General features: G+C 34.2%; 7 protein-coding genes and 4 pseudogenes across 7 annotated transcripts; 3 read left to right on the plus strand and 8 right to left on the minus strand.

Moving 5' to 3' along the window:
• Positions 1 to 5,160: 5,160 nt before the first annotated feature.
• Positions 5,161 to 8,547, minus strand: LOC120126978 (protein LIGHT-DEPENDENT SHORT HYPOCOTYLS 3-like). Its single transcript, XM_039145001.1, has 2 exons — positions 8,542 to 8,547; positions 5,161 to 5,758 (listed from the first exon to the last, which is right to left on the minus strand). The coding sequence occupies exon 2, from the start codon at positions 5,736 to 5,738 to the stop codon at positions 5,163 to 5,165; it is 576 nt and encodes a 191-aa protein (XP_039000932.1). The 5' UTR covers positions 5,739 to 5,758; positions 8,542 to 8,547; the 3' UTR covers positions 5,161 to 5,162.
• Positions 8,548 to 18,177: 9,630 nt separating this feature from the next.
• LOC120126758 lies at positions 18,178 to 23,699 on the minus strand (annotated as a pseudogene).
• Positions 23,700 to 25,539: 1,840 nt separating this feature from the next.
• On the minus strand, positions 25,540 to 28,010 carry LOC120126939. The gene is made up of 5 exons (XM_039144976.1): positions 27,851 to 28,010; positions 26,937 to 27,109; positions 26,291 to 26,474; positions 25,956 to 26,062; positions 25,540 to 25,861 (listed from the first exon to the last, which is right to left on the minus strand). The coding sequence occupies exons 1-5, from the start codon at positions 27,920 to 27,922 to the stop codon at positions 25,780 to 25,782; spliced, it is 618 nt and encodes a 205-aa protein (XP_039000907.1). The 5' UTR covers positions 27,923 to 28,010; the 3' UTR covers positions 25,540 to 25,779.
• Positions 28,011 to 28,567: 557 nt separating this feature from the next.
• LOC120126945 lies at positions 28,568 to 30,166 on the plus strand (annotated as a pseudogene).
• A 913-nt stretch (positions 30,167 to 31,079) lies between these two features.
• On the plus strand, positions 31,080 to 33,227 carry LOC120126757 (protein LTV1 homolog). Its single transcript, XM_039144854.1, is given in 5 exon segments — positions 31,080 to 31,562; positions 31,654 to 32,052; positions 32,313 to 32,804; positions 32,806 to 32,865; positions 33,006 to 33,227. Coding segments are annotated over 5 exon segments (1,545 nt in total). The 5' UTR covers positions 31,080 to 31,100; the 3' UTR covers positions 33,138 to 33,227.
• Positions 33,228 to 34,652: 1,425 nt separating this feature from the next.
• LOC120126880 (protein root UVB sensitive 2, chloroplastic-like) lies at positions 34,653 to 38,422 on the minus strand. Its single transcript, XM_039144933.1, has 11 exons — positions 38,346 to 38,422; positions 37,855 to 38,110; positions 36,779 to 36,916; positions 36,540 to 36,628; positions 36,353 to 36,437; positions 36,088 to 36,147; positions 35,899 to 35,992; positions 35,698 to 35,795; positions 35,401 to 35,580; positions 35,169 to 35,291; positions 34,653 to 35,097 (listed from the first exon to the last, which is right to left on the minus strand). Exons 1-11 carry the CDS (start codon positions 38,420 to 38,422, stop codon positions 34,672 to 34,674), a joined length of 1,626 nt encoding a protein of 541 aa, XP_039000864.1. The 3' UTR covers positions 34,653 to 34,671.
• Positions 38,423 to 47,281: 8,859 nt separating this feature from the next.
• Positions 47,282 to 49,522, minus strand: LOC120126907 (chromatin modification-related protein MEAF6-like). Its single transcript, XM_039144947.1, has 6 exons — positions 49,394 to 49,522; positions 49,208 to 49,302; positions 49,011 to 49,113; positions 48,653 to 48,719; positions 47,647 to 47,693; positions 47,282 to 47,476 (listed from the first exon to the last, which is right to left on the minus strand). The coding sequence occupies exons 1-5, from the start codon at positions 49,404 to 49,406 to the stop codon at positions 47,654 to 47,656; spliced, it is 318 nt and encodes a 105-aa protein (XP_039000878.1). The 5' UTR covers positions 49,407 to 49,522; the 3' UTR covers positions 47,282 to 47,476; positions 47,647 to 47,653.
• A 2,215-nt stretch (positions 49,523 to 51,737) lies between these two features.
• On the minus strand, positions 51,738 to 53,391 carry LOC120127121 (annotated as a pseudogene).
• A 3,989-nt stretch (positions 53,392 to 57,380) lies between these two features.
• On the minus strand, positions 57,381 to 59,057 carry LOC120127120 (annotated as a pseudogene).
• A 5,180-nt stretch (positions 59,058 to 64,237) lies between these two features.
• Positions 64,238 to 65,717, minus strand: LOC120126881 (ethylene-response factor C3-like). Its single transcript, XM_039144934.1, has 2 exons — positions 65,695 to 65,717; positions 64,238 to 64,904 (listed from the first exon to the last, which is right to left on the minus strand). Exons 1-2 carry the CDS (start codon positions 65,715 to 65,717, stop codon positions 64,238 to 64,240), a joined length of 690 nt encoding a protein of 229 aa, XP_039000865.1.
• Positions 65,718 to 70,527: 4,810 nt separating this feature from the next.
• Positions 70,528 to 70,899, plus strand: LOC120126982 (ethylene-responsive transcription factor ERF098-like). Its single transcript, XM_039145004.1, has one exon. The coding sequence runs from the start codon at positions 70,528 to 70,530 to the stop codon at positions 70,897 to 70,899; it is 372 nt and encodes a 123-aa protein (XP_039000935.1).
• Positions 70,900 to 72,089: the final 1,190 nt, after the last annotated feature.

Consider the following 72,089-nt stretch of genomic DNA (forward strand, 5'->3'; position numbering starts at 1 on the left):
AAAAAAAAGTGAATATAAAGGCAGGTTAGGGTTCCACAGCTTGAATGAATGATAGTTATATAGGGCAGTAGATGTAATATATATATATAGGAACGAGTCATCCTTTCTAAATAAATGATACTTAGTTCCTATCCTCCTATCAGAGAACTGGCAACAGAAACAGTTAAACTTGTCTGCCATGGTTATCTTTTGGAGAGGTACAGATGCAGAGAAAATATGATGGCTTTAAAAAAGAAGTATTCATCAATGAAAATGACCAGGTGAAAGCTGCATGGACCCCTACTTACTGATATTTCTCACAACTCCCATGGAATTTTCCTTGTTCTAATAAACCTATAAAGTTTCCATCCAGTGGGAAACTCTTCTAACTGCGCTGGAATCCTTTACCGTTTCTATATCAATTTCCAGACGTACACTGCCCACTGATTACCGTTTCTAAACTCTTTTAAGGGAGGCCCCCATGCAATGCAATATACATACACCTTGAATAACTGCCTCGAATTCTATCTTCATCCCATTTAGTTGTTAATAATTTTATATAATTAAATTAGATCAAATTTTATTGAACTAGAATAATTTGATCCTCTCCCGTCCAGATTAATAAGTATTGTATTTGTATTGATTTTTCTATACTTATCAAATAAGGAAAACTTAACCTTGGAAGGGTAGAGGAAAGAGGGGCCCATGCATGGAATAACTATCGCCTTCAACTCAACTGGGTGGGCCCTCTAATTTATTTATCTTCGTTAAAAAGTAATCTATCCAACATCACAAATTAAAAAGAATGGAGCGTCATGACGGGGACTCGACAACTTTCCCGTACGGATCACACCCACCGAGGCATGTGGAAGCATTCTCTGATCAAGACACATACTCATATGCATCATGCATGTGATTTGTGATGCTGGCCGTGTTAGAATATCATGTCTTTATCTTTAACATTCTGTTTTTTTTAGAAAAATATTAATAATGGTCACCTAACTTTTAAAACATTAGACGATTAGTTATAATTAACGTGATATATTCATATGCCAATTGTAACTAAATTAATATATCAAACTCAGGACTCTGGAGAAGGTATGTAGTGCCTAACCCGTTAATGTCTTAAGTTTGATTTGCAATGAAGTCACAATTTTTCCTTCACAATTTAATATAAATATAATATTTTCTCAAAATATAATAAGTTTTTCTATTTAGTTCAATGACGGGTGTTGTACATCATATTTAAGATCCAAGTTCGATTTATTATAATCTCATGCATGCATTTCTTTTCCTTTAATTTTCAAACCGCTAATAAAAATATGACACCTAATTTTATTAACACTATTATTTCACTAAAAAAACAATTTAAAATGAAAATACTTTAACATTTAGTAACCACTAATGTAATTCACTATACAAAAGTATAGAGAAAACAAAACAAAATACTTAAAAGCTTGTATATTTTAAAATAAGGGTAGAATATATTAATGGCCCTCTAACTAAAGGACGTTATTTTGTTGAATCCTTCAAAAGTTACAACACGGTCATTCTACTATTTAGATGTTTCAAACTCATAATTTTTTATTAAAAAATTGACGATCATATGAATTGGATAATAACTTGTTGATTGAGATAGATAAAATCATATTTTAACGGTGTCTATTGGCACTGCTATTGCTTTTATGTATTGGTTCAACGATATAATATTTCAAGCGTTGACTCGTGATATAATATAAAATGAGAGTCGTTCCACTAAATGCATCTCAAACTGTTCTAAGATTAGATTTTATCTTATTTGGCCAATAGGTTAACGTCCAGCTAATGTGGGCATCAATTTTTTAACCAAAAAGGAGTTTGAAATATATGAATATTTTGGTGATCACTTTGTAACTTTTCATAGTTTGGAAACTCAATAAAGTAATTCCTTATATTTGGGGGGCCATTTGTGTAGTTTACTCTTAAAATAAATAAAATGAAAATGCTTGTTGACTGTAGAGGCGCGGACATGGGTGACTGGTGTGCACGTGGATGGTGGGTCCAATGTCGTGTGTTGTTATTATTCGTCAAATCCGGATGGCCCACCTCATTGACCGTTTGATGTGGGATTCTGGTACTTCTCCATCTATGTATTTTACGTATAGTATTAAAAGTATGCTTGGAAAATCCTAATATAATTGGATTATAGTTTAATTAAATGTAAATACATAATTATAATATATTTTAAACTTTATTATATTAAAAAAAATAAAATTATAATTTATGGATTATGTTAAATTGAATGTAATTTTGTATTCATGTTTCAAGTTTTGTAGGTATTCTCCTCTATTATGAAAGATGTGAAAATTTACCTTATACAACTATATTTCTTATTTTCACAAGTAGTTGTGTTTTTGTACGTTTTTTTAATAAGAGATTTGGGGTCATACTCTTTAAATAGATGTTCGATTCTCATTGATCTAGATTCATCGTTTTGGATACAATGGATTACTTCTCCCTGCGTTATATGTGCTTAGAGTTATCTTAGAATTATTGGTGTTATATGTGCTTTGGGACACCCTAATTTTATCATATTAGAGTTGTAACAAAATTAATTATCAATATGTTATAATGTTATTTTTATACTGCGTATGAAACTTTTATTCGTGTTAGTTATATCTCACTTTCCTCTAAGTTTATCATATTCATTCATATTCTAATCATATGTGTTGAGAAGAATTTGGGGACATTTGGAACAGGAGGAACGTGAAGCGATCTGAGAAATGGCAATGGAGGGGTGGACAGTGGACCAATTGCAGAGAAATAGCATGCACAAGTATAAATCACATATAGGCTTATGGGGAAGGTAAATTTTGGGCTTACTATCATCAACCTTTGGCATCTATTGCCTCATTTTTGTACTGTTTCAACGTATGCAACATCCCTCAAATGCCTCTCCATTAATTTTACATCCACTTTGAAACAGGTGGGGAAAAAAACCAAAATCCCACTAATTACAGCACTATTAAATTTAAAAAGACCCATAAATTCAATAGCTTGGTGGGAATGAGTAAGCATTTCATCAGACAAGTAGTAATAAGAAATGCAGATAATGGCATCCAAGTTTTACAGAAACGAGGAGTTGTAGTATATTTTATGTATATGCAGCCAACTATATGATATAAAATTTAGTTAAAAAGCTTATTATTTATGTGTATTTGGTCAAATTCTGTCATCTCATTCTTATCAAGCAACACATGCATAAATCAAACTTCCTTTTATTTTTTTTCTTTTGAAACGTTTTTCTGTCTATTATACCGTACGCAGCAGCTGAATTTGACTTTGATTAGGCAATAAAAGCTCTCCTTTCCTCCTCCTGTTGCTGCTTTAGGTTTCCTTTTTCCTTTTATATTGTATAAAATAAATGTTAAAATATCATATAACATATTGGAGTTTCAACATCACGAACATATATGTATGTATGTATGCATGCATATATGCATACATGCAAGTGGTTCCAACGTCAAGAAGATGCATGTATGTATGTGTGATCAAACTTTCTTCATTAAATAACTAATATTCTTTCCAACACAATCTTTAGATATTTATATATAGTGACATCAAAAAGGTTAATGCTTTGTATATAACCCTTTTTTCTATCACAAAAAGGGCACCTGTTTGTATAATTTAAAAAATACTGGGACCAAATGCATAATATAGTTAACCTAAACCACAATTAGTAATATCCATGAATAGATCACCTCGGCTCTCCCCTTAAAAGGAAAGGAAGGTTCTCAAGCATCTACCACACTAGTTTTAGTTTATTTATACCTTTATTTTCATTTTATAAAACACACATCGGGTACTTAAAACATTAAGAGGGGATGTCTCAATTATTATTTAAAGCCAAATGCTAATCACAAAATCCAAAAGGGATGACCCAACCCCTTTGGCAATCATGTAGGTTCTGTCGGCCACATTAATCAAGAAAATTCCATCCCATTATATCAAAAGGGATAAGTTCTGAGGATAGTGACTAAAGTGTAAGCAATCTAAAAGTTCAATGATCATTAAGATAATTTATTCTAAAATAAAAGTAATTAATTTCAACTATTCAATTGGGGTACAACAATTAAACATTTAACTTTTCTTACATTATCTCTAGTCAAAAAAAAAAGTTTATTTCAATTTTTATTACCAATAAAATAATTGACATCATAAAAATTCGATCATAAATTAATCTAGATATATTACTTGTGTTAATTATGTAACAGCTATCCAATTGGATGTAATGATTAAATATTAGACAGTTTTATCATTCGAGTTAAAGATCCCTATAAAGAAATGTAATTTAAAATAAAAAATTTATAATAAAAAATATAATGATCGAAATAAAAATATATTTTAAAGTTAATGGCTCTAATAATAAAATTTCGATTTCGATCATCAAAATACAAATATCTTAAATTGAGTGATAGTTTAGCCTAATAATATTAATCTATTTATAAATCATAAACATTGTCTGCCATATTTTCCTACATTGAAATGACAACACCAAGGACTAGAGCCTGACGAATCAGCACATCCATACGTATTGCACTCGTTTAATCCACCATTTCAGTGAACAAAATAATGCTAAGATCAATCTTTCAATGGTTTGATGATTTATACTATTATTAATCAGTTGCAGGCAGTGAAATTAAAGCGACAAGACAAATTAATAAAAGGAAGAAAAACAGGAGGGAAGTCAGAGGTGAAAAACACTACCATCTGCAACAAAAACAACCATAGTGGTAGACAAATCTGAACAGGCAAACGAAGGGATGTGCAAAATCCCCAAAGAGATGAAGTGCAAATATATATGGTTTTTTGGCAAAGTACAAGAGAAAAAAGCCATGGTCGAGCAGATTAGGTTCCGCTTAAGCAACCAACTGCCACTAGGAATGACCTTTTTTAGTACTACTAGTAGTCATAACCGAGGAATAATAGCAGTGTTTGCATCAAAAGTAGATTTAAAGGAATTCTACAGAAATCTGTAGAAAAAGCTAGTGATATTACCAGTTTTCACCACCGTAACTGAGAGCATGGGGAAGTAGAAAGAACTACCCTAGAAATGTACTTATATGGCAAAATTAAAGATAAATAAACCACCTTACACGGATCAAGCAAGGAGAGATGGGGTTTTTGGGGATTTTTTTTCCCTTTTAACTTGCACCTGGTGGCGGTGGTGGGAGTTGCAGTGGGAGTGGGAGAGATGGGATTTGTTGAGGTTGTGGTGGTCGTTTACGCTTCTTCTTCTCGTAGCTAATCCCTCTTGCTTTCGACTGCAAATCACGAACTTCACGAAGATAAAGCCTCACGGCTCGTGCCCCGAATGGGTTAGCTTCGGTTTTTCCTCCGTTTTCTTCGAAGGCGGCACGGAGGCGGCCGATGAGAGCGTCGAGGCTACCCCAGGCTTGACGCAGCGGGCAGGGGCAAGGAGCTGGCGGGTTCGGGTGGCCATAGAAAGGGCAGATTGGGGTGTGGACTTTAGTCTTGCCGAATTGGTCAAGGTAGCGAAGGAATTCTAGGACGTGAGCTCCACTGCAGCGGGACAAACAAAGAGGAGGCCTATGATTCTTCAGGTACTGCCCGAAAGTGTTCCAGTCACGGCGCTTTTGGTTCTCGTAGCGGCTTGAGGTCGGAGAAGACGAAGTGGCACTGTTATGGCTAACGTTTACAAGGCTGGTGGCGCCATTTTCACAGTCGCCTGTGCTATCCATTACTCGAATCGAATCCATGGAAAAACAACCACAGTAGACTGGAAAGAAAGAAGATTTCGTGACGGATTAGTGGCGGAGATGATGGGATGTTCCTTTTGCTTTGGATCTTGAACTAGGGTTTTGATGATAAAAAGAGCATCTCAGTTGCCATAACACAGGCTATTATAGAGCTCATGAAAGAAAATGAAACTGTTGTTGCAAGACAATTGAAGGAACTGAAAACTTTGCTATAAGCTACCAGATAACTCCACTTTTTGCTCGGCAGATTTCTACTGTTTATACGAAAACAACACAAGCAAGATGAAGGGAAATTTAAAACTGGGGAATTAATGAACGACCTACTAATTATTGATTGATATTTTATTAAATTAAGCTGTTTTATTGTATATTTTATCATTTGAAGGTTATTTTTTAATAATATTATATTTAAAATTTTATTCCTTACGCCCTTTAAATTTTACTGTAAAATTAATAATACGAATTTAAATCAAGTCAAATTCTTAGTGAAATAGTTAATAGAGTGAAATCTGGTTAGGACAATGGAAATAGAATAAATAATGAAATAAATAAAAGGGTTCTGAAATATGTTAAATTTAAGGCATTTTTCTCGAAAAATTATCAGTGATCAGTATATTTATCGATCTAACATCGGTATATTATATTTCCCGATCTAACACCCGTAGCACTAAAGCGCGCTCCCTGTCCCGCGTTATTTTGGTGCCACGTGGGGTATAGCGCGCCCCCTGTACCGCGCTATATGCTGACATGGCTTACACCAGGGTCCGCGCTATACCTTTTATCTGAATAATTACGTATATCGCGGTGTAGATACCGCACCTTATATGGTTATAAATACCCTTTACTCCCGGTTAAGTTTCTCACATCTCCTCACATCTCTCCTCTTAACTTATAAATTAATACAACAATTCCGTCAACGAGTAATAATTCTTGTAATTTTCTCATATTTGATTTAGAAGTTCGTGCGATTTTTCGTTATAAATTTTGTTATAAATTTTTTTATTATACTTACTGTTTATTATGATTATTTGAAAAAATATCATACTAATTATTTTCAATTAATTTTTGTGTTTGTAAAATTGAAAAGCAGGATTATACGTCAAAATAGTTTTGCGGTACAAGTAATAATATAAAATTATATTATTTAAATTATTTACATTGATGTGTAAAAAAATTATTGTGTTATATTTTCGTTCATATATAATTTATTTAATCAGGTTTGTTTAAGTTATATTTTTTGCATATATAATATTGCCGCACTTTTAAACTCAAAGAATGACGCGACTTTCAGCTATTGTTTATTATGATGGTGAAATTCGAGAATATGAAACTGGCGTTGTTTTCATATCAAATGAGCGTGTTAAAATATCATTCAAGATAAACATAACTCTTGAGGAGCTGATAACAAAGATTTCGAGGAAGATTCATGTTGGAAGTAATAGAAGAATGTCGTCGTTGCAGTACAGATTTCCAACATCATTGTTGACATTAACTTATACAGCGTTTGAACTTTCGAATAATGATGATGTTCAAATGATGGTTGAAGCTCAAAGTAATTATTCAGATGCCGCTATTGAGATGTATGCACATTTTGTTCAAGTGTGTGTTGTTCGGGGTCATTCATTAAGCTCCCACTATGGGCTGGCTGAACAAGTTGATCAAGTTGACAGTCCGACTACAGTAATGTGTGATGATTTTAATACCATAATGGGGAGACATTCATCCGCAACTCCTTACGATATATACCGAGGTGGGTCCACGAACAATCCGTATGGCAACACCGCGTCCAGTTCAAGGGGAAGGCATTCATCTGCAAATTTCTTTGACCATATAGAGATGCCATCGACGCAACCATCTGTGCAGTTTCCATTTTACACGATGGCTTCAAGCTCCAGGGGTAGGCATTCGATTGCGAGCTTTTTCGATCTCAATGTCGATATGCCTTCCAGTTCAAGGGGATGGCGTGCAAGTAGTAGGTTCTTCGACCTAAATGTGGAGAGCATGGAGGAACCATCATCTCCACCAGAAGAACCGCTTCGTGAGCCTGGTGCGGATGGTGCTGAGACTGGACTATTCATTCACCCAGAATCAGCGCAATTCAACTCCGATGATGATGAAGTTCCAGGAAATGTGGCACAAATTGACCCTCCTGCACACATGTATGAAGCTGATTATGGTGCAATGTACGGGTCAGAATTTGCGGATATGCCTCATCTCGGTGACTATGAATATTACTCATCAATAAATAATGGTGAGTTATATTTAGGCATGGAGTTTTCAAGAAAAAAAAAGAAGCGGTGATGGCTATAAAAAATTACAATATCCATAATTCTGTTCAGTCCAGAGTCAATCGATCGACGACCGAAAAATATGTATGTATTGACGGATGCAATTGGATGGTTCGCGTATCAAAAATGAAAAGGAAAAATAACATATGGGAACTAACAGTATACAATGGTCCTTACACATGTTGTGCTAGAGGGGTCAACCAAGATTATCCCAACTTGGACTCTGAAATGATATGCCAAGCCATCATACCCATGTAAAAACAAGCTTTCATATAACTGTTGCAGTATGATTTCAGCTATACAATCGCAGTATGGATACACTGTCTCCTATAAAAAAGCTTGGTTGGCAAAACAAAATGCCATTGTCAAACTTCATAGCGAATGAGATGCATATTACAACGAACCTTAGGTTAGTTTAGGCTAGTACGACGTTGAATCCTAGGACAATTGTGGACTTCGAAACCTCCTATGCATACCATAATGATCAAGTTTTTCGCGATCGAAGCCAATTCTACCGGGTTTTTTAGAGTTACCCACAGTGCGTTAATGCTGCCAAATACTGTAAGCATGTGGTCCAGATCGATGAGACTTTCTTGTATGGAAAATACAAGCAAGTTTTATTATTGGCAATTGTCCAATATGGAAATCGCAACATTCTTCCAGTTGCTTTTGCTCTTATCGAAGGAGAAGATACAAATTCTTGGGCTTTTTTCCTCCAAAATTTACGTGCACATGTTATCACGAGGGAAAACATCTGTGTCATTTCAGATCGCGGAGCTGGGATCAAAGCACCAATTGAGTCTTTGGGTCCAATGTGGCAACCACCCTTTGTCCAACATAGGTATTATCTCTGACACATTGCTACGAACTATCATGGAAGGTACAAGAAGAATGATGAGCGTCAATTAATTGTGCGCATGGGTAAGTGAAACTGATGTAGTTTGTTTTCTTTCAATCATTTTAATTTTGCAAAGAAATCAAGTTAGTAAGTTATACATTTTTTGATCAGGTTATGAACTACTTCCTCGAACATTTGAATCAATGCTTCAAGATTTGAGGGCGAAGAACGAGGAATGATACGATTACATCAGCCTCATTGATAAAGAAATATGGACGAACGCATATGATGGTGGATATCGATATGGACACATGACGACCAACTTGGCTGAGGCAATCAATTCAACCTTAAAGGGTGCACGTCACTTACCTGTAGCGGCTTTGGTAAAAACTAAATATTTTTCATTTTGGGGCGTTTTTTGCGAAGCTCGAGAGACAAGCTCAAATCTGAATGCAAGGCAGTCATGTCTATCACCCTAGATTAGTTGCAGATCTACAGAAAAAAATTGATGCATCAAATGGAATGTCTGTAACAAGCTTCTATAGAAGGCATGAAATGTTTCGTGTCACAGAGTTGCCGCGACCTCTTCAAGAGATTGAAGCTGTGTCGTTAAGAGTAAATCTAAGAAACAGAATGTGCGACTGCGGGTTTTTTCAAGCTCTGAAGTATCCATGCTCTCATGTGATAGCAGCTTGCTCGCATACACGTAATACTATAATCATATATGGTTACGACATCATAAATGGCTGCGGAGACTGCTGTGAAGGTCCTGCTGGTGTAGCTGAGGATGAACCGGAAGAATCTATTCTCCGTCCACGGGTTGGGGAACGATGGTGCTGTGTCGGTGAACGTCTCTGTCGACGTCGCGGAAATGTCTGCCCTCGTGCATCCTCAGGAAGCAGAAACAGTTTCCCGTTACTGTTGAACCACTCATAATAACCTTCAGCAACCATCAAGAGGTCATCAAAAATGGGCTCTCTACGGGGAAGACGCCGATGTCGATCCTCCCACAACACGACCCACTCATGATGCCTCACCAGTCAATCTGTATCTGTCTTGCCACGTCTATCTAAGCTATGCAACTCGTCCATATTGCGAGGTACTTCCGGAATTGGTTGAAAACAACCAAGCTGCCGGAGCACTCGATTAGTAGAGTGCCACTCGACGGTCGCATAACAGATCAGAGGGATCATCGCCATCCAAACATCTGATGGGCCCCTCAACTCAGGTGGGATCACCGCCCTCACATCATCAGTACAATATGACACTCATTCAAACTAAACAAATATTATGTAATTTTTTATCAAAATAATAATCTAATTATATAACTATAATCTAAAATCGATTTTTAAACATTAAAATTCATACATGTGTGCCAGCCTTCTGATCGATTAGCACCCTAATTTTTTCTAAATCATCAGGTAGCTCCTTATGATTTTTCCTATCAGTAGACCACCTATTGAAGGAAAAAAATTATTATACGCTGTATAAAATTGCTAATATACAAAATCAGTTTTATAATTACCTCAGAAGTAGTGGAAATACGAATGAGTTCTTCACAACGGGACATAAAAAGGGCAATCGATACCATGCCCAAGACTGCAGCAGCAGGAGACATCCGCCGATAGCATTACGCCTGTAGTCAGTGGCTCCACACATCTCCTTGTACAGCAAAGCCAAAACTGCCGAGCCCCAATTGAATGATCCGACCAGATGAAAGTCACTAAGATGTCGCAACCACATGCAGTGAACTAAGTTGCGTGATTTGTTTGGCATCAGCAACCCTCCTATCAACTACAGTATGCATGCCCGTGCATACATCTTAACTTCATCCTCAGAGGCGTCCGCGCTCAACTCCCGAAAATTGGCATCTAACCAATTTAACGGTATCCTACATCCGATAAAACTTTCCGGGACACGTCCTAGATTATCCCGACACAAAGTAGTCCAGGAACCCTGCGAGATCCCTGATATCACATCTCCATCCACCAGAAGCCCTAGGTGCATAGCAACATCCTCAAGTGTCATCGTGCACTCTCCACACGGAAGATGGAATGTGTGGGTCTTCGGCCTCCACCGCTCTACTAAGATAGAAATAAGGTTTGGTTCTATCTTACAGTGACCCTGATATCTACCTATGTAACCAAATCCAACCTCTACTAAATACGACAAGACACGACTAGGTATCACTAACTTAAGATTCCTAATAAAAGGATCTAATACACGGTCTTTCTCCTAAAATTAAATAATTACACAAATTAATTCTTAATCTAATAATCATTCATTAAATAAATCAACAAATTATTACAAATAATTTAAATTAAATTAAAACGTTAAAATGTTACCGTATCAACAAAGTATCGAGATATATGATTTCATCCAAGCGAAGTAGATCGCCTTCCATTATATATCTGTAAAAAATTATATTAGTAAAATATTAAATAAAGTAAAATGCTTAAATAAATTAAATATATAATATTAAAAATATTATAAAATATACCTTAAATAGAGAGAGTATTTGAGAGAATTTGAGAGAATATGGTGTGATGAAAGTAATAGAGGATGGGGGTATTTATAGGGAGGATTGGGGGTAATTAAAGGTATAGCGCCCCCTGTACCGTACTATATCCCACGTGTCAGATAAATACTATAGTGTGGATAAGGGGTCGCTATACCACGTGTAAGTCATGTCAGCGTATAGCGTGGTACAGGGGTGCGTTATACCCCACGTGGCGCCAAATCAACATATAGCGCAGGGTAGGGAGCACGCTTTATTGCTACGGGTGTTAGATCGAGAAATATATCTGACCGGTGTTAGATCAATAAATATACCGGTCACCAGTGATTTTTCGAGAAAAACGCCTAAATTTAAGGCTATCACATAATTTTGTTTCTTCAGCTGTGGTTTCAACATGACAAACCCATTCTATTGACAATAATATCCTTTAGCCATTTTTTTCTACCATATTTTTCATTTTAGGTTTAACTATGTTAAAAAGGTTGATGTATGGTTCTAAAATTCAAATTTGTATAAATGGATGAGATACTAGATTTTTTAAGTCAGGTAAGGGTGTAAACTCTCACGTTTTAGAATGGAGTAAACTGAGTTGGGAAGATCGTCATTGTCTCTATAGCATTCGATTTATATTAATCGATTAAAAGATTTTAAAAAAAATTAAATTTGTTTCTTTTTTGACTTTTATATTAATTTTTCTAATATTGTGAGATGATTAAATGATATTATATATTTATAATATTTTCAACCATTGTTGATGTACATAAATTCTGCATATATAAATATTTGAATCAATTATCTCTAAAAAACAACAATCTCTTTTACTATTAATATCATTTAATTAAGTATAAACTTGAATAAGAGTAAAAAAGAAGAAGGGATTAGAAATTTTCAAATAAAAAATAATATAAAATTGTCACTTAGAATCAATGGCACCATCTTCTTTTAAAATGTTGAGAAAAATTGGATTTTTTTTTTAAATGATAACATCCTTTTGTTTTTCTCTATTAAAAATAAAAAATTAGACGTGTGTGGTTTTGTTTTCCACAAATTATTTTTTTATTATTTTAGGATAAATACAAAGTAATATCTATTTAAAGATAACTCTCAACTATTTAATATTAAATACCCAAACGCTGACATTTATGGTGCTCGAATCCGGACCTCAAAGAATAACAACAATACTTTACCACTGAGATCACCTGATTTCTATTTAATTTTATATTTGATGGTAAACTTGTTTGGTATCTATTTATTTTTTGCATTTTTGTTTTTACCATTTAATTATATTTTGAAAAATTATATTTAATGTTACGTTTTGTTTGTATTTTGGTATCCGTCGGTAAATTTAACTATTAACTTAGTGGAAATGATGATAGCACAATGTTATAACAATTTAAATCCTACAACTTACACATTATATCATATTAGCTGTAACTCAAAATAATTCAATAAATTCTTAATATTTAAAGTTATTATTTTAATTAATAATACATTATTATTAAATTATTTCAAATTAAAACGATGAGCAAATTAATAAGATTTTTAAATAATGAAGATTTATTGAAATATTTTAAACTAAGACTAATTTAATAAATGTATAAGTTTATTAAGGTTAAATATGTTATATATCATGTCACATCACTATTTTTATTTAGTTAATGGTCAAAATTAACGATAGGTACAAAAATAGAAACAAACGCAATTATGTGTGATCTAAAAAATATAATTAGGTGACCAAAACAAAGAAACTATAATATGTGAAGTACCAAATAAGTAGTTTTCCCATAATTTTTGAGAACTTGTTTGTTTGTTTTAATGAGAATTTGTATTAAAATTCATAAATTATACATCAACTATTGGTATATATTTATACTTCGTGTATTATTGAATTATAATAAGTTTAAACAATATAAACTGTGAGCATAAGCTTAATATATTAGGACTTTGATTATTATTATTATTATTTTACAATATAAACTTAGTACAACCTACCGAACAAAATTCATAGAACATGTCATGTGACGATTTAATTTTGTGATGCATATATGATGTGGTGGCAAATGGACCAAACACATTTCAAATGTCACAATGTACAATACCTTTATGATGTTTTAATGTCAAACATAGACGTATAAAATCTTATGTTAGGAGTTGAACTTCTAAAATTTTAAGTTAAAGAACAAAAATAAATTATTAATAAAAAATATTTAAAATATATATCAATTTAAAATTTTCAATAAAACAATTGTCTTATCCACTTTTTCGATGCACATATGATGTCAAATAAAGAGTAGGAAAATATGAATTCAATATACAATATACTTTTGTGAACTACTTCAATTAATTTTTCTTATGATCCAAACCCTTGTTAGCCAGCTGATATTTCCATTGCCCCCTTTCTTTTCCATATTGTTTTTAATATGAAATTTGTATTCTGATTTTGTAAAATTTAATTATTTTTTTAATTTTAATTTTAATTTGAATGATATAAGGATAGTATGATTGAATTTTTAAATATAACAATAACCAAATTAGAAGAATAAAAACTAAATCTACAATTTACACGTACTTTATGAGGTTTGATTTTTTGTTAGTTTAGGATGTTTATAAATTAGTATTTATTCGTAATCTTTCTTAGTCATTGACAATGCACATACATCCTTTGCAGATGCAACTGATTAAACCCGATTCCTATAAAGATAACATCATTCTTTATTACCACTAGGGGTGTAAATGAACAAAGCGTTCGGTGAACTGTTTATCAACCGTTCGTATAACGTTAATTTGTGTTCGTTTGTTAAGTTAAATAAACGAGTATGAAAAAAATATTTATGTTCATTTAATAAATGAACAAACATGAACATAGAAGTATTCGTTTCATTTACGTTCACGAACAAGCTTGTTTGTCGACTCATTTGTTTATGCTCATGAACACACTTGTTTACATGTTATTTTTTTACATTTAAAATATTGGTGAATCTAGGAACTAAATGGAATATATGGTGAACTTTGGAGTTCAATCTATGAAGTTTAAGGAGTTTAAGCAGTAGTGATGTAATTTTATCATTTTTAGCTTACAAACGCATGTTTGTGATCGTAAACAAACGAACGAACACGATACTTTAAAAAATAAATAAACAAACAGTAACACAATATTAAAAATTTAAATGAACACGAACGAAACATGAACACTTTTAAAAATAAATAAATAAACACGAACACAATCTTTTTTATTTGAACTCGATCCATTTACATCCTTAATTACCACTAAAATCACTCAATTGATTTCCCTTAACTTATCTTTCCTTGAAGAAGAATATTATTTTATTTTATTATGGTTGGTACAAGCTTTAATCAAATTGTTAGAAATTAATCAAATCTTAGCTAAATATTTATTTAATCATTAAATAATTACTAATAATATTCTTTCCTGATTTGTGGAATCCAAATCTCTACTTGTAATGCTTTTGGAAACATATGGTACAGTAAGATAAGGAATTGCTCTATACTCGCATTGGTTCGGTTTTATTTATTAGAATAAATATATATTTTGAATTTTAATTAATTATAAAACATAAAATAATGTTCTTTAAAAATATTCAAATTTAATAACATCCAAGTGTTTAATTATAGAGGAAAAATATCATTTTTTAATTTATGTAATTTTATAATTATAAGTTAACTTGGAGTCAAACTCCGGTTTTAATTAAAGTCAGTTTTTAATTAATACCAAAGTAATAAGAGTTGATAATATATGATCAAGTTCAAGTAATCTACTGTAGTTTAGTTGACTTAAAATGCAATTGAAAATACTAGGCAAGCTGCCACTTAAATGTTGGCCATGCCCAATTAGCCCTTCTTCCATCAATTTCATTTTCATGAATAAATTAATGAAAACCAATATTTTTTTCATCAAACAGGGCCTTCCGGTAGGACCGACTCCATCTCCAGTAATATCTCATGATATTCTATTTATCTTAAATTTTAGGTAATAACTTGTTTCTAACTCAACATGGATCGTTTTTGTTTTGTTTTTATTCGACGAGATAGAAGAGAGTTGAAATATATATAAAGATATCATAATAATTGTTCCTAAATATACATAAAGATATCATAATAATTATTCTATTCAGGTTACAGATTTTTAACCCGCACCGACTCTAACTCTCTTTTACAATGAATTTATCCAATTCGACCAAATTTGATTTTCCCCTTAAAAGTAACTCTATAAAATCAAAATCCATCAAATTTGGATATTTTGGTTATCCCTATTCTCAACGCATATATATTTTTTTAATAAAAGAAGGATAAATTATCTCGGATCCAATTCAAAGCCTAATATTAATCGAGATTAAACTAAGAGAAAATAACTTCAATAACCGAAAATGCTTTATAATATATGATTTAATCACTTTTTTTGTATTTGTAAAAATAACCAACAAATTCGCAACTCGAACTCCTATTCCGTAACACAGTTTCCAAATTCGCAACGCAAACATGGAATTTTCGAAAAACGAATTTCGTAACGCTAATTACCGATATAGGTAAACACAACTATCGCGCGAAATCGCAACTTAATTACTGATATAGGTAAACACAGTAAAAAAATCCGGTTAAAAATTTAAATTCGCCAATTTGAAAACTGAATTACGAATTTGGCAAATTCGTGTTGCGAAATGTAAAATCTTGCCTCTGAAAGAAAAAATCATTTCGGCAGTTCGTTTGTTTGGTTAAAGTTAAACGAACGAACGAACATGAACATACCCTCGTTCGTGTTTGTTCAATTCATTTACAGGCGTAGGTTTAGCTGAGTGATTCATACGTAGACTTAGCAAATGGGATGTCCCAGGTTGAAAACCACTCCAGTGCATTTTATGTCTTTTAATTTTTTCTTTAAGAGACGAGATTACATTTCACAACACGAATTTGCCAAATTCGCAACTCAGTTTTTAAATTGTCGAATTAAGATTTTTTATCGGTTTTTTTCTACCGTGTTTACCAATATCGGTAATTAAGTTACGAATTCGCGTTGCAATAGTTGTGTTTACCTATATCGTAATTAAAGTGCGAATTCGCGTTGCGAAACCGAAATTGCGCTTTGCGATAGTTGTGTTTACCTATATTGGTAATTAGCGGCAAATTTGGAAACTGTGTTGCGAAATAGGAGTTCGCGTGCGAATTTGAAATCGAGTTACGAATTTGTTGGTTATTTTTGCAAATCAAAAAATTTGATTAAAATCGTATATTATAAGATATTTTGGTCACTGAAGTTATTTTCTCTTAAAGTAATATTTACACCACAAACTTGGTCGACATGCACTTCTTAAGTAGACAAAAGTGTATCCGAGAAGTTAATATTCATATATCCATCCATATAAGTACGAAGATATGAATTTCATGAACCATCAAATGATGTAAAAATAGAATATTATTCTCCCTAAAAGTTATAAGTTAGAATAGTTATGTCTATATGGTGTATATATGTTATCAATAGGTTAACAAAATTCTGAGCAAATACTATCTTATATAATCATCCGAGACTATTCAATATATATATATATATCTGAGTTTCACCATACATCTCATTTGGATGGTTCTGTAAATATCACTTTCAGTCTTCTATGAGACCTGTCCGTCTCCCTTCAGCTAAACAACTCCCAATCCTAGCCATATTCCCCAATAGTTAACATTTTAGTCATTTCACAGGAAAACCGTGACAAAATGTAGTATCAGCTACTTGAGGTGGCCAATGCTCCCTCCTTTATTATTTATTTTTGGGACAGATTCAATGAAACATAATCTTCTATTCTTCCCCGTACTAGAAAACCATTTTACATCAACCCCACATGATAAAAGTATGCTCTCCATTTGATTCTTTAGACCCAGAATGTATGAACTTACTTCGTTACTCAACGCGGATATGCTCAATGAGTTTGAATCTCGGACTTACTATATGCATGAACCAATTGAAATAAAACTCCAGATATATATATAAACATGTAGGGTTTGAATCTCGGATTTTCACCGTTTGACATGATTGTTGAAAGGTCGTGGAGGATCAAGATTCAGAGTGAAAAAGAGGGTGAAAGGTTAATGCAGGGAACAGTAACAATAAGGACTTGCAAGTTGTATATAGTATGGGTCCATGCATAAGACGAGTGAACCAGGACAATTCATACCAGTAGTAGGACCAAACAGCAAGCATTCATTCATAACGAGCGTGGAAATTCACATGTATCATTTAGTTTGTCTACTATATCACCTTGAACCATTGGACATGTCGGCTTGCTCGAGTTTTTAACTTGCTACGAAAATCACCCGGAGAGTGTAAAAGAGAGGAAGATATGGTTTGGCTGCTGGTTTTAGGGATAGCCTTAGGCCCTTAGCTATAGATGCTAACTAGCTCTATCTGGTTTGTGTTTTTCCTTCAAAATTCAAGTGGAATTTAGGGTCAGCAATTAGATTTCGTTCGTCGGGAAAGTGTACAACAGGGCAGAAAACCTTGAAATATTTCGAAAAACTAGTGCCTGTGATGGGTCCAAGATTAAGAACAAACAATTGACGCCTTAGGCCCTTAGGGATCCCTTAGGCCCTTAGCTATAGATGCTAACTAGCTCTATCTGGTTTGTGTTTTCCTTCAAAATTCAAGTGGAATTTAGGGTCAGCAATTAGATTTCGTTCGTCGGGAAAGTGTACAACAGGGCAGAAAACCTTGAAATATTTCGAAAAACTAGTGCCTGTGATGGGTACAAGATTAAGAACAAACAATTGACAACAAATATAAAAAATAATATCTGCTAACGAGGTCCTACATCAGATTACAAGAGTCTACATAGCATATGTACAAATATATCTACAAATCTAAGGCCAAATCCGTCGCTAGAAAAACTAAAACTAAATCGAAGCCTACACTCGATGCTATGGCAAGCCAAGTTTTCCAAGGAAAATATTGCAGCAAATTATAGACGACCCTCCCCTTCATGGGAACGGCAATACTCTATTTCCCCACCCTCTAGGCTCTAACCACCTTTAAAAAGGGTATTACAGAACAAAAAACAAAGAATAGAGTGCATAACACTAATGCATATAGCTGGAGGACTAAATAATGTATGAAACAAGAGCTCCAGAAGGACCGATTGAGGGAGAACAACTTGCGTGGAGTAGGTTATCCAAAAATCAGAAAAGAAAAATATAACAAAAATCAGAACACCTTCTCTCTGATTCCGGAAGTGACTGAGAAGCTGTTGTGCCTGCAACAACAGGAGAAAAGAACATATCATGTATTTTCGCATGCGCAAGCAGAATTATTTTTCTCGGATTAAAATGTAATCAAACAAGTAACTAATAAGCAATCATCAATTCTAATTCTTAAGACTTAATGAGCTTTACAAGAAATCTTATGCCTTTATGCTGTGAAGTCACTCACTACTTTCCGCAATGGGTTTTGGAAAAATAACACATTGTTTCTACCCTTCTAATATGTCAAAATTAGAACCACAAATGCTAGGTCCATTTCTAATAAATAAATGGAAAAGTGGTAGAACCCCTGAATAGAGTTCATCACACAAGTAATATAATCACAACTCGACTTATGGGGAAAGGCAACTGAAGGAATATAATCACAATTTTCTTATTAAGAGCTGATACAGGAGCAGATAATGCAAGGACTGCATCACTGTGACAGAAGAGGGGAAAAACTAAGATGTATACCTTTTCCTTTGCTCTCGGTGTGCCAGACTGGGACAATGCGACAAGGGGTGGCACAGCCCTTCTTGCAAAACCAGGGCACAGAACTTGGGGCTATTAAGGCATAGTTGCACCAATACAGAGGCAGCGTTTTCCTTACCCCTCTGTGATCCTGATTCAACAACTTCAACTAGTAATTGGGATACTACCATCTCGGACAATAGCTACACGCCCTTCCCCGATTGTTGACAGGTTCGAGAGAAGAGCAACTGCCTTGTCAACCATCCCACTACCAGGCTCCATTAACCGGACAAGGTATTTTACTGCGCCTGCTTGAACCATACGAGCCTTATTTTCGTGAAAGATCGATAAGTTAAACAAAGCAGTAGCAGCATCTTTTTTTCCTCTCAATGTTCCTGAAACCAGAAGATTCACCAAGACTTTGATAGCGCCAGAGCGTCCAATCCTTGCCTTGTAGTCTTCCAAGACAGAAAGACTGAACAAAGCTGCTGCAGAATTTTCTTTGGCTCCATCATTTCCAGATTTTAGAACATGAACTAGTGGCTCTATTGCTCCTGATTTTGCAATCATAGACTTATTATCTTCATTAATGGAGAGGTTTAAAAGGGCTGTAACAGCATGCTCTTGGGTTACCTTCATTTCCGAGTATAATAGAGATAGTAATGGTGCAATAGCAGCACAACGACCAATAATTATACGGTTGTCCATGTTTTTCTTTGCAAGAAAGCGCAATTCTGCAGCAGCTATAGTTTGGACTTCATTTGAGGGGCTTTTAAGGTTGTCCACTAATTCCATCACATGTGAGCTTGTGGTCAAATCATCACATCCAGACCTAGAAAATGCAATGGAGTATGCTTTGTTATAATCACAGTTTCCATTAACTGCCTTTTCTGCTTTTGTTCCAGAGACCTCCAATTGCTTTCCCGTCGGCCAGGAAGAGATTCCAGATTCTTTTTCTGAAGGCAAAGTGCCAAGGCACTCAGATGAAATTTCAGCTACCTCATTCGTTTCATGCTTCTTCGACCTTCTTGACAAGTCATTCGAAGCAGGGGGTGCATAATCAGTACTGGAAACTTCACTCACTGCTGATTCAATTCTGCTGTGAATATAAGAATGGTTAGAGGACTGGTCATACTTGTCAATCTCCCTGCTTTGGCATCTATTGCAGTCTCCACTAAATCTAGATGAAATCTCAATCTTCAGCTTCTCTAAACCATTCCCGACCTCGAGAGATGATCTTGAAGTGGAACAAATACTGTTTGCAAAGAAATGGAAACTATCATTATGGGTTAAATCTTGTGAGGATATATGATTTGAAGGAGAAGAGATCGAGACAAGTTTAGCAGTGTTATTAGAAAGTTGCAAGTTGTTTTTGTCACACCAATTTGCTACCATAGCTTTGACAGTGTGATTCGGAATGAGATTTGTATGTTCAAGTGTTTGACGGGTCATTGGACAAATGCTCAGTCCATTATTAAGCCACTTTTGGATTGAGGTCCTATCATAAGTTTGCCCTGAAGCCACAATAACCGGATCCGTCATCAGCTCCAATGAAAGGGGACAAAGGAATAGTGGAGGTATCAAAATGCCACTTGTGGGTTCAAAGCGCTCAATTTTAAGCATATAATCACGTATATGAGAGATGAGGTTCACAATCAGATAGATTTGATCTAATTTCCCTTTCACATCGCTGGCTTGCGCATTCATTCTCTCTTTTTCCACAGCCACAGTTTCTTTTAAGAGTTCATGGTTTGACGTCAGGTTCAGCGACTTGATAACTTTCACCAGATGATCAGCGCAAGGAATAGCACCATCTTTTTGACTGCTCAAAGCATCTCCTATATATTCCGATAGTCTGTCCTGCTTCAGACATTTAATATCCCGGATACAGTGCTGAAACAGTTGAACATCAATTAGTCTCTCTAGTCACTCTACTCAAAGCCAACTCAGCCCTGAGAAAGTGATAGCGGTTCACATCAAGCTGCCTTATCAATTTCTAAAAGGGCAAAAGATTTGTAAAACGAAAACAAATAGCACTTTTGTCATCTAAATATACTATTTAAGCAACAATGTTTGATTTTTCCTTACCTCAACACTGGTTATACTTGAAGTCAATGGTGATGACTGCAATGATTTATATAATATGTAACATATCTTTAGCGAAGAGCTTTGCATTTTTATCAGAAAAGACTCGCTTTGGATAACCTGTAAATGTTTCAAAACAAAACAAAAAAAAGGTGGTTGAAATAGAATAGTTGTAGAAGCCTGAAAATCATGTTTCTTTTATTCAAGAGGGAAAGGCATACATAATATGTATCAACATCAAACATTAAAACTTCTTTTCTTTCGGACGAACTAGGACACTACCCCCTCCCAGGATGAAGGCACTGTTTTGAGTTCTCGGTATACCGTCAAATAACTTTAACAATTAAGATAGTTGGCACCTTCTTTTTTTCATTTTTCATTTTACTACACACTACATTTTATTGCAGGAAAAAAAAAAACATGACGAAAGATATGAACTTTATAGTAATCTATAATGAACTGGATTGCCTTACCTTTGCCATTTTATAACTTGAGTGTTCTTCTAAAAAGTATGGCATTTTAATACCTAATTAGCACCTGTCCTTATTACCATTAAATTTGACAAATGTTACATTTGTAAGAAATATATTTTCTTGCAATCTATAATAGAGTGGGTTATACTTGCGGTCAATCATTCCAGTTTTCCTCTACAAACTTTAATAACCTACCAATTAACCGAAACTTCACAGAACCTTACAGAAGGCGAAGTTTAGATCCTCATATTTCCCATCATTAATGCATCTGGACATTCTTCCTATTAATGGTTTCGTACTATCTCAAGCTGATGGTGTGTACTATTTAGCAACACTGTCCATACAAACAACGCCTAAATTGGACTGAATTAATGGAAACTGGTTTTCCAACATGAATAATAAAAAACAAATAAATAACAGAACCAAGAAACACAAATCCTTGTTTCCAGCACTACTGCTTTTTTTTCTTTTAGGCATGATCCCCCAACAGTAAAGATTAAGATTAAACATACCATGTGGATTTTGCTCATCTTAGGAGACCAGTTCTCCATGAATTCTCGAGCCTCATTAACAAGCCTGTCTAGCTCTTCACACTCTTTACACAGATCTTCATCCGAAGGTATCTCACAATCAACAACATCATCAAGCAGTGGTTCTAGAAGTTTTAACACCACAACCATATTCCTGTATTCCTTTTCGATAGGAACAACTTTTATTGCCTGGCATGATATAAGATGAATGAATCGAGCAATACTGTTGATAAGATATTTCACCAAGGTTGTGTCCATTGACCTGTATTTTAATGGAACATACAGAATTTAATACATATACATATACATCTAATTCAAAGTAGTATAAAAACTGCTCAGGCATGATCTGTTCATAAGTACAGGAGTCATTTTGAAAAATCTTAAGCTTGCATCATTATCTGTGTTGACTTTGTCTCATAATCTAAGGAAGTCCTCTTGACTAAATTTCCAATTAAAAAATCAAACAAAATATCAAATTTATAAGATTCGGTGTAAACAAAAAAAGGCTTTTGACTGACCAAAAATAGTGTGTTTTATTTGTAGACTGTTGGACTCTTAGTTCCAATAGTCAAGGTTAAATTTTCAATCCCCATGGCTTCAAGACTTCAAGTATTAAAAAAAGGAAGGTTTTTGACTAATGCCTGCGGTAGAACACAAATCCATTGTTGCAGAAAATATATTATTCACACATTCATGGCAGCCTCCATGTTGACATTTTTCCCATATAGGAAAGCTAGCTTTTCAACAGAATATAATACCATGAAATAAAATAAATGATAAGGTCTCCACTAATTGATATTGATTTGGCATGTTAAAGAAGATTTTGAGTAATAACCTCATGAGAAACATACACAGATAGAAATTGTGATCTCGAAGATCAAAAAAGGAAGAAAAAACTATTGCTTATGTTATGGGAGTGAAAGAGACATAGATAGAGAACTTTTAAACTCCAATGATGAAAGAATCTCGTTACCCTTCATTTAGAAACTGGAGAAAGCTTGATAAGTGTTTGAAGTTCAACACCATAAAAAATTATGTATTAAGATCCAAAATTTCAAGCTTGTGAGCATGAAGTAAAAGGGTATTATGCAAATTCACAAAACAAATTATAAAGGTTTATATATATATATATATATCTTCAATTATATACATAATTGAATGCTACCCCAAAATCCACACTTTAAAAGGAGGAGAATTTCCCAATTTCTCTTAAAATCCAATTCCAAGACAATAGCCACCAGTTTATGTAATAAAAACCAGCAAAGCATTTAAAACACACAGCAAAAATGTTGTTCCTATCACTGAAACCATACCTCTTTTGTTGAAATGGATTTAAGCTGGCGAAACAAAAGAAGCACAGATCTTGATAGGCATTCGAATGATTAAAAATCTTCAAGATAACCAAATATTAAACCTTTACGCATCAAACATAATAGTTTCAAGTTCAGCTCTTTCACTTCCTTTTTTGATCCCCTTTCTCAGCAAAGCTGCATGACAGAGAGAGAAAGAGCTGCATGAAGAAAATAAAGAAACAAAACTGGAAAAACAAATAGGGAAGGTATAGGGGGAAAAGAAGCAAAGGAGTAAACCAGATGGGGCCTATGTGGTGGAAGATTTGTTGGGTGTTGAGAAAATAATTAATTAGAGGGGGAGAGTTGGAATTAATTAAGATTAATCATGACAAAATAAAGTTAAGGCCTTGTCTTTTATTTCCATTTTCCCCTAAAGATCTCAACTTTTATTTGATTGCAACGTTTGCCATCAGATTGATATATCACTTATGTTATGGTTAGGTGAGTAAGAATGAATGAAATATATAAAGAATAAAAATTCCAGCTTTGGGTTGATGATAGCCATTTTTGTTTATATCCTCGAATAATTATTCTATAATATTTAATAAAGTAAAACAAAAATAATGAAAATTTAGGGCAAGAGATGCGTGGTAGATGTTGAAACTCTAGCTTTTTCATGATTCCATCAGGATGGAAGAAGAATCCCTCTTCTGTCATTTTCGTTTGAGATTTTTAATGGAGAAGATAGATGGCAGATATAGGCTCTGTTTGTCATATTCAAACCAACAAAATGTAATTCACATCTTTTTCTCCTCAGAAATTCCATTCCATTCTTTTAATCTATGTTGACCATGGCCACCAAGTGAAACAGCCTGTTCTAGACATACCATCAAATCATTCATCTCTACTAAAAGTTGTTTCAATGGTTTTAGCCTAATGAAACTATAATAAAGTTGTACTATATAGTTGTTTGTGAGCAGAAATAGACCGAATGAGACAGGTAGAAATATTCTTTTAAAGTTTCAAATTCTTATATATTTTAAATATTTTTATATTCAAAAATTGTTTTTATTTTTAAAATTTAATAAATTCACCCAAAAACAAAAAATCATGCGTCTCTAACTGATAGGGGGTTTCAAAATTCGGTTTTAAATTAATTAACCGACTAACTAAAATAATTCGGTTAATTCGGTCGGCCACCGAATTAGTTCGGTCGGGAAACAGTTAAGGATTTTTTGGATATTCGATTAACGGTTAATTAATCGAAATAAAATTTTAAATATATTATATATAACATATAAGCTCAGCCCAAACAATTTAAAACCCAATTAATAATTTAAGATCCAATAACTTTTAAACCTAAATCAATATTAATTAATTAAAATTTTATATAAATTTTTATTTTATAATTATATATTATTTAAATTAATTGTAAAATGTTTTTTTTAATTAAAAATATTAAAAATATTATATATAACATATGGGCTCAACCTAAAATATTTAAAACCCAATTAATAATTTAAGATCTAACAACTTTTAAACCTAAATCAATATTAATTAATTAAAAAATTTATATAAAATTTTTATTTTATAATTATATATTATTTAAATTAATTATAAACTGTTTTTTTAATTATAAAATATTTAATTTTTATATAAATTAGAAAATTTTAAAAATTTTCGGTTAATTCGAAAATTAACCGAATTAACCAAAATTTATTCGGTTTGATTAATATTTTCGAAAAAAAATTTGGTTCAATTAACGGTTAAAGAAAAAAAAATTTGATTAATTCGGTTAATACTAATTCGGTCGGTTCGACACCAATTAACCGAATGAACACCCTACTAACTGATGGTGGGACTCCTTTTTTTTTTTGGGACATCATTTAAGGCTTCTGAACTCCATTTTTGCCAGCTCTCTCTCTCTCTTTTCAGGGGTTAAAAGTGCCGCTACGAACAAGGCAATTAGTATCCCTGATGTATACATTTTCAGACCATATATTATCATCAACCGGACCCATTCATTCAAAAGAAAAGCCCGAGCACAAAACATTGCAAGACTCTTTAGGGAAACAATAACAGAGTTTAAGGGAAGATTTTTTACCCAATTGCTCATTATAATAGAAGCTCAAAATTCAACACAGGCTGCCTATTTGAGTTCATCAGCTGCAAATAATGAAGAAATTATCCAATATCATTTCTGTTTATTTCCCTTCCCTTTCACTTCCATGTTAAACTAAAACGATACCCATTGAGGAATATGGGCGATAAAGATGGCACTAAAGGAGTCGGGATCAAGTGATGGGCAGTTTAAGCTTTGTGATTCTTCATCATATCATCAACGTCCAGCTCTACCTCCAGCACCGGAGAATCCTTTTGCATGCTGTACTGACTGTTCGAGGAATACGAAAGTTTCAGCAATCGGAAAAGTTTGCCTGATACAAAATCAAATCGTTTGAGACAAATAATCACTAAAATGGAGCTACCTGTTCTGCACAGGACCGTGATCAACAGCAGTTTGCAGACAATATATAACTCGGCCAACTATGTCGGTCATAGAAACTGGACCAAATAACCGACTGTCCTTGGCTTCCTATCATCTCAAAAGAAGAAAAAGAAAACAAAGGGAAATTATGTTATTCATTACTCAGACAAATATGATTAAAGAACTTGGCTCACAATAGTAAAGAGATAAACAGCCTCTAGAATCAAGATCATGAACTAGGTTCTGTTTTCTGTTCCTCGACATCTTAATATAATATAGATTTTGTATAAGATAGCAATTAAAACTTTTCTCAGCTGTATTACTTATATTTTATACCTTGGGCTTCAATTTTTCGTTGTCAGCCAATACCCAGCATTGGTCCTTTTCAAGAACAAATGACTCATCTTTTTCATCCTTTGACACCATTTCATATCCTTCCGTGGCAGCCAATCTTCTGACCAGATAGTTTTCTGAATTGTCAGGGTCCTTCAAGACAACGACATCTCCAAGAAAAACTCGACTGTCCAAAAATTATGCATAAAGTTAAATGAACATGAAAATTACATAAAAATGTTCTGTTTAGATCACATTGATTCATGACTCATTGAGAGACATCTGTAAGTCGCATAATATGTACATACATGCATATATCTTCACATTAGAGCATGACATGCAAATTTACAAATTATAATGGATAAAAATTAAACTTAAATGAACAGTACAATCTTTCACAGAGGTTAGGTGAAAAACGTATATATGCACAGATTCTTGAATACTCGTTGCAGTTTGCAGAGGACCAACACAACCAGAGTTACAAAACCACAACTTTTTTCTCAGATGCAAGAAGAACTTGCACATTTATGTTTTCACGGTATAGTGAATTTTTAGGAAACCTTCCCAAGGATAGCAATCTGAAAATGTTGCAGAGTTTGAAAAGAGAGAAATTGTTCACTCCAAGGAAAGAGAGAGAAAGGTGAATCACTTTGGGTCAGCGATTGGAATCTTCCGAACAAGAAGAGTACTTTGTTGCTCTCCAATAGTTGGGGCCATTGCCTTTCCTTTATTCCAGTGTAAGTAAGTCAATTTTCCCTGAAACAAATTTTTCCAGACTGCATCTTGTAATTCCCGGTCATTGATTTGACCTCTCTTATAGCTCTGTTGAATGTGAAGACTTCTGTTACGATAATATAAAGAATAATAGCAAGCAAAGGCCTATCCTAAATTCTGCATTTCTGAAACCAGTAAAGTTTATGCAGTAGAACAAAACGAAAGGCGGGAGCATAAGCCAACCACAGAAGCAGTCTAAACTTTTAAAAATTTCATTATCAACAAAAGTAGCACTTCAATCTGCATCATAAGTTAAGCATGGAGATTTTACAAATAATGCTGATAAACATTTTTATATTTAAAAATATTCATCTAATCCTCTTCAAGTTTTCAACATTTTTTAGTAAGAAGTTGTATTGATATGAAAAATTACATGACTGACAAAGTGCATAAAATTCTAGGTTTGTCTTGAGGTAGTAAAACTTGAAGTCTCTTTGTCACAAATAAACTTAGATTCAAACACTAATCCCCCCCCCCCGCCAAACAAAAAAAAAAAAACTCATGCACTAAAAGAACAAATTGAAAACATAAAAAACTACCCAAATCCCCCAAAACAATAAAGAAGAATCTAAACCTTTACCCAAAAAAGTCAGCTATCAAAATACCTCAAACCCCGAAAATCGTTAAAAAAAAGACGAAAAAAAAACATATCATATGCTCCAAAATCATAAATTTTCGCACACATACACACGCACGCACAAGAAAACCTAAAATGACGATAAAATCAAATCAAAAGAAAAAGCAAAAGCGATAGAAAAATGAGAAGATATAAGGTAATGAAGATTGGACCTTCCAGCTATGAGAGAATGAATACTCGAGCTTGTGAACTATGTACCGACACCAAGTCGACCAAGGAACCATTGCCGAGTTTGCTACGTACACTGTTTTGTTGGTTTATTCTGCGTCTTAGAATTTCTTGTTACAAAGGCCTTTTGTTTAAAGCTCCTCCTCATTTTGTCCCTCTTTTATTAGCTTTCATATTTTTGATAAATTTTGTAATATATTTTTGGTCTAAATTTGACTTTACTCCCTATATTATATAAAATTTGACAATTTAATCTTAGACTTTACATATTTTGATACCATACTTTAATTATTTGAAAATATTTATTTATAAACTAGTTAAGTTTTTTTAATTCCAATTTGATCTATTTTTAAACTACTTCAAAATAATTTTGTTTGAATTGGTTATTTTGATTTGTTCTTAAAACATTGGTTCTCATTTTTTTATTTAAAAAAAATAAATTTATGGTTTTTTAAAAATAAAATTACAAGTACGTTGGTTTTATGAAGAAAAAAATTAAATGATTTTTATTAAATTATTAAGAGTCTTAATTTATGTGTTATTTTATATGAAATTTCTAAACTAATTTAATTTTTAAAATTTATCCCTAATAAAAATTTGTCTTTAATACATTTGGTATTTCATCCACAATCAATGCTTATTATTTTATAGATCAAACCCTAACTAACTATTGATTTATATACAAGATGATACCCTTTAATTATGTTATTCCTTCTAGACTCTGCGCTGCTTAGCCTCCGCCCACGGCCGCGCCTCCCTTGCCCTTGGCTTGCTTGCTCGGTTGCTCCGCCCACAGTACAGCAACTGAAATTAAACCACATCGATCGCCACTGTAAGTTTTCTTTTCCCACGTACATCTATTAGATCAATCTTATAGCATAAGACAAAATTATACTCGGCTTTTTTAATGATACTTCGGGAACAGTTAGATCTTTACTGCATCTGCATGCTTAATCCTCAATGGAATTTATTAATTTTTAAATTAGTGGTAGCTGGAAAATGCGAGCTGGAAGCTGAAGATAAAAAAGGATTAATTAGGCAAATTATCATTTTGGTAAAGTTCTGAAAGGATTAAGCATCATAGTTATTTTTAGAACTCCAGTCAATGCATCAAATTGGTGAATCATTATAGTTATTTTAGTTTTTCTGTAAAATCATTGATGATTTGTTTTTCATTTTTATTTTTTTTAAATAATATCTTCGATTACATTAGTCTTCTTGTCAACTTAATTGTCTATGTAATTTTACCAGTAGCCAGCCAGCTATGTCCAACAACAATCATGAACCAGACAATCCTGAATCCGTTTTCAAGCAAAAAACGGATCCTCCACACCAAAGTTCGTCAAGCCCTCAAGTCGATGGATCCGCCCCTCCGATCCCAAGAAGATGATATAATCCAGAGTATGGTTTTGGAAGCTCCATGGTTCAAATCAAGTAAGAGATTATGTGCCTTTATAAGCTGCAGCGCATTGCGAGAAGTCGATACTCGATACCTCTAAATTGTTATCTCAAATTCTGCACAATCCACCCTCGGCCTCAGATGGTAGTAGTATGCCTCAGACTACAAAAACACTTTACGTTCCTCGTGTAGAGGACAAGAATAGTAACATGAGAATGTTCAATATATTACGAATAGATGATTTAGTTGCGAATTCCATGAACATTTTGGAACCTGCTTCAGTTGATGCCGATGGATACGATCATGAAGATGTGATGTGTGTGAGTGATCCAGTTGATTTGTTCATTCTGCCCGGGCTTGCTTTTGACAGATCAGGAAGACGATTAGGCCGTGGCGGGGGATATTATGATACTTTCTTGACGAAGTACAAAGAGCTTGCCAAGGAAAAGGATTGGAGGCACCCACTCTTCGTTGCACTGTCTTATTCCGTGCAGATAATGGATGAAGAAGTAATACCGGTCACCCCGAATGATGTACTGGTGGATGCTTTAGTTTCACCATCTGGTGTGATTTCCATTACCCTTGCGGCCTTAGAGAGAATGAAGCTTTAATGCTATGCTCCTCTGAGCCAAAGCCAAACCCAAGTGCTCTTCTTCAGTAGGATTCTCATGTATGAAAGCTGGAAGCTTGTGTTATTGAATAATAGGATACACTTCTGCTCTGCTATTAGTCATTGAATGATTGTCCGACGGTCGATTGTCGTAACCTTTGCCTGCTCGAAGCTGAGAGCCTGAGACTATAACCGGTATGAATTTCAGATATTTTACTGTATTGTATTGAGCTTGGTATATGCAACCATGTTTCAAATTCTCGTAGAAATAAAATTTTTCCTGTATTTTTCGTTTCATGGATTCAAATCCATATGGCGTGTTCACGTGGACAGGTCTTATAACAAATTAATGTGAACATCCTATTAGAGATATAATAGATAAATGACTAAAAGAAATCAATTTAAATAATGTCAGTGATCCAATTTAAAATCGATCTCAATTATGGTAGTGACTAAATTGTAAGTCTTCAACATATTTGAGTGATCAAATCAAAAGGCATTAATAAGGGATAATTTTACATTTCGAAATCTTATTCTCATGGTTGAGCAAAGAACATTATCTTGAGTCGGTGATATGATATCATCAATAATACTATTACCGATAGTACTAAGAATTTGTAATATGAATACGAGTCATAGGCCGTGTGAGTTTTTATCTTAAAAACTTAATATATTTTTAAATTTTTATAAATCCAGATCAAGTCAAGTCCGGTGATGATAAATGATATAATACTTGAATTTAAATTGAGAAAGTTAAACACTTGATCAACTCATGTTCATTCTTATCATTTTTTTAATTAATCATTGATATCCGATCTATTGACCGACCGACTAATCTAGATCGGGTACTGCAGAGGCGAGGGCGATCATCTCAATCCAATTTACTCCATTCGCAAACGTCAGGATTCAAACCCCTAATCTTACTTAAGGAACTTAGTGTCTCATCCACTAGACCAACTGATTGTCGGTATTCCTGTCATATTTATTAAGTTCACGATAAAATTTGATATTTTTAATTATATGGGCTTACTATATTTGTAACCATTGTTGTTGTATCATGGACTTGGTAGTTCGGCTTAGGTCCAACCCATGCTTTGACCTTACTGATTCCAGATTGTGGGTTTATGATAACCTACTAAAGAACTAGGGTTTATAATGCACTGATAAATCTATCATCTCTATTTATTCCGTTGAATTTTGCAGTGCCTGAATAATATACCTTGTAATGGGCAAGAAGAAATTCATCGATAAAAAGAAATCGGCGACGTTTCAACTACTCGCCCGAGACACTTCCGATCCATTTTATAGTGACACACCTGGTAATGATCGAGTCTTCGTCCGAGTTGACACCAACCCCGTCTCCTTCGACGCTGTCTTTGACGAAGATAACAATTGCTATGACGACTGCCAATGCGATAACGAGGACTCTATATTCGCCGATGCTCCTAATGACAATGACGGAGGCGGCGATGATTATGACAGAGTGTTGGGAAGCTCCTCTCGTGCGGCCGTGTACGATAAGGGCGAATTGCCGGAGAATGTCCGTAAGGAGATTTTGGAGCTAGGTTTTCCAGATGATGGTTACAATTATTTGATTCATTTGAGAGAGATTAGAAATACTGGCGGGGGCTCTTCTTTCCATCACAACCCTAAGTTCAAGCCCGACCAGCTTCCTAGTGATCTTAAGGTTGGTTCAATTCATTTCCTTTTCTTTAAACAATTTGGTGTAATTTCTGATTAATTTATGCATGATTAATGTTTTTGTGTGTTATGCTTAGGCCTATGATGCTTCGAGGGTGCAAATATCGAATTCAAAAGGGAACTATAATGAGAAATCCATTTACAGTGTTGCTTCAAATACACTTAATGCTAGGATGAACAAAGTGTTTGACCCTGAAGTGGCTGCACTGCTTGATGATAGTGATTTGTCACGGTTTGGATCTGATGTCGAGGATTTGGAAGAGGATTTTGTTGTTAGAGCAAACACCGGTGAAGGAGGAGAGGGTGACGAGGGTGATAAGAAGTTGAGTTTTGTTGAAGAATCTGAGTTTATTAATGAAGGTGTTATGAATACTGATTTGGAACCCATTAATCAAGAGATTGCAAGTGAAACAAGGAACTATCAAGCGGAAGAAAAACCACGTGCCCGGCGTCTTTTGGATGAGCAGTTTGACATTGTGAGTCCTTTTTTAGAGAAACATCAATCTATTTTGTTTTTTCTTTGTTTGTAATTTTTGTGTTTAGAACTTATTGGAATTGAAGAATTCCTTTCAATTTAGGAGGTTTATTTAGAGAAATCGAAGTTATGTCGAATTTGTTTACTGTAGTTTGCTTGATTAAAATGTTATCTGAAGGTTTTACCATCTGCTTGCTTCCTTTGGATTGAACTTCAACAGCACAGTACTGATAATTTTATTGAATTCTCTGGTTATGGTAGCTTGAACTTCAAGAATATGGCTCCGATTATGATGATGATTGTGAGGATAACATGGCTGAAGAAGACGACTTACTGGCAGACAAGCTAAAAAATGTTCTAAATGAGAATGACATGGATGATTTGGAGCTGGATGATGAGTATAAAGCTCCTGCTCCTGATATCATGCGTCGTTGTGCTGAATATGCCAAAAAGTATGAAAATGAAAGTGAAGATGAAAAAGAGATTATCGTGGAGGAAAGCAGTGATGAATCGGAACAATTCGATTGTGAGAGTATCATTTCCACATATTCGACTCTTGAAAACCACCCAGGAAAAATTGAAGCTCCGGCAGGTTCTAGGAAAAAGAAGTTGGCCGAAACTGTTTCCGCAGCTTTGAGTGCCAAAAGTCAGGTGATAGCCCTCAGGGGAAAAGAAAAGCTTCCGGTAGACTTTTTACCTAATAGCAGAAAGGCTACTACAGAAAAAGTCAAGATTGCAGGTAGCATAAAGGCCCGAACAGATTAAGAGAAAGCAACACGGTCAGGAGACGAAGGAGGAAAAGAAAGAACGGAAGGTATTGTATCTATTTGCATGTGTGCTTGAATGTGTTCAACCCTACCTGCTTGATAACGTGTTGATTTCTTTGAAATGATGTTTAATCATTCACATCATCATGCATGTTTACCGCTTTGAATGGATGAATCGTGTTTTCAGCTCGCTGTCAAAATGGAACGAAGTGAAGCACGTAAAATGAAAAAGGCGATGAAAGAACTGTACCGGAATGAAACCCAGCAAGCTCAGAAAGTCGCTGCTATATCTGGCCCGTCTGCCATTCGATTGATGTAGGTAATAGACTTATGCCACATTATGTGATTTGTCATGGCAAAACAAAGTATGATCGATGGTGTTTTCTAGTATTAGTTATTGCAATCTTTTAAGAGTCGATTGATAGTTTGAGTTGAAAATTGATGCAAAGCATAGAAGAGCTCTGCTTTTGCATGCATCTTTTTGGTAGATGTTTGATTTATGTAATGGGTCTGGATTTTATTTGCATAATATTAATATTGAAGTGTTATTGCAAATATGGTCTTATAGGGGAAGAAAGGTAAAAGTGAATTAAGATAACATGTTGCATTAGAATGTTATTAATTAAATCAATTGTAATAGTAGAATTATAAAGAGAACATAAAATGCAGTTCTATTTACTTTTAGAAAAAAATTACTGTATTTACTAGTCAAATAAATTCAATATGGAATTAATTAAATTAGGGTTAAATACCCCTTTGGTATATGAACTGTATCCAATTTCTAAATTTGATAAAATAATATTTTTCTTTTTTAATTGCATTCATGTGCTTTTTTGCTGTTGACGGGTTTGTCTATTTTCATGATATAATTAAGCTACCAGAGTTCAAGCCGATCAAACATCAATATATAAGCTCTCGAGATATAATTCAACTAGTTCAAGCGCCAATTTTTTACCCAAGCTCGATTAAACTTATTTGTAAGTATCCTTTGCAAGCAAAATGAGAATGTTTCTGTAATTCCCCCCCCCCCCCGATAATACAGAACAACCGCAAAACTTGTCCATGGAGGCTTGGTCTTGATCGGTTATAACAGCAACCTCATTAGGAGGAACTTGATGAATCTCCACCCCTATCGGACATCTCCTAGCCAATTTAGCTAGTTTATCTACTACCCTATTTGCCTTGCAAAAAATGCGACTAACTTTTGTTTCCAGTCTCTATTCAACATTTCACGAATCAAGGTGACAATCGTATTACCATCTCCCACATTTGATCGTCGATTAAGGATCTCCAATGCCGTTGTACAGTCAGTTTCCACTTTGATTTTCCTGAATCCAAGGTTCCAAGCATAGGACAGGGTATCATGTATCAACCGTAACTCTGGCATCAATACCGAACATATGCAAAGGCTTCGATTGAAACCAAAAGCATCTTGCAATACTCCCCCAACAGCAGCCATATTGCGCAACACCCTTCGAGCCATTGATCGACTTCTTGTTACAGCAGTATCACTCGCAACAATCTCATTTTTCAGGTAAGATATTACGGAGCTCAAATTTGATTGGGCTTACGAGCCAATGAAGTAGGATATTACGGAGCTCAAATATGGCTTGATCGATAGGCTTGAGCTCAGTTCCATTATTATTGAAATGAATTTGAGTTTTTTATTGAATCAATCTCGAATAATTTACAAATATTAATGTCTCATTTATACCACTAGTTACAAGTATATCACTTTCTATATAAAACAAATGCAATGCTATTTCTGAAAACGCATAATCTCTTTTACAGCTTAGCTTCAACAAATGAATATATATTCTCTTGGTGTAGAGCGATGTGAGAACAATGAAATATCAAAACGCAAAACGGCTTCCCATTCCATCAAGAAAACGATCGGTGTGCCAACCTTTAGCCTGTAGCTCGCATAGGAATCGAGGGAAGACTCTGTTCATATTGTCATAAGCATCTTGCAAAGCGCCGGCACTTGGCTCATGGAAGGATGTCTCCATGCTTGCAGCATACACAGCAACGAGCCAACCTCTTAGTGCATCTTCTCCGGTAGCATTATGTTCTAACAACATGTCAGTCCACTTATTTCCCCAACTCAAAACAAATTTCTCTTCAGGGAATATTTCTTTCCATTCCTGAATCTTCGAAGGCTTGAAAACTTGGTGCAAAGCTCTTCCCACTTTCACATTCCCAGCATCTTTGATTAGGCGTCCGGGAAATAGGAGATCTTCCCGGTATCTGAGATCAGCAGGACTAGATACCTTTCCAGTCTGAGAAGAGTCCAATTCGAAAATCAGACAGATGAAAAAACTTTGCATGCATGTAAGTTCTGGGATCAAACCTTTAGAAAATCAGCCACAATCATGGCAGTCCTCTGAGGATTCAATGTATTGATTGGAACAGCTCGCATTTCTTCAACGACACTCCACACATGTACAACGGAAAGAAGAGGCCCCGCAATCATCTTCAATTCCTTGTTATTATCAGCAATCCCAATTGCCAGAAATGACACACAAATGTATAATGAAATGCGATCGAGAGGATAAAAATCAGAGACGTTACAATCTTAATACCTTCCCTTGCATTGATGAACAAACGGTAGATGCCAACTGAATCCCAACTCCCATTCCAACAACATTGAAAAGTGTTGATATGGCCTCTCCTTTTGCAAATAGGTCACTAAGATTCCCTTCTTTGGCAAATGAAGAATATATTGGTAATCGAGTTGCTCTTGCAGCAACAACTGCCATTCCCTTCATATAGATAAATTCAACAAAATACGGTAGCATTTAGCATGTAGTTGTATAATGCTCTTCTTAGAGTCCGAAAAAAGGAAACATTTTGAAGCAAATTAATCACAAAGATTTTACCTTTGCAAAATTACCGAGCCCTGCTACTTCAAGAAAAAGGTGTGGACATAACGGCGAAAGAACTTCCAAACCGGTACCCAAATCAAAGAGCACATCAGCTGCAATATCAAAGACTTGCTCGTTCGAACATTCAATACGACATGGGCAGCATCAAGTGAAGAGTGGTTGACATTCAGCAAAAGGTGAAACAAGAATACAAACCCAAAATTCTCCAACGTTTCGGTTCTGAATCCATTTTTGCACCCATATTACTACATATGAGCTTTCCCACATGTTGCATTGCATCTTTCAATATCTTCTCATCAATAAAACAAACAGAAAACTTCTAAACAGAGTACAGATTGGATCACATATTTGATATGAATTCTTCAACAAAAAATAAAAGTTTACCCAGCTAACCGCAGTTGCCTGTGCAGGGGTAGGTCGCAAGCCTGTGGCAAATAAAAGCGACTGCAAAGGAGTGAGAATGTAACGAAATGAACTGATATGTTATGCTGGTAGCCACATTCGAAAATATCAACTAAAATTCTTCACATCCGAAAATAAACAAATCATTCCCTGCTTCCCCCCACACCTCATTGTTTGCAAATTTTGGCACCACCTACAAACTACTTTTAAGAAATTTGCAGAGTCCTTGTAGGTATGAGAAGGAGACCTGAGTTGATAAAACGGATAATGCTGCACCGGTCAAATGTTGCAATGCCCGAAACTGTGTGTATATAAGGTAACCTTCATTCACACTGTTCAAACCAAACACCATAAAAATTAATAATTATATACTCAGGATGGTTCCAATGTCATAACTTCAACGAGTAAACAAATAGAAATAAAAAGGATTTTACCTATAAGGATATCCCGAGGGAAAAAACTTGTTCAGGAAAGATTCAACCACCCTATGGCATGCTGGTCTTGAATCATTAACCACCTTCACCTGCAGCCAAAAAAAATTATGAACTTCCCAAAAGAAGAATCGAAAGTAACAACATTACTCGTTCATATGGGGGGGAGAGCTTAAATTCGCAGACCTAGTGTTTGTAAAATTGTCTGAATGGCAGATTAAAGTTAAAAAGATAACACTCACGGAGAGGTAGCCGTGGGGTTCAAATTCGTAACGACGAGTAACGGAATCAGAGGTTTCGAGCCAGTAAAATGGAACTTCGACTTTGGGTGCTTTGACTTCATCAGGTTCATTCCTTGGCATCTTCAATTTGTCCTGTTTTATTTGATTTCAAAACAAAGAGAAAAGAATAAAAAAAATCACAATGGGCTTTTGGAGAAGAGAGATTTGAAAACGTTGCCAGTAAAGTCATTTGGAGTGAAACGAGGTGAGAAGGGATAAGATATTCAACGCGCGAGAATCGGGCAAAGTCAGAACGGAGCAAGCGAAAGGAAGGAGCTTTCTGGTTTTTAAGTAGCCATAACAAAGTTGATTATATTAAGCTTAAAGTAAACAATTTATATTCTGATTATAGGATACTGTGTTCTTCAATCCATCCATTATTAAAAATTATAAAATAATTTCTCAATTATATGAGATTATTTTATTAAAAATTATAAAATAAAAAATAAACAATAAATAAACAATAAATAATAATTAAATTTATACTTTTTTTAAAATAATTCCTACTTAGGGGAGAAGGAATGAGAACAACCAAGAAAAAAGAGTGTGAATTGAGATTTTTTAATCATATCCTCTTAAGATTGTTGACCTTTGAAACCATGGCCTTCGAACTCATTTCATGACCCATAAAAGAATAATTTTTTGAACGTTCGTAACTGTTCCTTTCAATAATAATATAGTCCGAACGTTTGAACTAAAACACATTATCATTCAAATTCAAAGCCAAGTTCGACCAAAAATCACACCACGATTGGTTCCCTTGCACAAGTATGAGTTAAAATGCTGACTAGAACAAAACGAATTTGATTTTGAGCCTCATTTACACAATCATTCAACCCTATAACCAAACGAATTTGATTTTGAGCACCATGAAAAGTAAAATGCCTTTTTTTTTCATCTGGTATATATGTAGACACATAATTTCGTCTCTGCATTTTTATAATATATATATATATATATATATATATGTATTAATGTTATTTACTTTTATTGTTTACATATTACAAGCCCAAGTGAAGGTGCCCTACAACTTAAACCAGTGGCCCAAGAAGGAATAAATGGCCCGAAGCAGCATTGGACCCACGAACCAAGCTAGTTTCCAGAACCCTAGCAGATCCCCCCACAGCTTCGCGCGGCAGTTCCAACAGACCGAGTTTCACGCCTCCCCCATTCTTCTCGGTAACAAGCATCGTGAGATAATAGGACTCCAACCCCGAACCGTCCGACGAGCGTAGAGAGTCACCAACAAACACGAACGAACCAAATGTTAGTATTTCATTAGGATGTAAACTCCTAAAAAAAATAGGATTCACATAATCCTATAAATACCCATGTATCAAGACACGAGGAAAAAAAAAAGAAAAAGAGGAGAAAGCAAATACACGATTACTGGGGGATACAAAGGAGGAATACCGAGCAAAAACGGTGGTGAGATTCGAACCCATCGAAAAAAAAACAAATCGAAAAGCAAGAGGGGAGCAGTATCGAAGCCAGCAAAGACCAAAAGCCCAATCTCTGAAATAAATACTCTGCTCGAACCAAACCGAAGAGGGAGTTCTCGGAGTCATTGACTCGTTTTCCCCTGGTCCTCAACCTAAACGTCATCGTTCCAGATCCACAATGGTTTCTGCTTTCAGCGGCAATGAAGCGGTGCTTTTTTTTGGTTTCCTCGGCGCCGCTGCTGCTTTTGTCTTCCTCTGTACGAGAGTTGCATACAGGACAACTAAGAGTGGTGTGGGAATGGCGTCAATGGGTATGAGAGACAAGTTGAATGATGGCAGACTTACCAGGTACCATATCAACCCGATCAGACGTGATTCAAGCCAGATCTTCATGGTGTGGTCAAGAAGGCTGTCGGACTTAGCGGGTAGGCACCAGGAGGTCGACCACAAGAGCCTCTTGCAAAGCGATGATCTTTACGAGTATGTGCTGGAGACCAGTGTATACCCGAGGGCCTGAACCCATGAAAGATGTTCAAAGTTCACTGCCAAGCATCTAGGGAGCCTTATGTCTTACTCCTCTCCCGATTGCACTATAACAAAGTGGGCCATTATTGTTATTTTGTGTTGTATGCATTTAAAGGATTGTACACATCTTATATATTTTATTATTGATTTCGTTTTCATATAATATTAACATTTTTCGTGCGTACATTTCATATTATATATATATATTATTATAATTATTTTGCAGGTTAGTTGTTTGCATTGTGCATTTCATATTCCCTTCTTCCGTGCATTATGCCTTTAATATATATATATATATATATATATATATATATATATATATATATCATTTTTTATTTTTTTTGCATGGTAGTGTATATGATTTCCATCAATAATACATGTGGTTTATCGTTATTATTTCTAGGGTAGATGTAGGATTATATAGTTATGATATTTTTTATAATACTTTTAATTTTTTAGGGATATTTTCAATCGATCAAAGGTAACTATTCGAATCGGGCCTGTTAAATTTTAATTTTAATTTCGAATTTTCGCAACTAAGACAGCAGGCAAATTAATTGGTACCGAAAGGGCGGTTCAAGGGTGCTAATCCTTCCTTGACCGTAACCGACTCCCGAACTCGACACATTTATGGTAAAAACGCAGATCAGGTAAGATGGTGTCCAACCCACCTAAATTCGTTTTAAAATGGTCGGTGGCGACTCCAATCCACATTTTTCAAGTCGAAGCCCAATTCCGGGGCCCAACCGAAAGACGGTTACGACAGCCTGGCGACTCCGCTGGGGAAATATAAGTGAGTCAAGCCAGAATTAATTTTCGGTTGTCTTTTTTATGCGAAAATTTTAAATTTAAATTTTAATTTATTTATTCGATTTCATTTATTTACCTTTGATTATTTTTCAAGTAAATAGTTGTACTAACGTTTGTTCAATGATTTCAGATTTTTCAAAATTTTCATCTAAAGGCTCTATGCCCGAGCTCTGAACCCTATTTAAGTGGGGGTGAAAGCGACGCCTTCGTGTGAATTTATTCTCCATATGAGCCTAGCAAGTAACCTTCGGGATTCATATACCTTGTGCCTTCGTGTGAATTTATTCTCTGTATGGGCATAAGGGAATGTATCCTCCCGAGTTTAACTTAGTCCACATAAGCTTGTAATGGGCTTAGGACTAAAGGTCTGGTAAGCCCAAGGGGGCACCGGCAAGGATAACTCGGGTACCTTTTTAGAACCAAAACCGGGAGACTGCAAGGAGTTAGAGCCCACCCCAAAACCTCATTCCAAACCCTAGGATACCAGAATTATTTCCTACTTTACTTTCTGTTCAAAGCATGTGAACTAGAAATTTCTGCGGTTAGGACTTGTTCAAAATCAACTTGCGGGATAGAGATCATGTTCGGGTAGGAATAATAAGCATGTGGGGTAGATATTATGTGGGATAGGACTTTCATTTTTATGATCGTTTTTTATTATTTTTCACCTCACTAACTCTTTTTATCTTTATTTTATTTTATTTTATTTTCATCACTTGCATCATTCGAAAGAGGTCATTGATCCACTAAAACATGTTTGTTAAAACTCGAATAATCTGAATCCATTGACAAAGGTGTTGTAATACAAGAGATGAAAATACAGAGGATAGTCTACAAGGCGACTATGTCACATTCAATCCAAAAGACGTGGTGTCCCAATTGAAGAGTATATCACTCTCCTGCATTATAAAGGACTCAGAATGAACCGGGTCTACATCAAGCACAATGAAAGCTTATCTTTGAAGAATTGACTGGCAGAGGTTGCAGGGGCAAGATGAAGGTTATGTATCTTGGAAGTCCCTTTGGACACGACAATGGCAAAATGATAACTGAAATTGGAGACCATTGCTGGCGAATTCAAGAAACAGATTAATGAACTTCACATAGTTCCTATCAATTAAGGGCTCCAATGACGAATTCGTTGGAAACAGGCTCAACAAAAGTAAATGCTCGAGATACGATCATTCGAGACTTCTGGGACCAGTACAAAAAACAACTCAACATTTTCACGGTTCATCCAGAGAGGCCGGAGCGGTTCGACAGGTTATTCAACCGGTGAAAGACAAAAGCAGAAGACTAGTCAACATGTCAGAAGTTGTCATGATATTTTTGTCTCTTAAAAGATAAAACATTTTTGTCCCCAATAAGGATTATTCATAATAACAATCACATTTCTTGGATCAATGCCTCGAACATTTCATGCATTCTTGCATTCTTGCATTTTTGCATCTTCATCTACATTTTTAAGCATTTTCATAAACATTAAATTAAATCACGGAGGATGAAGTGGTCTTAACCACATTACACCACATGGAAGCAAGATTTTAACAATTAAAGAAAAACTGAAATCAGTACAGGGGGAGTTGGATCAGCTGATTATAGGACTAAGCCTGCCAGGATGATATGAGAAAAGAGTACCCATCTCCTAAGGGCTACAATGTTGAAGCTGTTGCCACATAAGGATCCCCAAACATTCCTCTGAAAATTGTAAGGCACTGAAGTGCAAGATCCAAACTCTGATGGATTCAGGGGCATGAACAATCGAAGAAGGGGGCATGTCATATACCATTTGCACTTAGAAGATTGTTTTGTTTGAACACGCCTCTAATCTTTCATGTTAAACAATTGAAGTTATGCTACTTTCTAAGGTGGAGCAATTGAACAAATTTTAATCTTTATTTATTCGAATATTAAATGAATTAAGGATTCTTTTAATTCTTCAAGAATTATAGATTTTTGACATATGACAAGATTAGACCTTTCTTATCCTGTCTCAAACCCCCAAAATGGAATACCTTGATCATTGCCAAAAAGACCAAATTTTGACATTACCTCCCTTTGAAATTCTTGAACATTGCCTTTATCTTCTTGATACACCCATACCTTTCTTTGAGTCAAATAAAGTCACATCATTGTCTTTTTAGACTCAAAATTGACATTTTAATACCCAAGGCATTGAGTTGTTCATTTGAACATGAGCATTCTTCTAAGACGCAACTTGGGGCATCTCGCTGGAGCCTGAACATTGAGACATGTTGGGAGCAAGAAGCAGAAAAAATAATTCATTCGAAATAATTCTATCATGCATTAATTGCACTGTTTTCATGTGAATATAATTAATCCTGAAAATCTATCCCCCTGGGGATACCTCTTCTGTGAAGACTTACATATATGAAATGATGAACGGCTTTCTTTCTTTACCCATTCATAACAGGAGAAAATATATATCCCTTGTGTCCCCTTTTGAGCCTATAGTATTTTGTTCTAATTCAACCCTAACCAAGGATCACCCTCCACACTGGAGGCAAGGTGGAGAAAATATGCTCGCATAAGTGAAGACATTGATTCAGATGAGATACTGAAAGTTGAACCAAACGCCAAGTGCGAAGATTCAATCAGAACAAAAAGGGCAAAAAGAAAAAAGAAAAGAAGCAAAAAAGGAAAAAAACCAAAAGAACAAAAAGAAAGAACAAAATTCGAAAGAAAAAGGGACAAAAAGCACATGCAAATATTCCCTAAAGACAAATGGCACATCAAGCTTCAACTATGAGATTGATCAAGCACAATCATTCTCGAATCTCTGAATCACTTCACTCGAAGATCATGGAACATCCAGAGAAAATCTAGAGAAACACATATGAATAGATCCAAATTGAGCAAGACATGATTGAAGGCATCAGAATGAATTGATCCTTGGTTCAACACTCTGAAACAATTGTTTGGGCCTATTTTCTTTCATAACCACGAACCCTGACCTACATTACGTGCCTTAAAAGTCCCTTTTAATCATACATGGATTTCTAAACAGAAGAGACTATCTTCAGATTTCATCCCACCCATCAGGATTAATCTTTGTTTGCAAAAAACATGTAATTAATGTATGATAGATAAAATAACAAAGGGGGGTTCAAGACGTAAATTCTGAATAACGTCTTGAAACCAAAGGAGGGTTCGAGTTGAAAACCTGAAAAGGCGGCTCGAATATAAAAATTGTGCAACTGAGTCGATCACACAAATTCCTTGATAAGGCATCGCACAATCCGAGTGTGACAACGAAGGTTGGGAGTCAGAGAACACTTCCAGCAGAGAAGCATGCAAGCTACCCCATCAATCCTTGGAGCATCAAACACCAAACCTTTGAGCATCAAATGCCAAACCTTTGATCAAACGCGATAACCTGAGACTTTTTATTCTTTCCTTACTTGACCATCTCCCAAAGATAGCTTTGATCTTGACACTTGTCAAATAGCTATAATTTATTGAAGGATTAACATTGTAATTAATTCTTTGATATCCAATGAACTCTAGTTTTATGATTCGTCTCAATTACGAAACCGAGAAAGGGGCAATATTTTCAAAACTTTTGATTAAACTCTTTTAATGGATATTTTCAGAACTTTGAAAATAAAAGAGAAAGAAAAACATTTTTTTCAAACAAGACAGTCTCTCTAGAGTGGATCTTGGTAAATGACATGTGACTCTTAGACACAAAACTTATGCCCAGAATCAATGCTGAAGCAATAAATGCGGAACATTTGGGGGCATCTTTGAAGATTCAACATCAAATATTGGGGCATTTTTGGATATTGGGGCATCCTTGGGGATTCAACATCCTAATGTGAATTATCAGGCCTTTTTCAGGAGATAAAATAACCAATTCATGTTACATGCATCTTTTTGATCCTTCTTAATGTAAAATTAAGTTTCATAAAACAATTTCAAAAAATTTTATAAAGTATTTCGAACCAATTCAAAGCCAAAATTCCAGATTACTCAGAGGGAACCGATTCCCCCCCATAGAGGACCGATTCCCCCCTGAATGGTTTTGGCTCCGAGATTTCCAGAATGCTCGGAGGGAACCGATTCCCCCCCAAGGGTACCGATTCCCCCCTGTTCAACGGTCGAATATTTGAATTTTACACTTAGGAACCGATTCCCCATGATAGGGAACCGATTCCCCCACTGTCCAAGCTGTTTTATTAATGTTTCACACTAAAACGGCTATAAATCTTCTCTAATTATCCCCAACGTTCAGAGTGATTCAAGGTGTATTTAAGCAAGCTTAGAAGACATTGATCAATAACAAGAAACATCAAGCAACTAGAATCAAGAGAGAGTCAAAGAGAAAGCATCAAACCTCAAGTTTGAGCATTTCAAGCCCATTTTCATTCATATTCATTTGCTTTCAAGAACAACTTTTGTGCTCAATTGTATTCATCTTTGAGTGTTCTTTTCTTTGTTCTAGAATTGTGCAAACTCTTACCTTGAGGTTTTCTTGTAAGTTTGCAAATTTGTAATCTTCTCTTGAGAAAAGAGTGTTCTCAAGAGTTGGGGTACTCTTGAGGAATTGTAAGGTTATCTCTTTGGCCTCAAAGAAAGAACAAATAGTGAATTTGTTGGAAAATCCTTAGTGTGGATAGCTAAGTATGGACGTAGACTTTTTGAGATAGTTTCTTTTGGAACTAAGTTTTGTCTCCCTTGAGACAGTTTCTCTTGAAACAAATGTTGTCTCCCTTGAGATAGTTTCTCTCGAAACAACACAATTTGCTCGAGAGTAGATTTCAACTTCACGACGAATGATATCTAGCTCGAAGCCAAACTTCACAATAAAGGGGTCTCCATGGTTTTAACTTCACGGCGAAGGGAATCGTGTCCACCCGTAACATACAATACTTGGATTTCAACTTCACGGCGAAGGATATTCAAGTCAAGGCTCAACTTCACGACAAAGGGACCGTTGGTTGTCAACAATTCAGAGCCAATTTCAACTTCACAGCGAAGGATATTGGACTCGAGACAACGCAAGTTCAACTTCATGACGAAGGGACCGCTGGTTGTCAACAAACAACTTCCCAATTTCAGAGCCAATTTCAACTTCACATCGAAAGATATTGGACTCCAGACAACGCAAGTTCAACTTCACGACGAAGGGACCGCTGGTTGTCAATAAATAATTTCCCAATTTCGGAGCCAATTTCAACTTCACATCGAAGGATATTGGACTCCAGACAACGCAAGTTCAACTTCATGACGAAGGGACCGCTGGTTGTCAACAAACAACTTCTCAATTTCAGAGCCAATTTCAACTTCACAACGAATGATATTGGACTCAAGACAACACAAGTTCAACTTCACAACGAAGGGACGGCTGGTTGTCAACAAACAATTTCCCAATTTCAGAGCCAATTTCAACTTCACAACGAAGGATTTGGACTCAAGACAACACAAGTTCAACTTCACAACGAAGGGACGGCTGGTTGTCAACAAACAATTTCCCAGTTCCAGAACCAATTTCAGCTTCACGACAGAGTATATTGGACTCGGAACAGTACAACTTACTTGGATTTCAACTTCACGACGAAGGGGCTATATACGATTCCAACTTCACAAACAGATTGACCCGACTTCACGACGAAGGAGTCATCTGTAACACCACAACACCAAAGTCTTCAGGTCAAGTTTCACCTTCACGACGAGGTATCTTGAGCCAGAAGACAATTCAGAGGCCACTTGCCAAGAGCTTTGAGTTCGATCTCAACTTCACGACGAAAGATATCATGCTCATAAGCTTCCACCAGTCTCAACATCGAATTTTAACTCTACGACAGAGGATATTCGAAATGGACGAAATTGTGTCTTTTAATTTGCTCTATTATCGTTACACGATAATGAGCAAAGAGGGGCAGCTGTAGACACATAATTTCGTCTCTGCACTTTTATAATATTTACATATATATTGTATTATGTTATTTACTTTTATTGTTTACATATTACAGGCCCAAGTGAAGGTGTCCTACAACTTAAACCAGTGGCCCAAGAAGGAATAAATGGCCCGAAGCAGCATTGGACCCACGCTTCCAACAGACCGAGTTTCACGCCTCCCCCATTCTTCTCGGTAACAAGCATCGTGAGATAATATGACTCCAACCCCGAACCGTCCGACGAGCGTGGAGAGTCACCAACAAACACGAACGAACCAAATGTTAGTATTTCATTAGGATGTAAACTCCTAAAAAAAATAGGATTCACATAATCCTATAAATACCCATGTATCAAGACACGAGGAAAAAAAAAAGAAAAAGAGGAGAAAACAAATACACGATTACTGGGGGATACAAAAGAGGAATACCGAGCAAAAACGGTGGTAAGATTCGAAACCCATCGGAAAAAACAAATCGAAAAAGCAAGAGGGGAGCAGTATCGCCATCAAAGACCAAAAGCCCAATCTCTGAAATAAATCTCTGCTCGAACCAAACCGAAGAGGGAGTTCTCGGAGTCATTGACTCGTTTTCCCCTGGTCTTCAACCTAAACGTCATCGTTCCAGATCCACAATGATTTCTGCTTTCAACGGCAATGAAGCAGTGTTTTTTTTGGTTTCCTCGGCGCCGTTGCTGCTTTTGTCTTCCTCTGTATGAGAGTTGCATACAGGACAACTAAGAGTGGTGTGGGAATGTCGTCAATGGGTATGAGAGACAAGTTGAATGATGGCAGACTTACCAGGTACCATATCAACCCGATCAGACGTGATTCAAGCCAGATCTTCATGGTGTGGTCAAGAAGGCTGTCAGACTTAGCGGGTAGGCACCAGTAAGTCGACCACAAGAGCCTCTTGCAAAGCGATAATCTTTACCAGTATGTGCTGGAGACCAGTGTATACCCGAGGGAGCCTGAACCCATGAAAGAGTTCAGAGAGTTGACTGCCAAGCATCCAGGGAGCCTTATGTCTTACTCCTCTCCCGATTGCACTATAACAAAGTGGGCCATTATTGTTTTTTTGTGTTGTGTGCATTTAAAGGATTGTACACATCTTACATATTTTATTATTGATTTCGTACAGTGTGCATTTCATATAATATTAACATTTTTCGTACGTACATTTCATATTATATATATATTATTATAATTATTTTGCAAGTTAGTTGTTTGCATTGTGCATTTCATATTCCCTTCTTCCGTGCATTATGCCTTTCATAATATATATATTTATATATTTATATATCATTTTTTATTTTTTTTACATGGTAATGTATATGATTTCAATCAATAATACATGTGATTTATCGTTATTATTTCTAGGGTAGATGTAAAATTATATAGTTATGATATTTTTTATAATACTTTTAATTTTTTAGGGATATTTTCAATCGATCAAAGGTAACTATTCAAATCGGGTCTGTTAAATTTTAATTTTAATTTTGAATTTTCACAACTAAGACAACAGAGAAATTAATTGGTACCGAAAGAGCGGTTCAAGGGTGCTAATCCTTCCTTGACCGTAACCGACTCCCGAACCCGACACATTTCTGGTAAAAACGCAGATCAGATAAGATAGTGTCCAACCCACCTAAATTCGTTTTAAAATGGTCAGTGGCGACTCCAATCCATATTTTTCAAGTCGAAGCTCAATTTCGGAGCCCAACCGGAAGACGGTTACGACAGTATACTTGAAAATAATGTAAATAGCCTTTCTCATCGCTGGTTGCTTTGAGACGAAGATGGGCATTAAAGCTTGAAGATATTAAGGCAAGCCCAACAAGCACTGCATTAGATCCGAGTGATTTCACAATGTCACATCGGGATCATCATCATAGTCAAAATCTGGTTCACCGGGGTGTCTCATTCTCTTTGCTTCTCGACCTCTTCCCCTTTTCGGTTTTCCCTCTGTAAAGAATACACAGACATATAAGTTTTATATTGTTATGACTTGAGTATTAGCCGTTTCCAAGGCTATAACATCCTTTGACCGACCGGGACAACAGTCAGATTTCCTATCAACTAAACTCGAAGGATAACAAACGATAAACATAAAGAAGAGAAGTTTGTTGATGAACCTGCAAATTACAGGCTCCCCATCTCTAGCAGCAGCAATCTCTTCAGCCTGACAAAATACAACAGAAGAAAAAATCAGGAAAAACCTCCTGGTGAACAAAATTCTGAGAGAAAACAAGTTACAAACACCAGTCCTTTTCCCTTTTCTCTCTCTATCCACTAATTTAAAGTCAATAAATAGTAACAGAAAACAACTATTTACTAAGACTTCTATCTATCTGTATCCATGAAGGGTTATTCACACACATATATGGTCATAGTAATTATAATATCAATCACTTTTTAAATAAAGTGCGGCATGTATGAAAATTGAAAATGCAACAGGATCTGACTTTTGATGTGCCAAGCAAAAGAAAAATTCATCACTTTGATATGGCCTTCAGCCCTTTTGAGTTCAAGTTTGGAAAGTTTATCAGGATTTCCGTATAATAGGCAGAAATATAATAGTTTTGATGCTTTCAGTTGAGAAGTGTGAAGAAGCTGTTGGCCTAAAAGGGAATCCAATTATGGTGCTCTTATTTGTGGCAACGACATCATGATTTTTGCATAAAAAACTGCACTCAGATCATGAGCTTCTCTTTGGATGCTAGAATGATTCACTAAGTATGATTGAATGCAAGATGAGACACCCTTGTGAATGAGAATAAAAAAGAAACAGAAAACTTCCCTCCTCCAACCAATGAAGACAACTGGGAAAAGAATGAGATTGATAAGATGCAAATGCCATCTCATTCAGATTCTAACATCTTCATCCTATTAAGAATCATACCCGCAGATAATTTCCATGCAACTCTACATAAAGGCAATTCAAATTTCAACATTGTCTATAGTCGCATTCTTTGGTTGCAACAAGACATATCTTGAAGCGAGTATAGGTTATGTCAATGTGTAAACGTTTGGAGAAACCAATTTCATACTTCAGTTCATTTGACATGGAAAGAAGTGGATATCGAGCAAACAAGAAATTAACGGAAAACAGAGGGGAACTTAATTAAGACGAATACGCACTGCAGGAGAAGACTGAAGATAATAGAATAGCCTATCTTCAGGTTGGAACTTCTGGGATCGCTTCGAGCTGCAAGACAACACCAATAAAAAAACTCATACAAATCCATAAACAATTTGCATAAAATCAAATTCTTCTAAAAGAATTTTAGGCTATCTTGGAATGGAATTTTAGAACATTAAGATTTTGCAAAATTCGCACTGTACTTGAGCAATACATCTAACAGAACCTATAGTCTGAGATTATGTTTTTCTAGTTAAGTAATCATAAACATGTAATGACATAAAATTTAACATTACCTAGGCATATCATGAATAAAGAATAAAATTAAAGAAAAGTGATAAAACAGGCATTCCATACAGGGCAGTGTCTTATTAGATGAAGAGAGGAACCCCTCAAAACCTTTCAAAACATTGCCGCACTGGCCCGGATCCTGCAAATAACTCGTCTCCATGTCATACACCTGCATTTAGCTTTCCATTACCACTCAAACCAGAAACGGTGATGTAAAATACAATATAACTTGAATAAAATTGGGGAAAGACATATGAAATTACTTGTCTCTCGATATTTCGATGCTCTTCTTGATGTTTAGCTCTTCTACTAAGCAAAGAAGCCAGCATCGCTGACGGTGTTGATGGACCTCTCTGACCTAGAAACAAAGATTTTTCAGTTCTTTGATAAGAAAAGCAATAAAAATTAAAACATTTACCGGAAAAAAAGAAAGTGATCGTAACGGCTACCATTGTGATCCATATTTTCGCGCGAAAAGAACTTCTGAGATTATTTAGAACCCTAAAAACCCTAATAGGGCTTCTCCTAAATCTTGATTGTGAAAGCTTTGTCGGGCTCCAATTGGATCCCTTGGGGTTCCGAAGTCAAAAGGTTCGAATTGTCCACACCAGTTTGTCAGTACCATCCAGATCCTCAAGCCAATAGTATTGCTCCATTTGTAAGTTTGCACGATGGACCAATCCAAATATATTGGAGCTGAACTAGGACTGAGTTTGGTTACTGGATTGGGTTAGCTTTGGATTTTTTTTGATAAAATACCTATGTAATCATCTAAGTTTTAGTGTGTTCCTGTTTTCGTCATCCGTCAAGAAAAGATTTTAATTTAATCATTAAATTTTTTAATTATGTTTATTTAGATCACTCGATCGTTAATTATTAATTTCATCTAATATTTTTGAAAAAAAAATTTATGTAAACCGCAGAAACTTTCAAATTCAAATTTTTTATCTTCGTTCAATTGATCGACACCAAATTTTTTTTTCAAAATCTAAATTTTAGGAGATTGAGAGTGAGATAAAAAGGTAATATATCTTAATATCACACTGATTAAACGACGAAGACTATATATCATACCAGGATAATATAAAAAAGTTGATATGAGTTTTATCAACTTGGAAGAGATTTCCAAATTGAAAATTTAAAGAGGGAGAAGGAAACATTTTGGTACCATATATGTTGCAAATAAGTGAAATAACGGCCAACACTGGTTGAACATGTGTAGAAAAGAATGTCGACCATAAGTAGAGTGTGCAAACAGTTAACTCACTTACCGGTCGAACTGAATTTTCATTAACCGAATTAATTAAATTTTTTTTCTTTAACCATTAATCAAACAAAACTTTTTTTTGAATATATTAACCGGTTTTGAATATATTAACCGAATCGAACGAAGTTCTATTATTTCGGTCGATTGACTGAATTAACCTAATTTTTTTAATAATTTTTTTAATTATATTACTTTTAATATAGAAGTATTTTTTATTTGGGTAAAAATTTTAGTTAGGTATTGATAATTTAATGAGTTTAGTGTGGTTAAAAAACTAATTGAGTTTTAATTCTTAATGAGTTTGAGCTTAAAATACGTATTTAATATATATAATATATTTCTTATTTAATAGTTTCAGTTAGTTCGGTTAATTCGATTAATTAACCGTTAATCGAATATTGAAAAAAATGTTAACTGTTTTCCAACCGAACTAATTTGACGGCCGATCGAACTAATCGAATTAATTCAGTTCAGTTGGTTAATTCGGTTAAAACCAAAAAATGAACACCCCAAACCATAAGGAAGAAGGATATTAAAATATTAGGTTGATTTTTTAAACAAAATTTTTCAAAACGTAACATTTTAGTGTTACTATCAAACAAATATCGATCGCTTTGAGTGACCTAAAAAAGTAAAATTAAAAAATTCAGTGATAATATAAAAAAAAGTTTATAGTTATGTAATTAAAACATAAAAACGTAAAAGTTGGATGACTTAAAGAGTAGTTTAACATCTTTTTATAATGAAAAATTGATATGCTGCGACTGGAAGACGAAGAGGTTGGGTGGTTGATAATAATCTAAAGGGACCCCATGGACGGTGGATATTCATTCCTTCGTTTAGTGCAACGCCTGATTAGTCCTTGCTTCATAAAGCTATATGCAGAATCATTTTCGAGCAAAACGAAAATTTATCTGTGCTGTTTATTCCGGGTTCTTTGCTCTTATTTTTCCTCTCATATCGGTTCGAAACCCTTTTAGCCTTGTGTGCAATATTTTCAAAGCATAACGCATTAATTCTACAGTTTGTTTCAGTCAATTTCGTTGGCTTGAATAATCGCAGCGTTTAGTTTAGACGAATGAGTTGCCTTAGCTCAACGTTATCAAAGCAACCGAAATGCACCAAGAACCGAGCAAGGTGCTCATTGTCTCTGAAACATGCTTTTGAACACTAAAACTAGTACTCAAAAGTCTCGACAAGATTCGCAACGTACAAGTCAAAACTTTGAAAGGGCTTTTGTCGTATAATTGCACACCTCGTAACAAACTACTTTGAAAATTTACCATTAGAGGTTAACTTGAAGTGAATGAATACGCAATTCTGGACCCTGATTTCAGGGTCTCAACTTTGATGGTTGTTCACAAGCAATAACATGTCAAGGAAGAATAGTGAACTGAAACCATGGAATTCTCTCTCTCAAATTTAAAGGAACATAAACTGAGTTTTTAGAAGCAATTATATATGTAAAAGAAAAACACTGAACTGAAACCTGACATCTAACATGTCTATAGCCTATGGATAGCTTTTACAATAGTTCTTGTTCAAGAAACTGTGGCAGATGACAGCTCTGCCTCTCCTTGTGGTTCACAATCTTCGTTCTCGCCTGACATCTCTTCTAAAGATTTTCCTTTCGATTCTGGCACCAAGAATGTGAAGAGGAACCCCAAGGCATTGATTACACCTAATACAATAAGTGAATTCTTCACACCGATACCAGCAGGGTACCCCGCATCTGCCTTGGATTTATCCTGATTTTGAGCCAAATACAAGAACCCAAATGCACCAACAATAGCACCTAGCTTTCCGGAGGCTGCAGAGATGCCATGGCAAGTGGACCTCAACCTTGCCGGGAATATCTCGGCTGGAACCACGAATGTGGTGGCGTTTGGTCCGAAATTGGCAAAGAAGAAAGTCAACGAGTACATAACTACAAAGCCAATTCGATTGTCCCTATGTGTCCAGTGGTCGTAAGGGATGGCCAGTGCAAACATAAACACTGTCATGAAGAAAAAGCCCATTAATTGGATGGCAAATCTTCCCATCTTATCAATCAAAGCCACTGTGAACCAGTAGCCTGGTACAGTGCTGCAAAGAGCAATTAGTGTTTGTGCCCTTGAAATTCTGAAAACTTCCTCAATGGCGTTCATGGTCTTCGCAGGAGGAATCCATCCAATAGCACTGAAGATATCTTTTTGGAACAAATTTTGGCTGTAGTATGCAATATCAAGCAAGAACCAAGTGCTTGTGGTTCCAAGCAAGTGAAGTCCATGGCGTTAGCAAACTCCTTAGTAAATAAACCGAATCTGGATTTTGCCTTTTCTATTTGCACAATCTTTTCTGGCTCAGCCTCAATGTCCATCTGCAGGACCTTTGACATATCAGATGCAGCCTGCTTTGCATTTTTAGCAACAAGTGCGGTGTAACGAGCAGTTTCAGGCATCTTCATCCTCCAGTAGTAGGTAAGAGCAGCTGGGAGTGCTCCGACCATCAAAATTATACGCCAAACATAGTCTGCCTGTGGAACCGTGGAGCGAAGTGCATCAACTGCATAGGGTGAGCTTCAAACACGGCATTGAAAGCAGAGGATAATATAATTGCAAAAAGACCACCTGATAAAATTCCAAACCTTGCATGGCAAAAACTGCAGCAATGAAAGCTCCGCGGGTCTTCTTGTTAGCATATTCAGACATGATTGTGGCAGAAAGTGGATAGTCACCACCGATGCCAAAGCCAAGCCAAAACCGGAAGAAGCAAAGGGTTGTCATCACAGATCTTGGGGTACTGCCAAAAGAGAGGCCTGATGCCACAGAGCAGATGACCATGAGCATTAGAGTCAAACCATAGACTCTCTTTCGGCCTAGCTTATCACCAAGCCATCCAAAGAAGAGCTGGCCTGCTAATGTTCCACATAATGCCACACCGTTAACGGCAGCCGAGACATTGGGAGGCAAAGTTCCAGGCTTCTCCGCACCATCCACATGATAGTATATGCGGCCAAGCAATTTGGTGACGAGGGATATGCAGAAGAGATCATAAGCATCGGTGAAGAATCCCATCCCGGCAATGATGATGGCAGTGAAATGATACCATTGTGTTTTGGCCACATCAAGAGCATTGAGCACCTGTAATTGCTCACCTGCCATAGCTACCAAGCTCACTCAAAAGCTTATTCTACCCTGGCAATGAGTATAGGCACTGGTTACACAACCAACTCAAGAAATATTTATAATTAATAAATATATTTCCCTCTCTGATTTCGAAGCTCTCTTTTTTCTTACGCTTCTTAGCCAAATGGATCACTACATCCTAGCATAAATACATCGAACAATTATTAATTACAAACAAGGGAGACCATACCCCTATGCTAATAAGATCAAATGAAAGTAAATGTTCCTCCTATTTAATAAACCAATAATAATACATGAAAAGTCAACACCATTCCGGATAAGTTAGAAACAAAGACATGTGAAACTCAAACTAATGCTTGAATATTCGGGGAATATTATTCTCGACAGACTGTAAAAAGGAAAACAATACCTATGAAGAGTATACATATCTTCAAATGGAAGAAAAAAAAAAAGTGAGGTGAAGCTAATAGTAGGAAATTCCTATTCTTTAATTCTTGAAATCTTGTTTTTCTCACTAAAAGCAAAGAAACCATTCTGTCCAACTGGACTGGAAACGTTTTGTTGTCAAATTAAAAACGAAAATCTAGTAACTTATTATTATATTATCAAGCCAAAGTTGCAGACGGATCCAAAAGTGAAGTCTAATAATGAACATTGTATAAATGTGTCGGTTAGTGATGGCGAGAAAGCTGCATACGAACGATTGCAAACTAAGATGAATATCAGTTTCAACTTCGAAGAATATTAAGTACGTTTATTCAAGTAGCCGTCTTTTTTCTTTTTTTTTTGCTTGATTCACAAAAACCCAGAACTTTGGATATGTTTAACAATGGAAAACAGAATCAAGACTCTGATAGTAAACACGGGTTTATCACGCCTAACAAATAGAATCAGACATAGAAAAGGGGGAAAATAAAACCCAGATTCAAAAAAGTTATTTCTTGTCGTCACTAACAAAAAGCAATCCCACTTGCATGCATGTACAACTCTATTCATTATACCTTTTAATAAAACTGAGAGAAAGAAAGAGAACATGACACAAAACAACAAAAACCACATATGCAGACTAATGAAGAGAGATGGAGATAGAATGATACCGTACGTTTCTTGAAGAAGCGAGAGGGAAACGGTAAGGGAAAAAAGAGAGGAAGATTTGGGAGGAAAATCTATGATGCAGGGAAGTGAAAGAGCATGAGAGTATTTATACACAACATGAGGCAGCAACACAACAAAATATTCCTATTTCCAAATACTCTGGCCAGTGTATTCGACCACTTTTTTTCTAATATTATTAAGACATTCACTCCTGATCCAACTCTAATATTAACATCCAAGTTAATAGTCACAATGATGGGATACTTAATTGATAATATAATAATCTTTTATGATGGTGATAAGCTTAATTCGGTTTGATTTGAGTTTTTTTTGTTGTTGAAATATTTACAATAATTTGATTTGATTTGTTTAGATTTTAATTTTTTTTTAATTTTGAGTTATAAATTTTTAAATTTTATTTTAATAAACTAAATTTATTTTATACTAATTAGAAATTATTTGATAAATTTTTCAAATGTTTTTTATAAACATTTAAAAATTAAGTAAATTAAAATATTTAAAATTTTAAATTATTTCACTATTTTAAATAAAACAATTATTTTTTAATTTGTAAAATAATTTAAATTAATTATAAATAAAATAAAATAAACTTTTATTTATTCTGATAATCACAATTTTAAAATTTATAAATCATCTAATCCTACCTTTTAAATTCAAATAGAATAATTTAAAAAATTAAGGAAAAATTAAAAATCCAAAAACAATGCAATTAACTATTCTTAATAATTAAAGGGTACAATATACAAATGGTGCCCCGACTATATGACGTTATTTTGTTGAGTCCTCTTACTATTAAAAGATACAAAATGGTCACTCAACTATTCATATGTTCCAAACTCGTCATTTTCTGTTAAAAAATTGATGACAGTCTGAGCCAGACGTTAACCTACTGTATGAGATATGTTAAAATTTGATCTCAGAATCTAAAACGACTATCATATTTCGGTTTACATTTCGTCTCAATCGAAGGTGTCTCCCGAAGCCCAATAGAAGTATGGAAGTAAAAGGGTCGTATGCCCTTATAGCTCATACAACCATTAATTTTTAATCGAAAAATGATAAGTTTGAAACATATAAATTGTCAAATGACTATTTTAAAATTTTTAATAGTCGAAAGATTCAATAAAGTAACGTATTATAGTCGGGAGCTATTTCTGTACTTTATCCATAATTAAATTATTGACTTATAAATCTGGAAAAAAATCAACTTTTTTGAAAAAAATTAAACTTTTTTGAAAAAAAATTAAACCTTTTTGTTTTGATCTTATAGTTAAAAAAACAACTCGTTATTGTGTTTTGCCCTTGAGGGTGCGTTTGGTTCACGAAATGTAAGATTACTAGTGGGAATAAAATATTATCAGGTAATAAGATTATTGGGAATGTTGTATTTTGTGTTTGGTTTGTGCAGCAGGAATGTAAGATTAACATGTTTGGTTAAAGGAATAAAAAATTATTGGAATGTATATTTTACCAAATTTTCCTTATTATATATTTATTTTTTTAACAAGTTGAATTCTATTATAATATTTCTATAATTAATTTATATATTTTCTTTAAAAATTTTAAATATATATAATTTTTTTACAAAATTGAAAAGATAAATAGGTTTAATGAAATGGTAAAAATTTTTAACCACTGAACTTCATATAAAATTCTAAGTATGAATTTTTTTTGTAAATCTAAAATAGTTTAAGGATAAATTTACAATTTAACATTCGTAGAATTTTTATTATTCAACGACAGAAGAATGATAATTTTGAAAAGAAATTTTTTTAAGGACATTTTAGTCCAAAACGTCAGTAATCCAACAATACCTAAGGGAAAGGGATAATCACATTCCCGGTAATATACCCCAAAAAATCCATTGTTGGTAATAAAAGATTACCGGGAATAAGATTACCACCCAACCAAACAGGGAATGAGGACTCTATACCCCATTAATCTTTTATGTCGTGAACCAAACGGCCGTGAGATTGAGTAAAACGTAACTCTCTTTACCCTTTTAAAAAGTAATCTATTTATTCAGTTGTCTAATTATTGTGTATTTTTTGCTTTGGTCACCAAATTAAAAATTTTTGCACTTTAATCATTATCATTATGTTCTCATTCTATTTTGGTCACTTATAATTAAAGATTTAATGAAAATAATGATGTGACATAATATAATAATATTTTTAGTCCTTAAAATTTATAGATTATATTAAATTGATTTTAGTTTAAAATAATTTCTTAAATTTAACTTTCAACATTTAAAATATTATCAATTTAGTTCGAAGGTAGGCAATGACATGAAACTCTGACGCATTTGTTGATGGTGACGGAAGCTATTATCGATGCTCGTTTCTAGTCCTTGAGCATAGCATTTATACTACGCCTATGAACATTCAAGTCTTGATCCTTGATTTTTTTTAACAAATATGTCAATCTATAATTCAGAAAATGAACGTCAACTTTTTTGTTACAACAATAACATGAAAAATGTCACGTGGACACTTTAACGTATGTGAATACATCATGTTAATAATATATTGATTGTATTTTTTATTAAAAATTATTTTTATTAAAAAAACGTAAAAGGATATAATGATTCAGGGAAAAAATAAAAATTAAATTGATTACAAAATTCAATATTAAAGATAAATTTTGATATTAAGTATATCTTATTTAAATTTTATATTTTAATAATTCGAATCATGACGTTTAGAAATAACGTCCGCGCTGTTTCATTTCATGCGTCGCCCTTGAAGTTAGTGGAGAACATGATTGTGAAAAAGGTTGATCATTTCTGGTGTTCCAGCTACCCGGAAGGCCGAATAAGCACTATGCAATGGGTTTTAAGAGTTTAAAACTTGCAGCTGATATATTTATTTATACTATATATCCTTTGTTCATATTAAAATTAGTTCAAAGTGGGTCTAATGGTTCAATATTACAATATGAACCACAAAACTGGTTCATTTCCTAAGCAATTGGAACTGTCCTGTGGTTGGTAGATGAAGATAGCTCTGCCTCTCCTTGTCCTTCATCATCTTGGTTCTCACCTGACATCTCTTCTAAAGATTTTCCTTTCGATTCTGGCACCAAGAATGTGAAGATGAACCCCAAGGCATTGATTCCACCTAATACAATGAGTGAATTCTTCACCCCAATGCCTGCAGGGTACCCTGCATCTGCCTTGGATTTATCCTTATTCTGAGCCAAATACAAGAACCCAAATGCGCCAACAATAGCACCGAGCTTTCCCGAGGCTGCTGATATACCATGGCAAGTGGACCTCAACCTTGCCGGGAATATCTCGGCTGGTACGACGAACGTGGTGGCGTTTGGTCCGAAATTCGCAAAGAAGAAAGTCAATGAGTACATGATAACGAAGCCGATTCGGTTGTCCCTACGTGTCCATGGTCGTAAGGGATAGCCAGTGCGAACATGAACACGGTCATGAAGAAAATCCCATTAACTGGATGGCAAATCTCCCCATCCTATCAATGAAAGCCACTGTGAACCAGTAGCCTGGTACAGTGCTGCAAAGAGCAATTAGTGTTTGTGCCCTTGCAATTCTGAAAACTTCCTCAATGGCGTTCATGGACTTTGCAGAAGGAATCCACCAAATAGTACTTAAAATATCCTTCTGAAACAAATTTTGGCTGTAGAATGCTATGTCAAGCAAGAACCAAGTGGTTGTTGTTCCAAGCAAGTGAAGTCCATGGCGTTTAGCAAACTCCTTAGTAAACAAACTGAATGGGGATTTCTCCTGCTCAATCTTTTGCGGTTCAGCCTCAATGTCTATCTGCAGGACCTTTGACATATCAGATGAAACCTGCTTTGCATTCTTAGCGACAAGTGCGGTGTAACGAGCAGTTTCAGGCATCTTCATCCTCCAGTAGTAGGTAACAGCAGCCGTGAGTGCTCCGACCATCAAAATGATACGCCAGACATAGTCCGCCTGCGGAACGATGGAGCGAAGAGCATCGACCTCATACGGTGGAGCGAAGAGCATCGACCTCATACGGTGGAGCTTCGAACATGGCCTTGAATGCAGAGGATATTATAATTGCAAAAAGACCGCCTGCTAAAATTCCAAAACCTTGCATGGCAAAAACTGCAGCAATTAAAGCTCCGCTGGTCTTCTTGTTAGCATATTCAGACATGATGGTGGCAGAAAGTGGATAGTCACCGCCGATGCCGATGCCGAGCCAAAACCGGAAGAAGCAAAGGGTTGCCATCACAGATTTAGGGGTATGGCCAAAAGAGAGCCCCGATGAACCGGAGCAGATGACCATGAGCATTAGAGTCATACCATACACCTTCTTTCGGCCTAGCTTATCACCAAGCCAACCAAAGAAGAGCTGGCCTGCCAGTGTTCCACAGAACGCCACAACATTAACGGCAGCCGAGACAATGGGAGGCAAAGTTCCAGGCTTCTCCGCACCATCCACATGATATAGTATATGCGGCCAAGCAATTTGGTGACGAGAGATATGCAGAAGAGATCATAAGCATCGGTGAAGAAGCCCATCCCGGCAATGATGATGGCAGTGAAATGATACCATTGTGTTTTGGCCACATCAAGAGCATTAAGCACCTGTTTTGCTCTCCTGCCATAGCTACTTAACTCACAAGCTTTTTTATCTGTTATCTCCTCTGCAAAGATATATATATATATATAGGCACAGGTTATTATACAACGAATTCAAAGTGAATTTTATTGATAAAAATGAACTATCATTTCCCTCTCTGACCTCAGAGTTCTTTTCTGACTTTTCTTTGCCAAGTGGAAATAAATTAATAGAAAGGACAAAGATAAATTGCAGGAAGTCTAAAGCTGCACAAAAAGCATATTCATGCAACAACCTTACCCATAATTACATGCTCATAGCTCTCCCCGCCTAAACAAAGAATTGAGACCATACCCCTATACGAAGAAGATTAAGTTGACGTAAACGTTTCCTCCTAATTTAAAACTAATTGCAATAATGCATGGAAAGTCAACACCGTTGGTGTTGTTGATGACAACAATGATGATAACAAATGAGTTATGTGGATAGCTGACGGTTCAAATTTTTTAATTTAGATAGAGAGTTATATTCGATAATTATATGTTCATTGGTTGGTGTTCGTGTACTTTGCTTTCATAAGTTGGAGAGGAGCGAAAAAGGGCCAAAGGTGATCGAGATATGTTTCATATCATTCTCTCGATCTTAGTTGAGAGTTTTTATAGTGACTTTTAATGTTAGTGTCATATATATATATATGGTTATTATAGCTACTTATAGGTTGACAGACTCCACATATATAGGTGGCTAACAATATTTTAGCTTTGATAGATCATGTGGGTATACCAAATATCGTATCAAAAGATCGCGACTTTCTAAGAAGTGCACAACTCTTTAATTGTGTATGAAGATATGGGTCTTTATTCTTAGAATTTTTTCAAAAGACTTAGACATGTAGAGATCAATTGTGCTAAAGGAATTTAAAAAAGTATAATATTGTCTTCATAGTTAGAGAAGATTATAAAGTGATTTGATCTAAGATTTATCCATTAAAATACTACAGAGATTAGATAAACCGCTTTTGAGAAAAAAATATCATTCCCAATAATTATAAAACAAAAACATGTGAGAACCATGGAAAGAGAGCGTGCCTGGTGATATTATTTGGAAATTAGCCATCTATCTACGTAGTGTGAAAATGGGAGTAAAAAAATGGTATAATTAGATTAGTATCCTACACAATTTCTAAGTAAGTAATGAAATCAAAAGATAATTTGGTTCATCCTACTTCAATCATAAACTTTACTCGAATCGAAACAATATCTGATTCTCTGCATAAATGGTATATACGCATTTCTTCATAATTTCTTGTATGGGTACTAATAAAGTTATTTTTTTGTTCTCTTTTCTTTTTGGATAATTCAATTTTATTACCTAACGAATCAAGAATTGCTACAAAAATAACTGATCGCAAAAATCATATGTACACCATACTTACAAGACAAAAGATCGGTTAATCAATACCCCAAGAATTATATAGGAAAATATTGATACTATTAGACATATTAATATTAACCCCCCTCAGTTTGGTAGAAACAAAATATTTGATACAAGCAAAAAGGTCGTCAGCAATCCTTGTACATCCTTGAAAAATTCGTCTATTGCGTTCCTCCCATAGTACATAGATTTTGGCACAGCAAGCAATCTTTAAAATGGTTGAGAGAAGAGATTTGCCTTTCCAGTTATTGTTTGCCCATGTGATCATGTCTTCCCAGGTTGAAAATGGTTTCTTTAACCCATTATGAAGCAATATTGAGTCCCATAAATTAGCAGCCAATGGACAATCAACGAATAGGTGAGACCGAGTTTCCATCATTCCGTTGCAAAGCACACAATTCCCCAAAATGGTAATTCTCATCCGCAAAAGTCGATCCCGGGTCGAGAGTCGATCAAGAATAGCCATCCATGCTATAATACTATGTTTCAGAATATGATAAGGGTACCAAATCAAAGGGTGCCATTTTACTTTGTCTCCATTCAATCTAATTTCCAGCCAAATATGTTTGATGGTGATAGATCTCTTTTCAGTGTTGACTAAAACGAGAAATTTTCAACATATATGGTTAAGGTATTACTATTATTCATTCAGACTTCAAGTTTGAATATTATGTATATCAAATATATGAATGTCTGTTATCAAATGGTTGAAAGTCTTTAAACATATATTATCTTATATTCATATCATATTTATAAAAAAAATGTATCATTATTTATTTTCAATCCACTTAAAATATGAACTAAATAAATATAAAAAATATTTATAAAAACTATAAAATAATTATCTTTTGAATTTTCATCTTATATACGATATTATCTTAGCTGTTGTTTTTTTATGAATAATTATTTCTTTAAATAAAATTTATATTATTGATGTTATTTAATTGGTTAACTAAAATTTAAAAATATTTTGATGAGAAAAAAATCGGGGGCGTAGCCGCGCCATTAAAGGTGGCCTAATTTTAAAATTCTAAAAATCCAATAAAATGCATAAAAATGGAACAGCTTATCGCCCACTCCCACGACGTGATGATTAGTTTGGAGGCAGCGACGTGCACTGGAAATAAAATATTTGGGGGTTGGAATTCCATTGTGCGTTTAAAGATCAACTTTCTGGATATTTCTTATTCTTCAAATCTTTTCGCCGAAAATATCAGCGTTTCATTTGTTTATTTGAAACAACAACAGTGCTGTTGCATTTCATGCGTCGCCGTGGAAGTTAGTGGAGAGCATGATTATGAAAAATAGTAGAGCTAAAACCATCAATTCAACGACCTTAAACTTTATCACTTCCTTCTGGTGATCCAGCTTGCCGGTAGGTTGAAGAAGCACTTGGAAAATGGGCTGGGATTACCAGAAACTCCCACAGAATTCGATAAAGATCTTTCTTGTTTGTTTTGATAGTGTTTTTTAGTTCAAATTAAATAAATTTAGTGATTAAAGAGATAATTGTTATTCTAGAGGTTTTAGATTCGAGCACGTTATTTGTGGAGGTGTTTAAATTTTCATTACCAAATGGTAGAGAATCTTTCGAAAAGTATTACCTTGTGATCATTATAAACTAATAAAGAAAATATGGTAAAGTACACAAATGATCTCTGATTATAGAGTATTACTTTGTCGAATCCCCTAATTATTAAAAATTATAAAATGATCTTTCGACTATATGATGTTATTTTATTGAGTCTCTCAACTATTAAAAGTTATAACATGGTCATTCGACTATTCATATGTTCAAAACTCGTATTTTTCCGTTAAAACATTGACATTCGTTTGATCTAGAAGTTAACCTACTAATTAGGTTATGATAAAATTTATATTTTAATGATGTCTACTGAAACCGCCATTGCTTTCAAACACTGGCTAAACGATATAATAAAATTAGAGATTTATTTACACAAGATACAACTAGAACGATTTTGAGATCATATTTTATCATATCTCAATCAATAAGTTAACATTCGGCTCAGAAGATCACAAATTTTTAACAAAAAATGACAAGTATGAATAGTCGATGAGTATTTTATAACTTTTAATAGTCGAAAAACTTAATAAAACATCTTATAATTAAAGAATTATTTTATAACTTTTAATAGTTAAAAGACTCAACAAAACTACCCCTCTAACCTAAAAACTATTTTATAACTTTTAATTATCGATAAATTTAATAAAATAAGGCCTATATTCAGACATTATTTATGTAATTCACTCAAAAATTATAATACCCAATTTTAATTTCCAACAGAAATAAAATCGTCTTGCTCTGTTCAGTCTGTCTAACATTGTTTGGACTCAATTGAACAAAGTTAGAGACCAAAGGCTGGTTAATTTTCGAATCAACCCACTTGATAGATTTTGGGTCAATTATGAAAATTTAAATGGGCTGTGAAACCAACAATCCATTGATATTATTCAACTTATCTTCGCATATTTTTGCGTAAAGATATATAATTATAAATGAATAATATACGAATTGTTTACAATAATTTATAGAATGATTTGTTATTTTTTTACCCTAGTCAATATGATATAATAATAGATATGTATAAAATTTTATGTCAGGAATATGCATATTTATAAAGTTGTATTAAAAATTTAAAATATTAAAGTATAAATTTTCAAAATACACGAAAATGAATAATCAATATAAAATATAATATCAATATTTAAATTAATACAAAAATTTAACTTTTTTTTAAGGAAAATACTATATGATATGTCGGCGGGCTCTTATACTTCACTTTATATCCTTAAAAGTATCGTGGTTGAAAATTATATGTGATTCTCTTCTCTGAGAATAATGAATTCTTATAATATTTTTTATTATTTAGTTAGATTTAATTTTTAATCTGTTCACGTGCATATGAAAATATAATAAAACGTAAGAGTAATTAACTTTACATTTATATAAATGGTAAATATAATTTATATTCCACTGAATGAAGAAATTCAACATAGAAGTCTGTATTGTTTTATATATATCAAATCAACTTTTTATTCTTTGATTTTGTATAATCAGCGTTGACATCAATTTTGATATTAATTGTTGACTGTCGGTTCCTTTTTTCTTTGTTTATTTTTTTAGTTTTCTAATAAGAATCATTTTGCCTTTATGATATATTTTTTCTATCTTTGTGGCATATTTTTTTTTTGTATTTATGGAACTTTTTTCGTTTTTTATCGATCGTCTAACCATTTCTTTTTATTTATATATTTTTTCAGGGTTAGATTTGACGATGTCACGACTAATCAAGATGTCGCTTATATGATATCTTATTGATCTTTTCTGCTATGGATTCTTTGAATGAGTTTGGATACACAATTTTATATTCGTAGATAGTTTCTGACGTCGTTTGGTTTGCGATTCTCGGTGGGTTTTCAATAGTTTTATCCCCTTTTGTGGGTCGTTTGTCGATACAATTAGATTTATTTGTGTATTTTTTTTCGTTTGAGACTTTTGATTGTGTTTTTAATTTTTTTTCCATGCATGGTCCTTATATGATCTAAAGTGGTTAGTTTTAATATTATAGGTAAATGTTAAAATTATGTATTTAGTTTACGATGACAGTTTCGTATTGTAATTTTAGATATTGTTGACTTTTTTATATGACTAACCTCTTCTATTAAAGAAAAAAATAGAAATAGAAATTATTTTAATAGTTACAAAGATGAAATGAAATTAACAAAAGAAAGAAAAAATTGAAAATGAAGGTAAAAACCCGTTGTTTGTTTTTACCAAGGAGCAGCAGTTTCACATGAAGTCAACAGTTGTTCCAAGTAATCAGCTCCTAGATCCTCAAGCACCAACATGTTTTGCTGTTGCCTTGCGACAGCAACGCTTTGCTTGCTTTTCTTGTTCTTGGATCTTTTCCTCAAGCAATACCGCTGCTTGAGAGCCACAACTGGCGAGCAACCCTTGTTGTCCTCATCGCATTGATACTTGATTGCCTGAAGCGATTCCCTCACGGTTTCAATGGGGAAATTGAGAGTAGCAAACGCTCCTTTCATCGAAAACGCCGCTTGATCGTAAGCCAAAGCGGCTGCCTCGGCGCTGTCGAATGTTCCGAGCCAAACCCTAGCACCATTCCTTGTTGAATCCCTTATCTCAGCTGCGAATTTTCCCCATGGCCTTTTCCTCACCCCTCTGAAACTCTTCACTTTCTTCGGTTCTTCGTGTCCATGATCGCCACCGGAGCTAACCACTTCCTCCTTCATGCCGTCGATGGAGGAGTTATTGTTGGACTCTGAGGATTCTTTAGGTCTCTCTTCTTCTCCCAATAAACCCATCGAAACCATTTCTTCAGAGTTATCGAAGCTGAGAAGAATCTCATCCCAGGCCCGGCCGCTAGAAAATGGCTCCGCCGGCGTCGGCCATCCAAACGATGATTCTGGGATAATGCTGTATTATTTGAGTACTGAAACAACCAAGACTCCTCCATGTCTGGGTGATTGCTCTCTTATAAGCAGTATGCTTTAAGACTTTTTTTAGGACCAGGTTGTTTTGTTTGTTTTCTCTTGTTGACGATTCACAAACTAGGTTTTGTTTCACATCATTTGAAGTACCTGACGCTCTATTTATATCAGATTTTCACATATTGGACAAAAACACAATAAAAAACATTAATCAAAAGTTCCTAAAAATAGCATCACAGTGAAAAAAAATTATTTAATCAATCATGTATTCATTTATTCGTTATAAAATTTGAGAATGGACTGGATTATTTCGATCTGAATCTTAATTTTTTACGCTAATTAATAATTTTGTCATTTTAATTCTAATTAAATTTATATTTTAATCATTAAAAACAATATATATATATATTAGTTTTGGTTTAAATGATAGAACTTTTTTATATATCTTAAAATTTAGTTTGTTAAAATTTTGAGTTAATGATATAAATTATTTTAAATTGCTCACAGATGAAGTGAGAAGCTTTAATTACTAAATATATGAAATATATGTGAATGAAATGAACAGCTTTAATTACTAAATAATTGTAACAAAATATAAATATATTTTATTAATGGAACAAGTTGGTATGTCTATAATAACAAAAAAATTCAAAATGACGTACGGCGGCGGGAGAATGATGTATTTGCAATGTTTAACCTCGATTTTTCTTTTGATTTTTTATCTACGTGGCAGTCACTTGTCTGTATAATAATGTAAAGGAATTTATTAGACTAACCAAAAAATATTGTTAATGTCCATTTACTTGTATTTTTTATTATGTCCACGGTAAATTAAAAGAAATAAAATCTATGACAAACTCACAATGCAAACAATGATTTAATAATGGGTCACCCAAATCTATTAAATCCATGATCAATATGAAAAGTGAAGACGCAAACTGAAGTTAATAGGATTCTTCGGTAACGTGAGAAGAGCGTGGTCCCCACGCCCCCTTCACCATAAGTTGAGGAAGCTTTATTAATTTTAGTACATGATAAAATAATGTCCCGACAGCGCACACACAACTCAAGGATCCAGAAATGGATTCATCGTACATGGTCACTTCCTGATCCTTAATCCTAGGTTAACATTATAAGAAAATTTTAGTCATCAAAACTTATTTCTTTATTAATTAAGCCCTCGATCACCACTTGACTCCTTTAGATTTCCTTCCAGAAACGATAAACTTATTTATTCTACCACCCACGCGCCGCGGCCTTCGGCGAACATGATTCACTTTTGGTATAAAATTAAATTATACATAATGTCGTTTTTAAATGAAAACTATAATTGATATCAATTTTATAATTAATTATCAGTTGATTTAATAAATTAGGGACGTGCATATATAGGTGATCAGTTTGTATATTTTTATTACTTTGATTTGAAAATTAAATTTTTTTATTTTAATTTGTCTCGATAACAGATGATATTTTATTTGTTTTTGAATTCGTTCTAAATCTTAGGATAAAACATATCACTATATGGCACAAATAATTTTTTCTTTCATTTGTATTGAGCAAGATAAAGAAACTATTGAAAAATATGTAGAGATTGGAGTAATATAGTAATTATTATTAAATATATATAGAAAATTATAATAATTATATCGGTCGAGTTCATTAAAAATAATCTTAACTTGACATCATTTCAACCTTGATTCACTCATTCATAAAATTAGTCTTAAATTCAAATTTAAAAAGTTATCAAGTCAAGATCAATTCAAAAATTGTCAAATCTGAGTAATTTGATCACCCCTAAGTAGGATGAGATGTTAAATCTATTAAGTAATGTCAAATGTTCAAATACTAATATTGTGAATGGATAAACCTGGATTAGAAGAATCATCCCATAATAACTTTTTAGTGATGAGTCTAGAGTGCACGTCACACACCGAAATGCACCACTAATATGATACACTGATGCGCACCTTATTACATAAATATTAAAAAATATAAAGACATGTTCACAATCGTATTCATCATTGAAAAATTGTGTTACTTACCTGTGGTTATGTAATGTTATCCCCACTAGGCTCTTCCCAAGATCATGTAAATCTTTTCAAAGCTGCATATTAGTTTATTCAGTTGCTTAAGGAATTATTGATCATTTTTCGATTTATATGTAATTAGAGCTCCTGTTTTGATCAATGTTACACACTTATAGATTCATCCTATACAAATACAAAGTCTTCAGCTCTTCTCATTGGAATTAGTTTCGGAAGTGATTTTGTGTATTTACCACCAATGATGGCAAAACCCGATGATTTAGGCAATTTGAAGTCATTGTTTACATATGAAGAATTAACCGTGGCTACACATATATTTTTTAGACCGTAATCTTTTGGGTGAAGGCAAATTTGGGTTTATTTATAAAAGTTGCTTACAAGATGGAAGATGGGTGGTTGTAAAGCAGTTAAAAATTGGTGGGGACTGGGTGACAGAGAAATTAAAGTCGAGGATGAAGAACATGATCTTCCGACGATGAATAGGATCATTGACGGTTGATTCTGATGATTGTTGTTGGGATGAATATATAAATTTATATAAATTAAGTGTTCCAATCATAAACAAATAAAAAATTCTCAAAATAATTATACTTTTTAATAAAAATATAATTTAATTATATTCATATTAAAATTAAAATTAAATAATAATAAAGGATTAATTATGGATAGATAATTATATATTTTTTTCATATTTATGTAATAAAGACAATTTAGTTAGTGGTGTGCATCGGTATGCCACATTAGTTATGTGTTTCGGTATACGACGTACATCCTAGAATTTTTCCTTTTTCAGTATATAATTCTAATTAATCGGTCGATTAATTGAATATAAATAATTATATAAAATATTTTCAGACCATTTTATTATACCACATCGACAGTGATTATCATTTTTCAAAGTTGCTTCTAATTTTTTTTAAAATCACTTTAAGAAATAAATGATAGTCTGCATACCACTTAATTATTATGGGTCATTTGTTAAGTTTAGAGGTCATTTGTTATATTAAACAGTTTATTAATTCAATGGTGACTAATTGTAATTAATGCATTATCGATTTCCCGAGCCAAATCTAATGACAATACACTTGTTAATTCAGTGGTGAGAGGCTGATATATTACAGACGTGGCATCTCGGTTGGTGAAGTAATTGCTGATTGATTGGGATGGGGCTGTCGCTGAGCGCCGGCCGGCGGGGAAAATTTTGTATTTCAGTTATTTTAGGGCCATGGCACGGTGCATGAACCTCCAGTGGATGAGCGTAGATTCGCTGGGAGCTTAGCTAATCAATCCTGTTTAATTATACCTGCTACGATCCAAAACCAATATAATAATGGTATTTTAAGTAGTCTGAATATTATGATTAAAAGTATAATTTAAATTTTACACTATAAAACAAAGTAATTTAATTTTTATATAATTTTTATCTTATACGTCTGCGTTTGAAAAAAAAATACAAGTAGAGTTTTATTGGGTTAAGTTTAAGGCCTGGAATTAAGATTTATGGTTTAATGTTTAAATTCGGAAGTAGAGTTTAAAATTTAGAGATTAATATTTAGATTTTAAAATTTGATTTATTTGTAAATAAGATATACGTTAAAGATAAAGACAAATATAATTATCATATAATAAAATAGTCATAAAAATTTATGTGAAAATTATTTTGGGAAAAGTTATGGGCATAAGAGAAAACTTTCATTTATATAAAAAATAGAAGAATATAAGAGAAATCATTATAAACAATTTTTTTAACTGTAATTTTAGTATATATCTAGAAGGATAGTTACTTGATTACATAATAAATTTAAAATCCTACTTGTGAAATATTGGGAATGTATAAGCTAACTCGTATAATAAATTTAAAATCCTACTCGTGAAATATTTTTTTCCACAACTATGTATAAAATACTAACCCATATATAATTGGAGACAAGCTTGGTTATCATATTTTGAAATGTTTCACTTTGAGCTTATTTGTTGAGTTCACATTTGACCTATATTATTAAAGTTCAGGGGGAATAGTTATAGCCAAAAGTGCACAGATTCAAGAATCAAGAGGGCCGTCTTGGTCAAATAATTGTACTTTGACCAATCCACTGTCAAAGTTAAACAATATCAGCTCAACCTAGAGCCGCCGAAAGAGAAACTCAGCGGAAAATAAATAACCTATCATGCATCCATGCACCCGTGGCTCCCCACTAAAACATTAATAAACACAAAAAACAAAAATATAAACAATTTATCTTGAACTTAATTGATAAATAAATAAATAAATAAAACCATATTTTTAAGTATTTAGTTTTTTAATCAAAATAAATAATTAATATTTTTATTTTGTAATTATTTTAAGATCGTCTTGTTATATCTGTTAAAATAATATTATTCTATGTCACATGACAAGTGACAATATATGAAATTAACTTTTTTTAAATTAAAAATAAAGAATAAAATTTATTTTAATTAAAAAATTAATTAAAAAATCTTCTTCTTAAAAAAAACTATCATTCTACGTCGTTGTTCAGCTTCACTAGGGGCATTTATTGAGCGAGTCGATTGTGAGTTGGGCGGTGCTTTACTCGTGTTCGTTAAAAAATTTTGTTACTTGACTCGTTACTCGTTAAACTCGTTAAAATTTTGCTCGACTCATACTTGTTAAAAAACTTGTTGCTCGCTAAGCTCGATGCCTATCGCTTATTAAGCTCACCAAAATTTTTACCTTATTTTCTTAACTATAAGTAAAATCTACTAATACTATATACCGCTAAATATAAACATAATTTAAAAAATTTAATCAAAAAAATTATTAAGAGAATGTATGAAGCAATTTTAAAGTCTAAATTCTAAAGTAACAATCTATAAATACATTAAATAATAAATGATTTGATTTTGAGTGTAGTAAAATATTAAATATTAAATTAATATTTTTTATTGGTTTATTAGAAAATTAGTAGATTAGCATTTTGTCATTTCTTACTATCCGTTAGTAAATTAGTAATTTTTTTTAATGAAATAATTTTTTAAGATAACTATTAAAAAATTATATAAGAAATTAACGAACTATTCGCGAATTTATCAAGTTGAGTTGAACTTTATTCGACTCAACTTGTTAAGATCTTAAGTCGAGTTTAAATTCAAAACCAATATACCAAATCAAATTTTAACCAAATTAAATTCAAACTACTCACAAATTACTCAACTCATCAAACAACCCTGTTCCCCTTCTATAATCCAATCGACTACCTTTCTCGACAAAGAAAATCCCAAAAACACAAATTATGATCTAAAATCCAAAATCCAAAATTATTTTGTCCTATGCCATTATTCTTTCGATGGGCCCTTCATTGGAACTATAACTTATCCTCATTGAAACACTTCTCACTGTGCGTCAAAAATGACCCACAGCTTTATCCTCGTGTGGCGCTATGTGAAGGCCAAAGACTGACCCCTTTTGAACGACCACACAATCAATGTCATATATAAAACGATATCCATATCATTAATTTGCTCGCCAACAAAGTTTCAAATTCGGCAAGTTAAACACCTACTTCTCAGTTCATTAACATGATGGAAGCATCTCAAGCAGGGAAGAGGACGGTGAACGGTGTGGGAGTTCGATACAGGGGGGTTCGCCGGCGGCCATGGGGAAAATTTGCGGTGGAGATACGTGACCCGACGAGGAACGGAGCGCGGTTATGTCTCGGAACGTTTGAGACGGCTGAAGAGGCGGCTAGGGCTTACGATAGGGCAGCTTTCAGGTTCCGAGGTCACTCGGCTATTCTCACTTCCCCAACGAGTTCCGATGTGATCAGGATCCCCGCGTTTTCATTGTCTTTAGCATCTTCTTCGTCTTCTTATAATTCAGCTGGCATGGCAAACCACCAGAGAGGACGAGGAAGCGAAGTTATAGAATTTGAGTACTTGGATAACAGTTGTTAGAGGATCTTCTTGAAACAGGAGAAATGAAGACCTGTAGAACAAATAATGTTTTGAGTTGAAGTTTATAATTGTATTGGATTAATTAACCAATGAAAGAATAATGTGCGAGCTATTTCATTGTAAGCAAATTAGTTTGCTTGTTTAAAAATTTCCATTATTTTTTAAAAACCAAAACAAAACAAACTATCGGTTCTATATTTAAACATATGGATCTACGTTGATATATCTTGTGACAGACAGTTAATTTTATACTGTAGATGTTAACTTAAGAATTTATATTAAAAATTAAACGATATTAATTTATAAAATTTCAAGAAGTATAAAATTAAATTATCAATAAAAATGCAAATATATAAACTAAAATTAAAATTGAAATGTCTAAGGAGTGCGACTGGAGCCCAAAATCCCTCCATTTATCTATATATTTTATGTTTGCATTAACGGGAGTGAGGTTAGCTATGAGGTCACATTACGTTAGCTTAATCCAACGTCATCTCAAAAACTTCTATGGATATTAGATATAAATAAAATTGTCATGGTTTTCGTATAGGGAGATGAAGTAATTTGATGGCGTCAACATGTTTGATCACCATCATGGTTATGTCACTTGATGAGGTCCATGCTAAATAATCAAAGTTCTCAACAATATGTGATGTAGACCCCTAAAAAGATACGAAGATGGTAGGGTTTAAAAAGAAACACAATTTGATTTTAGAGGTCGGAAATAATTAATCTACTAAGATGTATTTAGTTCATAAAATATAAGATCATGGTTTGAAAATCATATTAAGAAATAAGATTACATGAATCTTATATTACAGCACTTAATTAATTCGAATGGGATATAAGACTACGATGTTTTTTGAAGTAATGATATATTATGTAAAATATATTTTATTAATATTCCTTATTACAGAATTTGCTTTCAAAAAATAAACTAATATCATGTCCCAGGCCTAAGACCTTCTTCACTTGATATTTCTGCCCATTATTCATCCAGTTTTCAAGTTACAATGGAGTGAAAGATGTATTAAAGACCTCGTCTTCAAAATCTTCTGCCAAAACCAACAACATGCCAAGTTGATTTTACAAAAAAATGAGAAGAATACCCATGGAGCCTTGGTGCTTTTTCCCATCCTTGATTGCTTGCATATCAGCAGTTCAACTCCACTGATCCTCATGAGAGACTA

Source organism: Hibiscus syriacus, unplaced genomic scaffold (genome assembly GCF_006381635.1).
Source record: "Hibiscus syriacus cultivar Baekdansim isolate YM2019G1 unplaced genomic scaffold, ASM638163v2 tig00110462_pilon, whole genome shotgun sequence".
Lineage (NCBI taxonomy): Eukaryota > Viridiplantae > Streptophyta > Magnoliopsida > Malvales > Malvaceae > Hibiscus > Hibiscus syriacus.

Coding starts and splice junctions, on each gene's coding strand:
- LOC120126978 (XM_039145001.1), bottom strand. CDS start 5,738: ATGGATTCGATTCGAGTAATGGATAGCACAGGCGACTGTGAAAATGGC.
- LOC120126939 (XM_039144976.1), bottom strand. CDS start 27,922: ATGGTTCCTTGGTCGACTTGGTGTCGGTACATAGTTCACAAGCTCGAG. Junction 27,110..27,850: donor CATTCTCTCATAGCTGGAAG/GTCCAATCTTCA, acceptor CACATTCAACAG/AGCTATAAGAGAGGTCAAAT. Junction 25,862..25,955: donor CACGGTCCTGTGCAGAACAG/GTAGCTCCATTT, acceptor TTCCTCGAACAG/TCAGTACAGCATGCAAAAGG.
- LOC120126880 (XM_039144933.1), bottom strand. CDS start 38,422: ATGACGTTTAGGTTGAGGACCAGGGGAAAACGAGTCAATGACTCCGAG. Junction 36,629..36,778: donor AACCCCACGGCTACCTCTCC/GTGAGTGTTATC, acceptor TTTTGGCTGCAG/GTGAAGGTGGTTAATGATTC. Junction 35,292..35,400: donor GTTCATCAATGCAAGGGAAG/GTATTAAGATTG, acceptor AAGGAATTGAAG/ATGATTGCGGGGCCTCTTCT.
- LOC120126907 (XM_039144947.1), bottom strand. Junction 48,720..49,010: donor ATCTAATAAGACACTGCCCT/GTATGGAATGCC, acceptor GTTGTCTTGCAG/CTCGAAGCGATCCCAGAAGT. Junction 47,694..48,652: donor ATCTTCAGTCTTCTCCTGCA/GTGCGTATTCGT, acceptor GTATTTTGTCAG/GCTGAAGAGATTGCTGCTGC.
- LOC120126881 (XM_039144934.1), bottom strand. CDS start 65,717: ATGGACATTAACAATATTTTTTG. Junction 64,905..65,694: donor GACATTAACAATATTTTTTG/GTTAGTCTAATA, acceptor CAAATAATACAG/CATTATCCCAGAATCATCGT.
- LOC120126982 (XM_039145004.1), top strand. CDS start 70,528: ATGGAAGCATCTCAAGCAGGGAAGAGGACGGTGAACGGTGTGGGAGTT.